At 38.0% G+C, this 72,089-nt stretch overlaps 1 protein-coding gene across 1 annotated transcript; it reads left to right on the top strand.

Moving 5' to 3' along the window:
- The first annotated feature begins 13,805 nt into the window (after positions 1-13,805).
- Positions 13,806-70,640, top strand: LOC136176425 (serine/threonine-protein kinase MRCK alpha-like). Its single transcript, XM_065946610.1, has 11 exons — positions 13,806-13,876; positions 19,664-19,757; positions 20,132-20,262; positions 21,734-21,798; positions 27,024-27,100; positions 37,603-37,713; positions 47,708-47,791; positions 49,138-49,243; positions 50,729-50,865; positions 51,538-51,674; positions 70,583-70,640. Exons 1-11 carry the CDS (start codon positions 13,806-13,808, stop codon positions 70,638-70,640), a joined length of 1,071 nt encoding a protein of 356 aa, XP_065802682.1.
- Positions 70,641-72,089: the final 1,449 nt, after the last annotated feature.

Genomic DNA, 72,089 nt, shown 5'->3' with positions numbered 1-72,089 from the left:
AAATGTAAGATGTTGGACAGGATGAAAAGGAAAGTCCAATGAGAATTTCCATTTTCTAGTGGCCAATAATGAGATCGGTTCACTGAACCAGAAATGAGCCAAAAGGAGAATGATTCCTAGTTTACTCACAAGTGTAGGGAAATTTTTTTTAGAAGAATTCAGAGAAGGACCAGGACAAAACACACACTATCAACTGAAAAGTCTTCAAAGAACCCTTGTACTTTTTGGCTACAACTGCATTTGCATTATTTATTTTAATTTATGTTATTTAAAATTTTACATGTAGTAACGACTTTCTTTTGTGTACAGTTGCTTGAGTTCTAATACTTGTATGGAGAACTGTAAAAATGGAATCATATAGTATGTAATTTTTTGAGGTTGAATTTTTGCACTCAGTGTGATGTCCTTAAGCTTTATCAAAGTTCTATATTTTAATAGTTTGTTTTCTTATCATTATGCAATATTATATTTTATGAATGTACGAGAATTTACTGAATAACCCATTAGAGGATATTTGGCTAGTTGACAGCTTTTGATGATTTATAAAGAGTCCTGTTATAGACAATTGTGTGTAGATTTTCTGTCAACATGAATTTATCAAGAGCAAATACATAGGAGTAGGATTATTGGGTCATACAGTGTGTGTATATTTAATTTCTTGAACTTGCCCAGCGATTTTCCACTGTGGTTGCATCATTCTTCGTTCTTACTAAAATGTATGAGAGTTCCAGTTACTCAGTGTTCCTGCCAGACATGGTATTGACTATTAAAAATATTTATTTTTATAAATATATTATTATATTGTGTGAAATTGTATCTCATTATGATTTTAATTTGCATTTCCCAAATAGTAAATGGATAATGCATTGAGCATCTTTTCCTGATCTTATTTGACAACAATACATCTTCTTTGGTGAAATGTCTGTTCAAATGTTTTGCCATTTAAAAAAGTTCCTTTGTTTTCTTACTGTTGAGATTTGGGAATTCTGGATACAAATTCATTGTCAGATAAGTGTTTTGCAAATGTTTCTCCCAGCCTGTACCTTGTTTCTTCATTCTTGTAATAGTGTCTTTAATAGGTTTTAATTGGAAATAGATGGGGAAACAGTGGAAGCAGTGTCAGACTTCATTTTTCTGGGCTCCAAAATCACTGCAGATGGTGACTGCAGCCATGAAATTAAAAGACGTTTACTCCTTGGAAGGAAAGTTATGACCAACCTAGAGAGCATGTTAAAAAGCAGAGACATTACTTTGCCAACAAAGATCTGTCTAGTCAAGCTATGGTTTTTCCAGTGGTCATGTATGGATGTGAGAGTTGGACTATAAAGAAAACTGAGCGCCGAAGAATTGATGCTTTTGAACCGTGGTGTGGAGAAGACTCTTGAGAGTCTCTTGGACTGCAAGGAGATCCAGCCAGTTCATCCTAAAGGAAATCAGTCCTGGGTGTTCATTGGAAGGACTGATGCTGAAGCTGAAACTCCAATGCTTTGGCCACCTCATGCGAATAGTTGACTCATTTGGAAAGACCCTGATGCTGGGAGGGATTGGGGGCAGGAAGAGAAGGGGACGACAGAGGATGAGATGACTGGATGGCATCACCGACTCAGTGAACATGAGTTTGAGTAAACTCCGGGAGTTTGTGATGGACAGGGAGGCCTGGCATGCTGCGATTCATGGGGTTGCAAAGAGTTGGACACGAATGAGTGACTGAACTGAACTGAACTGAACTGAATTTTTATAAGGTACAGTTTTATTATTTTGCTTTTGAAGCATGCCAAGTATACTTTGCTCAGCCAAGGTAATTAAATTTTCTCCTGTTTTCTTTTGTAAGTTTTATAGTTTTATACCTTACAGTTAAACCTGTGATGCAGTTTTGAGTTAATTTTGTATAAAGTGTGAAGTTTAGTTTGAGTTTTTTTTCTTTTGCATATAGATAAGGGATTGCTCTGGAATCATTTATTTATAAAGATTTATTTCTTCATTAATGATTTGATAGAATTTTCCAGTGAAATTATTGGGACCTGCAGTTTTGTTTGGGGGGATATTTTTAAAGTATACTTTTAATTTCCTTGCTAAATATAGTACTCTTTGACTTGTATATTTTTTCTTGGGTGATCTTTGGTATAGTTTATGGCTTTCAGGAAACTGGCCCATTTTATCTAAGTCTAATTTATGTGCCTAGAATTGTTGTAGTTCTTGCTTATTATCCTTTTAATGTCTGTGAGGTCTGGGGTGATATCTTTTTTTTTTTTTTTTTTTTTTTTTCCATTTCTGATATTGGTAAGGTATGTCTTTGTTTTTCTGGCTAGAGGTTTTATGAAGTTACTAAGTTGAAATTTTACTTCTTATATAAGCAGTTAAATTGATAAATTTCTTGCTACTTCTTTAGATCACAAATATTGATGAGCTTTATTTTCATCTTCATTTAGTTCAAAATATTTTCTCATTTCCCTTGAGATTTCCTTTTTAGCACAGAGTTATTTGAAAGTATGGCTTTTGTTTCTAAGTATTTAGGAATTTTTTATTTATCTTTTTGTAAGTGATTTCTAGTTTAGTTTCACTATGGTCAGAGAACACACTCTGTTTTAAAATATTCTTTTTAAATTTGTCAAGGCTTGTTTTATGACCTAGGATATGATCTCTCTTGACAAATTATTCCATGTGTATTTGAAAACAATATGAACTCTGCTTCTCCTGGATGAAGTGTTCTATAAATACTACATGAAGTTGGTAGATGATGTTCAGTTCTTTTGTATTCATACTGATTTTCCTTTTCTTTTTCTTCTATGTTTTTTTAATTGCAGTATAGTTGATTTACAATGTTGAGTTAGTTTCATACTGATTTTCTACCTGCCCGTTTTATTGACTATTGAGAACAGAATATTGAGGTTTTCAACTATAACTATAGATCTGCCCATTCTTTCAGTTTTGCTTCATGTAGTTTGAATCTCTGTTGTTTGGTGCATATACATTTGGAACTGTTATGTATCCTTGTTATTTACACTTTCATCATTGTGTAATATTCTTCTCTATCCACACTATTTTTTCTTGCTCAGAGAGCTAATTTGTCTGATGTCAGTGTAATGACTTCTGCTTTCACCAGAGTTGGCAAGGCTTATATTTTTCCATCCTTTTCCATTTAACCTGTGTGTATCATTCATTTAAAGTGCACTTCTTGCTAGCAGCATAGAGTCATTTGAAAATCCATTCTGACAATCTGTCTTTTAATATATGTGTTTATACTATTAACATTTAACATAATATTGATATGCGTGTATTTAGGCCTGCAATGCTATTACTTGTTTTCTGTTTATTCACTCTGTTTTCTATTCCTGTTTACTCTTTCTTGACTTCTTTTGGAGCATTTGAATTGTTTTTAGATTTCCATTTCAAATTATTTATTGATTTAAAAAATAATGCTTCTGTAGTAGCTGTGATACATATACACCATGGAATATTACTCAGCTGTTAAAAAGAATTCATTTGAACCAGTTCTAATGAGATGGATGAAACTGGAGCCCATTATACAGAGTGAAGTAAGCCAGAAAGATAAAGAACATTACAGCATACTAACACATATATATGGAATTTAGAAAGATGGCAATGATAACCCTATATGCAAAACAGAAAAAGAGACACAGAAGTACAGAACAGACTTTTGAACTCTGTGGGAGAAGGTGAGGGTGGGATGTTTCGAAAGAACAGCATGTATATTATCTATGGTGAAACAGATCACCAGCCCAGGTGGGATGCTTGAGACAAGTGCTCGGGCCTGGTGCACTGGGAAGACCCAGAGGAGTTGGGTGGAGAGGGAGGTGGGAGGGGGGATTGGGATGGGGAATACGTGTAACTCTATGGCTGATTCATATCAATGTATGACAAAACCCACTGAAATGTTGTGAAGTAATTAGCCTCCAACTAATAAAAAAAAAAAATAATGCTTCTGTAGTTTTTAAATTGGTTGCTCTAGGTATTATCATGGGCTTCCCTAATGACTCGGATGGTAAAGAATCTGCCTGCAATACAGGAGACCTGGGTTCGATCCCTGGGTTGGGAAGATCTCCTGGAGAAGGAAATGGCTACTCAGTCCAGTATTATGATATACATGTTTGCCTTTTCATATTATGCTAACACTTTAATATTTCAACACTTCAAATTGAATATAGAAACTCATTACCATCATATAAGCCCATTAACTCTCCCTATTTATATTATTGATATCATCAGAATCCTTTAAGACAATGTTATAATTTCTGATTTGAGTTGCCACGCATATTTAAAAAAACTTAAGGAGAGAAAATTTTAAAATATTTAAGTAGATACTTCTATTTCTTTTTCTCTTTTTTGTATTCCTGAAATTATACCCTTTTGTTGGTTATTACTTCATCAGAATTTCTTTTATTCTTTTTTTTTGATCAGTTTGCTAGAATGAATTCTCTTAGTTTTCCTTCATCTCAGAATGTCTATATTGCCTTTATTCCTGAATAACATTTTAAATGCACATAGGTTTTTTCTCACAGTATAACATGTTCCACTGTCTTCTGACTGCCATGGTTTTTGATGAAAAGCATATCCTGATTCAAATCACTGTTCCTCTCCATGTAATGCCTGCTTTTTATTTTTTTTAAGTTTTTAGCATTTGCTCATGGTATATCTGGGCACGGATTTATTTGGATTCACTGAGATCCTTGAATGTCTTTTGCCAGTGTTGGGAAGGTTTTAGTATTTCTTTAAGATTTTTTCTTTACATAGTCTTTTCTATGAATTCAGTTCATTTCAGCTCACTTCAGTCACTCAGTTGTGTCTGACTCTTTGCAACCCCCATGAACCTCAGCACGCCAGGCCTCCCTGTCTATCTCCAACTCCGGAGTCCACCCAAACCCATGTCCATCGAGTTGGTGATGCCATCCAACCATCTCATCCTCTGTCATCCACTTCTTCTCCTACCCTCAATCTTTCCCAGCATCAGGGTCTTTTCAAATGAGTCAGCTCTTCGCATCAGGTGGCCAAAGTATTGGAGTTTCAGCTTCAACATCACTCCTTCCAATGAACAACCAGGACTGATCTCCTTTAGAATGGACTGGTTGGATCTTCTTGCAGTCCAAGGGACTCTCAAGAGTCTTCTCCAACACCACAGTTCAAAAGCATCAATTCTTCGGCACTCAACTTTCTTTATAGTCCAACTCTCACATCCATACATTACCACTGGAAAAACCATAGCCTTGACTAAATGGACCTTTGTTGACAAAGTAATGTCTCTGCTTTTTAATATGCTCTCTAGGTTGGTCATAACTTTCCTTCCAAGGAGTAAGCGTTTTTTTAATTTCATGGCTGCAATCACCATCTGCAGTGATTTTGGAGCCCAGAAAAATAAAGTCAGCCACTGTTTCCACTGGTTCCCCATCTATTTGGCATGAAGTGATGGGACCAGATGCCATGATCTTAGTTTTCTGAATGTTGAGCTTTAAGTCAACTTTTTCACTTTCCTCTTTCACTTTCATCAAGAGGCTCTTTAGTTCTTCTTCACTTTCTGCTATGACACAAACATTTAACATTGAAGGTTTTGATGTATCCAATAAGTCTGAAGCTCTGTGCCTTTTTTGTTGTCCAATCTACTTTTTCTCTGTTGTTCAGTGTACTTCATTCCACTATGTTCAGTTTTCTCTTTCTGCATAACCAATGGCCTTAAGTTTAGGGGTTAAAATACCTCGTACATTTATTATCTCAGAGGTCATGTGAGTCAGAGGAGTCCAGACACAATTTAGATGGGTCTTTGGCTTTGTGTCTTGCACATTTAATATGTCTTGGCTTCTGGTTTTTTGGTAGGTCACAATAACACTAAATCTTTTTAAAATCCCAGTTTATTTTTATCTACCTTTCATATTTTATATACCTTCTTAAGCATGTGATGTGTACCCAAATTCCCTTTTCACTGAAGGGTTTGTTGACTCCACTGCTGGGAGTTCTGTCAGCAGACAACATTCAGCTCTCAGCAACTCCAGGGATTACCTCAGCTCCAGAAAGTCACTCTGTCAAAGTCTTGACCCTTTTAGGGTAGCCCACATCTATTGACTCTTGAAGAGCATAAAAGCCTACCCTTCTTTGCCCAAGGTGACTTAAGTTGGGAAGCTCATTCTTGCTCTAGAGTTCTTCATGTTGTCAGTTTAGACTATTGTCAGGGTTTCTTGTTGACTCAACCTCTCTTCCCAGTCCTGCCCCCGTACCCTCCTTTCCATTAGTATTGCTCACAAGTGCGTCTGAGTAAACTCTGACTCACAGTTGGCTTCTGGGGGATACAGGCCATGACAGGGTATGGTTTGCCTGTGGGTTTTCGCTATTGTCTGTTTTTACTTTTGTATTTTTGATTACCTGATCATGTTTCCTGAACTCTTAGTGTACTAAATTTTCAGTAAGTGGCAGAAATTGTGATAAGCAATTATATAGGCTCAGAATGAAGTTGTTTTTCTTTAGATAGGTTTGTCTACTGGTAGGCAGATAGAAAGTGAGTAGTTCCCCTGAATCTAGTTCAGAGAGTATGTCCAACATTGTTAAAACTGGTTTTTCTGGTTTGTTCTGAGTTCCATGGTGAAGACTTTTCGAAGTCTCAAATGAAAGCTTAGAATGTTAACCAGGATTTCTGCTCTTTGATAGGCTCTGAACTCTACCTTCGGTTACTCCAGCAATATTAGATAGCTGGAACTCTTTTGTTTTATTAATCTCTTAAATCTCTTGTTAATCTCTAATTAATCTCTTGAACTGTTTTTCTGCTTGTCTTTTCATATGTGTGCATCCAGCCTGTTTTTGTTCAGTTGCCAAGTCATGTCCAACTCTTAGTGAGCCCATGAACTGCAGCATGCCAGGCTTCCCTGTTCCTCACCATCTACCAGAGCTTGCCCAAGTTCATGTTCATCGAATTGGTGATGCCATCCAATCATATCATCCTCTGTTCCCCTATTCTGCTTCTGCCTTGAAACTTTCACAGCATCAGGGTCTTTTCTAATGAGTTGGCTCTTCACATCAGGTGGACAAAGTATTGGAGCTTCAGCGTTAGACCTTCCAAAGAGTATTCAGGGTTGATTTCCTTTAAGATTGACTGGTTTGATCTCCTTGCTTTCCAAGGGACTCTCAAGAGTCTTTTCCAGCACCAGAGTCCAAAAGTATTAATTATTCAGTTCTGCCTTCTTTATTGTCCAGTTTTCACATCATACATGACTATTGGAGAGACAGTAGCCTTGACTATATGGACCTTTGTTGGCAAAGTGATATCTTTTCTTTTTAACACACTATTGTTGCTCAGTTGGTAAAGAGTATGCCTGCCATGCAGAAGACCTGGATTCAATCCCTAGGTCAGAAAGATCTCCTGGAGAAGGAAATGGCAACCTACTCCAGCATTCTTGCCTAGAGAACTCCATGGACAGAGGAGTCTGGGGGGCTACAGTCCATGGAGTCACAAAGAGTTGAACATGACTGACTGCCTTTCACTTTCAGGTTTGTTATAGCTGACAAGACAAGAGCAATTGTCTTCTAATTTCATTGCTGCAGTTACCATCTGCAGTGATTTTAGAGTCCAAGAAGAGGAAATCTGTCACTGGTTCTATCTTTTCCCCTTCTATTTGCCATGAAGTGATGGGACTGGATGCCATGATCTTAGTTTTATCAATATTTAGTTTTAAGCTGGCTTTTTCACTCTCCTCCTTCACCCTCATCAAGAGGCTCTTTACTTCCTCTTCACTTCCTCCCATTAAGGTGGTATCATTCACATATCTGAAGTTGTTGATATTTCTCCTGGCAATCTTGATTCCAGTTCATAACTCATCCACTCTGGCATTTCACATGATGTGCTCTGCATATAAGTTAAATAAACACAGTGACAGTAACAGCCTTGTCATTCTCCTTTCTCAATTCTGAACCAGTCAGTTGTTCCATACAGGATTACTTACTTCTTGACCTGCATATAGGTTTCTCTGGAGACAGCTAAGATGGTCTGGTGTTACCATCTCTAAGAGTTTTCCACAGTTTGTTATGATTTACACAGTCAAAGACTTTAGCATAGTCAATGAAACAGAGGTAGATGTTATCCTGGAATTCCCTTGCTTTCTCTATCATCTAGTGAATGTTGGCAATTTGATCTCTGGTTCCTCTGACTTTTCCTAATTCCCAAGAAGGGCAGTACTAAAGAATGTTCAAGCTAGTGGACAATTGCACTCATCTTCCATGCTTGTAAGGTTATGCTCAAAATCCTCCAAGCTAGGCTTCAGCATTACATGAACTGAGAGCTTCCAGATACTCAACCTGGGTTTAGAAAAGGCATCCAACTTCAGAATTAGCAAATGTCCCCGTTGATCAGTTGGTAAAGAATCCACCTGCAATGCAGGAGACCTGGATTCAATTCCTGGGTTGGGAAGATCCCCTGGAGAAGGAAATGGCAACCCACTCCAGTATTCTAGCCTGGGAAATCCCATGTACAAAGGAGCCTGGCGGGCTACAGTCCATGGGGTCACAAGAGTCAGACCCAACTTAGCTACTAAACTAACTAGCTAACTAACTATGAAGAAGGAAGTTGAAATGCAGAATGTCAGGTGCTTTTTGGCTCCCTTTCTTCTCAAATTTTGGCCGTCATCTCCTTCAGTCCAGTGAGATTGCTATAAGCTCTGGGCTGCTTCTTTTTGTTCTGTGTGTGTCTAGCATGGCAAACTGACAGATTCTCTGAAGGGAAATGTGAACATAAGCCCCACTCTTTACTCTATTTCCCTTTACTTCCCTTTACTCTGGTATCTTGGTGGCCTTCAAAGACCAAGGTTTTTGTTTTAGGTTATTTTAGTCTTATTTTATAGTCATTCTGGGTAAACTTAGCTGAGAACTGAAGTCTTATCATTTTTCTTTTTGGTTTAAGATGGGGGAAAGTTTGAGCTTATTGGGAGAGTTTAAAGGACTTTGTACAGTATTTCTATACAGGTCCTGTTATCCAGATGTTTTAGTGTAGACAGAATTCTGAAAAGAAGGATTTTTAAATTTTTTTCAGTAGTATTATGTGTGTCTGTGTGTGTGTGTGTGTGTGATCCCTCATTAATAACAAAAGTTCACATGGAGGTAGACAATCATTTATCTTCCTTGAATTAAATTAAACTTTTCTAAAACAGTTTGGTGTGTTTAAAATATTTTCCAATTACACTTTTCAAACTAACTGGTCCTTATTTACCTTTGTCTTGGAAAACATCATCTGAAATGTCCCTGATCATCCAGTGCCCACACTGGATGATCCCATTGATGACATCCATCATTCGGCAAGCCTTGATACAGTATTATGCTAAACTGCCTTCTAATCTTCTCTTAGCATATTTCAGGAAGTCCAATAAAACTCTATGAGTGTATCTGTCCTGCTCTCAAAGGTTACATTGTAAGAAAGAGTTATAATATAGAATACTTCCTATTAATTTAATATAGCTAGAATTGAATGAACTGATTTAATTTTCATATAACTGAGAATTTCTACATGGTCCAGAGTTGAGATTAAGAGGCTTGTTTGTGCCCTCTGGAGCCTTGCCTTCCCTTTGCCTACCTGCTTGCTTTTTTCTGCATTGTTCTGTATGTTGTTGTTTAGTCACTGTCCTGTCTGACCCTTTGCCACCCCATAGACTGCAGCATGCCAGGCTTCCCTGTTCTTCACTATCTCCCAGAGTTTGCTCAAACTCATGTCCATTGAGTCAGTGATTGTTCAGTATGAGCCCAACAAAATGAGGGCCCTGCAGCCTCTTTAATGAATGGTGCTTGGAAAACTGGACAGCTACATGTAAAAGAATGAAATTAGAGCACTTCCTAACATCATGCACAAAGATAACTCAAAATGGATTAAAGACCTAAATATAAGACCAGAAACTATAAAACTCTTAGAGGAAAACATAGGCAGAACACTCGATGACATAAATCAAAGCAAGATCCTCTATGACCCACCTCCTAGAGTAACAGAAATAAAAGCGGAAGTAAACAAGTGGAACCTGATTAAACTTAAAAGTTTTTGCACAGAAAAAGAAACTGTAAACAAAATGGAAAGACAATCCTCAGAATGGGAGAAAATAATAGCAAATGAAACAACTGACAGAGGATTAATTTCCAAAATATACAAGCAGTTCATACAACTCAATGCCAGAAAAACAAACCAACTCAATCAAAAAGTGAGAAAAAGACCTAAACAGACATTTCTCCAAAGAAGACATACAGATAACTCACAAACACATGAAAAGATGCTCAACAGTTCTCATTATTAGAGAAATGCAAATCAAAACTACAGTGAGATATCATTTCACACCAGTCAGAATGGCCATCATCAAAAAGTCTATAAATCTTGGAGAAGGTGTGGAGAAAAGGGAACACGCTTGCACTGTTGGTGGGGATGTAAGTTGATACAGTCACTATGGAAGATGATATGGAGATTCCTTAAAAAAATCAGAATAAAACCACCATATGACCCAGCTATCCCACTCTTAGGCACATAACCTGAGGAAACCAAAATTGAAAAAGACACATGTATCCCATTGTTCACTGCAGCACTATTTACAATAGCTAGAACGTGGAAGCAATCTAGATGTCCAGATGAATGGATAACGAAGTTATATATATACACACAATGAAATATTACTCAGCCATAAAAAGGAACACATTTGAGTCAGTTCTAATGAAGTGGATGAACCTAGAACCTATTACACAGACTGAAGTAAGTCAGAAAGAGAAAGATAAATATTGTATTCTAACACATATATATGGAATCTAGAAGAATGGTACTGAAGAACTTATTTACAGGGCAGCAATTGAGAAACAGACCTAGGGAATAGACTTACAGACATAGGGAGAGGGGAGGAGAGGGTGAGATGTATGGAAAGAGTAACAGGGAAACCTACATTATCATGTGTAAAATAGAGAGCCAACAGGAATTTGCTGTATGGCTCAGGATACTCAAACAGGGGCTCTGTATCAACCAGAGGGTGGGGTGGGGTGGGAGATGGGAGGGAGTTTCAAAAGGGAGGGGATATATGTATACCTATGGCTGATTCATGTTGAAGTTTGACAGAAAACAGCAAAATTCTGTAAAGCAATTATCCTTCCATTAATAAATTAAAACATAGTGGGGGAAAAAAAATGACGGCCCTGAATAGCAAAGTCCTCATGGAAAGCAGGTATTCATCTCTGTTTTAAAAACTAAGAATTGTTATTATATTTATTTATATTTATTCCAACATTAGAGTAAATGTGTGTGACCTTTGTGACTTTAGAAATAGAGGTTTTGGATACAGCAAGTGTAGGACTCAAGATATTGCTCAGACATACAATAGCCACTCAGCTTAGCATGCCTCACGGCTGTTTCTGAGGTGAACAAGTCTGTAAGGGACTGTAACTCCTGATTCTAAAAGGCTTGTCTGCCATGTTCCTTGACTCTTATTCCATTTCGTAAGAGGTGAGGTTCTGTGGTGGTATCAGGCACAAGAATCATATTAAAAATATCTATTTTGTGTTTCATTTTATTATTTTTACAAAGCTTATATACATACATATATATATATATATATGTTTGTGCCTCTGTGTCTCTGGATGTATGTGTGTGTTCATGTGTAGTATGTTTATAGGCATGTGTGTGAAGCATATGTGTATTTGTGTGGTATGTGGATCTGTGTATGTATGTGTATATGTGTGTATGTGTCTGTATGTTCATTTAGTTCTTTCTGCCGAGAGGACCTAGAAGCACTTATAAACCAGTAGCAACGAGCAAATAATAGCATGCTGTTTCCTAAATACCATTCCCCATAAAATAGAAACAAAGGTCCTTGGAAAATTCTTGATTCCATATTTCAGACAGTGAAAAAATAAGATGACCTTGGTACATCTTATGCCAGAAAGCAATAAAATCTTCAAATAATATTGGAACTTGTGAAAAGGACTTAAGAGTTGTTTTGATCCTTCCCTTTGGCAAACAGGAGATAATTGTCTAGATGGAATGAACATTTTATCCCCTCCTAAATTCGTATGTTGAAATTCTAACCACCAATGAGATGGGCTTGGAGGTGGGTCTTTTGAGAGGTGACTAGGTTTGATGAGATCGTGACAGTGAAGCACTTGCAAGAGACATCTGAACACCCCTCCTTTTTCCAAGTGCACTAAAGAGCCCATATGAGCACACAGTGAGATGGCAGCCACCTACAAGCCCAGAGAAGCAGCCCTGGGATGAAACCTGCCTTTATAATGCCTTGTTCCTGAACGTGTAACCTCCAGAATTGTGAGAAATACATTTGTGTCGTCCAAGTCAACAAGCCTATGATGTTTTGTTATAGTAGCCTGAGCTGACTAATAAAGGAGACAACTGAGCTTCAAAATAATTAAGGAATAAGATGAAATAGGAGCCCATGAGTATATACTGATGTAAATAAATTAATGACTACATAATAAGTGAGAGAAAAGGACAAGCTGTTTCTTACGGTGAATGCTAATTAATAGTATAGAAGAAATGATGGCATTGGAGATGTGTATTCAGAGCATTGGGCTTCCTAGGTGGCACTAGAGGTAAAGAACCGGCCTGCCAATGCCGGAGTTGTAAGAGACTAGAGTTCGATCCTTGGGTCAGAAAGATCCCCTGGAGGAGAGCATGGCAACCCACTCCAGTTTTCTTACCTGGAGAATCCCTTGGACAGAGGAGCCTGGCGGACTACGGTCCATAGGGTCTCACAGAGTCAGACCCAACTGAAGCGACTTAGCATGCACACTTGCTTCAGAGCATATTAAGAGTGATCAGTGAGTGAAAGTTTGATGAAAAACAGGATAACTGCTTAGCTTTGAAATATTTTTCCTACCAAACAGCTTATTAGTTAGAAATGGAAACAAGAAAATTTATAGTCAAGAAACAATCTGGTTACCCAAACAGTGTTAATATCACCAACAATGAGGCAAATGGCCATCAAGTGCCCCTGGGGTGCCTGGTGTTGGAGTGTGTGCCACCCTACAGAGTAGGATAGGACATAACATCAGTTTGATGGAATTCCTCCCCAAGCTGCTAACAAGGATCTAATCATGTGGAAACCAAACTAAAAATAAAAATAAACGTTCTTGCCTGGAGAATCCCATGGACAGAGGATCCTGGTGGGCTACAGTCCATAGGGTCACAAAGAGTTGGACACAACTGAAGTGACTTAGTATGCATACATATATATATATATATTCATATATATATGAGGGCAGGAGGAGAAGGGGGCGACAGAGTATGAGATGGTTGGATAACATCACTGGTTCAATGGACTTTGAATCAGTTTAAAATTCAAATGGAGTTTGAGCAGACTCTGGGAGATAGTGAAGGACAGGGCAGCCTGGAGCGCTGCAGTCCATGAGGTCACAAAGAATCAGACATGACTTAGTGACTGAACAACAATATAAATTCATATCTATTTCATATATGTGTGTTATATATGAAAGTTCAAGTCAAAGATTATGTCTAATGATCTAGTATCACAGTGTCACCACCAGATACTGTCCTGGATGAATTGCATTTTGTGTTCCAGGGAATGATTTCTTCCTTTCTCACAGGCTGGACCACTACACATGGATGCCCAACAAGCCTGCACAGTTAAGTCTTCTTGCTCAACTGCCACTGAAGTCAGAACTGACCTTGGAACCCTGGGGCAGGACCCTTCCAGCCCCAGGAAGCAGCAGTTGGCCTCACACCGGCAGATCCTTTGGACAATTGCATGACTTAGAGCTAGACTTTCAGGCATTCCTTCTCCACCAAGACCTCCAGAAGGGGAAACCCTGGGACTGTTCCTGTCACTATGAGCAAAGACAGAACTTCCTTATTCTGTAGGCTGAATGATTACAAGCCCTTAAAGAACGCATCAGGAAGGTATGTAAGGCCCATCTACAGTTTTTTTCCTATTAATTTACCAGTTTGTTTGTTTTTTTCCATTTATTTTTATTAGTTGGAGGCTAATTACTTTACAATATTGTAGTGGTTTTTGTCATACATTGACATGAATCAGCCATGGATTTACATGTATTCCCCATCCCGATCCCCCCTCCCACCTCCCTCTCTACCCGATTCCTCTGGGTCTTCCCAGTGCACCAGCCCTGAGCACTTGTCTCATGCATCCAACCTGGGCTGGTGATCTGTGTTGAGTCACTAAGTCGTGTCCGACTCTTTGCAACCGCGTGGATGGTAGCACACCAGGCTCCATGGGGTTATCCAGGCAAGAATACTGGAGTGGGTTGCCATTTTCTTCTCCAAATTTACCAGTAATAACTCAGTTATACTTCTTAAAAATATATACTAAATAGTGTTTATAATTAGAGCTGGATCTCAGGACTTCTGCTTTCAAAATAGTTTTTAAGCTAAATTTCTAATTTCTTTTCTCACAAATTATAACAAGAAATGGTGCTTTGAAATACAGGTCGCACTATGTTTAAATACATCATGAAATTAATGAATTAGGAAATTAACTGTTTATCAAACATCCTTCAATTCACTTTCCTGATTTATCAAGTCTATTTATCTATAAATCAAGTCTGATTTATAGATATAAATATCTATATTTATAGATATCTATAAATATCTATTTATCTATAAATCAAGTCTGATTTATCACAAAAAAGTGAACTCTTTTTTGGTGTATGTTTAACAATAACAACAAAAAAGTTGTGTGTCCACAATATGCAAATATAAATATGTATATATACACACATATATATGTGTGTATATACAAACATGTAAATATATACTAGAACAATTTTTAAAAATTTGAATATAGACTATATTTTAGTTAATAGTGTGTTGATGTTGAATTTCTAGTTTTTTACCTTTGTACTGTGGTTATATAAGAAGTATTCTTATATTTAAGTATTTAAGGGGTAATAAATTCTTGTGTCTGCAACTATTTTCAAATAATTTAGAAAAAAATATGGAGAGGGAGTGAGTGATAAAGTAATGGGGCAAAATTATATATATACATACATATATATACAGATACACACACACACATACATACACGTATATGTGTATCTATATATCTTTTGAGGCTTGGGTATGTTGTTGTTCTGTTTCTAAGTTGTGTCCGACTCTTTGCAACTCCATGAACTGCAGCATGCTAGGATTCCCTGTCCTTCACTATCTCCCAGAGTTTGCTCAAACTCATGTCCATTGAGTCATTGATGCCATCCAGCCATCTCATCCCTGTCATCCCCTTCTCCTCTTGTCCTTAATCTTTCCCAGCATCAGTGTCTTTTCTAATGAGTCAGCTCTTCGCATCCGGTGGCCAAAGAATTGGCGCTTTAGCTTCAGCATCAGCCCTTCCAGTGAATATTCAGGATTGATTTCCCAAAAGTTTGATCTCCTTGCTGTCCAAGGGACTCTGAAGAGTCTTCTCCAGCACCACAGTTTGAAAGCATCAGTTTGGCGCTCAGCCTTCTCTTTGGTCCAACTCTCATATCAGTTCATGACTAGTGGCAAAACCATAGCTTTGACTATATGGACCTTTATTGGCAAAGTAATGTCTCTGTTTTAATATGCTATCTGAATTTGTCATAGCTTTTCTTTCAAGGAGCAAGTGTCTTTTCATTTTGTGGCTGCAGTCACCATTCTCAGTGATTTTGGAGACCAAAAAAATGAAACCTGTCACTGTTTCCACTTTTCCCCCATCTATTTGCCATGATTTTTTGAATGTATATATTTCAGATGCTTTTAGCTCCTCTGCCAGCTAAATACATAATTTTCCATTTTATGTCTTAATTCTCAGATGCTTTTAACATATTTGGACTCACATCAGTCCTAGGAGGTAGAACCAAATTGGTTCCCAGGAATATGTGACCAGTACCTACACTAGTCTCACTGTTACATTTCTTCCCTGCACATATTTTGGTTTGTGTGTTCTGTCTAAACTCTTTTCATTATGATTTGTTCATAGGCAATTATTTCCTTTTAATTTCCCTAAGAATTTGTTCAAACATTGCATCCAGTTTGCTTCTTTGATTATTAACATGCAAGAAAGCCCACACTAGAAAATATTTTTTTCTCTTAAAAGTCCTTCATATTATGCATCACATGTAAGTATATGTGAGATGCATGCTTGTTTCAAAAAGTTCCACTATAATTACACTTAATACAAAAGCATCATAGTTGAACCTAACAAAGTTTCTGGAGATCAGATTCAAACAAATGCATTTTTCAAGTACATTAAATTCAGAATCTTTGATATTACCTCTTATGGTTAGGATACAAGATGCTCTAAGTATTTGTTAACGATTAAAATATTCAAAATTGTGTCATTCTATTTCTATAGGGCATATCTTTTCTAAGGTGCTAAGGGAATTTGCCCATTTACTGGTAAGCGTTGATTTTAATGCAGCAGAGTCATTATTCTACGAGAACTACTGCTTCATAAAGATTGAAGTGGCAGTGGAGACACTGAGAGTAGGGCTTTTGTATTCTCTTTGCATTTGGTTAAGAATTCTGATAGTTCCTGGAGGAATCAACCTGCCTAACTTCAGACTTTGCTGCTGCTGCTGCTGCTAAGTTGCTTCAGTCGTGTCCGACTCTGTGCAACCCCATAGATGGTAGCCCACCAGGCTCCCCCATCCCTGGGATTCTCCAGGCAAGAACACTGGAGTGGGTTGCCATTGCCTTCTCCAGACTTCAGACTGTACTACAAAGCTAAGTCATTAAGACAGCATGGTACTGGCACAAAGACAGAAATATAGATCAATGGAACAGAATAGAAAGTCCAGAGATAAATCCATGCACCTGTGAACACCTTATCTTTGACAAAGGAGGCAAGAATATACAATGGAGAAAAAACAATCTCTTTAACAAGTGGTGCTGGGAAAACTGGTCAACCATCTGTAAAAGAATGAAACTGGAACTCTTTCTAACACCATACAGAAAAATAAACTCAAATGGATTAAAGATCTAAATGTAAGACCAGAAACTATAAAACTCCTAGAGGAAAACATAAGCAAAACACTCTCTGACATAAATCACAGCAGGATCCTCTATGACCCACCTCCCAGAGTAATGGAAATAAAAGCAAAAATAAACAAATGGAACCTAATTAAACTTAAAAGCTTTTGCACAACAAAGGAAACTATAAGCAAGGTGAAAGGACAGCCTTCAGAATGGGAGAAAATAATAACAAACAAAGCAATTGACAAAGAATTAATTTCCAAAATATTCAAGCAGCTCATACAGCTCAATACCAGAAAAATAAATGACCCAATAAAAAAAATGAGCCAAAGAGCTAAACAGACATTTCTCCAAAGAAGACATACAGATGGCTAACAAACACATGAAAAGATGCTCAACATCACTCATTATCAGAGAAATGCAAATCAAAACCACAATGAGGTTCCATCTCACGCTGGTCAGAATGGCTGCTGTCAAAAAGTCTACAAACAATAAATGCTTGAGACAGTGCAGAGAGAAGGGAACCCCCTTACACTGTTGGTGGGAATGCAAACTAGTACAGCCACTGTGGAGAACAGTGTGGAGATTCCTTAAAAAGCTGAAAATAGAACTGCCATATGACCCAGCAATCCCACTGCTGGGCATACATACCGAGGAAACCAGAATTGAAAGAGACACGTGCACCCCAATGTTCATTGCAGCACTGTTTACAGTAGCCAGGACATGGAAGCAACCTAGATGCCCGTTGGCAGACAAATGGATAAGAAAGTTGTGGTACATATACACAATGGAATATTACTCAGCTATTAAAAAGAATGCACTTGAATCAGTTCTAATGAGGTGGATGAAACTGGAGCCTATTATACAGTGAAGTAAATCAGAAAGAAAAACACCAATACAGTATATTAATGCATATATATGGAATTTAGAAAGAATGATAATGATGACCCAGCATGCGAGACAGCAAAAGAAACACAGATATAAAGAAGAGACTTTTGGACTCTGTGGGAGAAGCCGAGGGTGGGATGATTTGAGAGAATAGCATTGAAACATGTACATTGCCATATGTGAAATAGAGCACCAGTCCAAGTTTGATGCATAATACAGGGCACTCAAAGCCAGTGCACTGGGAAAACCCAGAGGAATGGGATGGGGAGGGAGGTGGGAGGGGGGTTCAGAATGGGGGACACATGCATACCCATGGCTGATTCATGTCAATGTATGGCAAAACCCACCACAATGTTGTAAAGTAATTAGCCTCCAATTAAAATAAATTAATTAATTAAAAAATAATTCTGATAGTTCCACTCCAGTTCTAACTCTAGCATCATATGGGAGTTTAGATCCAAATTATTATTTGTTTACAATATTTTAGACATAATCATAAGTTACTAATTATATTTCTGTGTTCTTGTGTTTCTTGTTTTCCCTCTCTCTTGAATTCAGTGTTTGTCTTGCACTAGAGAACATCCTGGAGGACTTCTTTCAGAAAAGTCTGTTTCATACACTTCCTACCTCTTTGCATGTCCAAAATTTTCTTTCATTTGCTTTTATACTTGCATTTTTTACTTGCCAACCTCAGAGTTTGCTAGAGAGTGATAGGACTAACTATTCCATTAACTGAGCAATCCTCTGGGAATGAAGATTTATTGCTATTATATTAATAAAGTAGTATAAACTGTATATAATGCTTGGGTGTGTGTGTCTGCATGTTCAGTCGTGTCTGACTCTTTGTGACTCCATGGACTGTAGCCTGCCAGGCTTTTCTGTCCCTGAAATTTTCCAATCAAGAACACTGGAGCAGGTTGCCATTTCTTTCTCCGAGGTATCTTCCTGACCCAGGGATCAAATCTGTATCTTGTGTGTCTCCCGCATTAGCCAGCAGATTCTTTACCAGCTGAGCCACTGAGGGGCTTATCAGTAAGCTATTTTACATATGGGGGTAGTGTAGATTTTCAATGATTACATTAATATTTAAATTAGTCTCTAAGAAGAACCAGTTTGGAATAGTGACCTTCCTTAATTAAGTCAGTAAAACTATAAGCTGACCACCGAAGAATTGATGCTTTTGAACTGTGGACTCTTGAGAGTCCCTGGGACTGCAAGGAGATCAAACCAGTCAATTCTGAAGGAAATCAGTCCTGCATATTCATTGGAAGGACTGATGTTGAAGCTGAAAACTCCAATACTTTGGCCACCTGATGAGAAGAACTGACTCATTTGAAAATACCCTGATGCTGAGAAAGATTGAAGGCGGGAGGAGAAGGGGACAACAGAGGATGAGATGGTTGGATGGCATCATCGACTCAGTGGACATGAGTTTGAGTAAACTCCAGAAATTGGTGATGGACAGGGAGGACTGGTGTGCTGCAGTCCATGGGGTCGCAAAGAGTCGGACACGACTGAGCAACTGAACTGACTGACTGAAAACTATCTTTGCCTTGAAGTAATAATTTCTCCAACTACATGATCTGAACCTGGAAGTAGTCTACTCTTGTCCCATGTGTCCTAAATCTGGTCAACCATTTCACATTTTCTATGAGCATTATAAAAGTCCAGGATATGTATTTTGGAGATACTAGATTTTTACTCTTTTCTGTTTGTCAGAAATTATTTGTTATGACTCTTGAAATACTTTATGCTAAGGTTTGCTGTCCTGTATCTTTCTTTATCCTCATTTAGGTTGATTAATTTTTTTCCATGTTTGCCTTTATCTATCTTTTACTTTCTATATTACAGCATCAAGGATGAAAAAGATTCTCAGAACTTGATGTTAGAAAAAACCAAAGAAGAGGAGTCTTTAAGAAATTCCAGCTTGGTTTTAGGAGCAAAAGTGAGTGTCAGTCACAGCCCAGGAAGGCTCATAAAATGGAAAAAAGCAAAGCTAAAATGATGATAATAAGCTTGCTGAAAAATCTCAATTCATTGGCTTTCAACCTGAAAAATGCCTTTTCATAAGAGATCAGCCCTACTTTTTTTGGAAAGGGCGGCAGTTATCAAAATTATAAGGATAAAAATGAGACTGTTCTTATGAATTTTTAATACTATCCCCAAATTTATTGAAAAATAATACATTTTAGCAATCAGTTTTCTATTTATTATTCAAGAAAACCAATAGTCCCCAGCACCTCCTAACTTTTTCTATAGGTGACTTAAAATTTTGTAAACTTAAGGTGGCACTCAAAACCTACTTACCTGATTTTGTAGAAAATGCCAGGGCCAATGGAGCGATGTGATAAACTGGATATGTCAGCTATGATCACATTGGAGTCAGCTTTGGACAGAGAGCAAATTTCCAGAAAGATCCTTCCAGAGGTTGTGCCAGTCACTCTAAACCGGTGAGACCAACTGATACCATTTTTAAAATAATTGTTTTATTATCTGGTTGCAAAATGTTGTGTTTAGTTTCTTCCTAAGACATAAAGGATGGGTTTTTTTAAAGAACAGATTTATTTCTATGAAAAGAGATGAAAGTTTGAAAGCAATTAGTTACTTTTAACATATGTACTTTCAACAGGCTTTAATTGATTCCAGTATCTCTACAAAATGATATCAGTATACTAAAAACTAAACCATCTGTGAATGAAATTTCTGTTGTTTTCCCCTTATTTGCAAAATTTCCTTGATTCATTATTGTTATTGTTCAATAATGAAAGTGTCCTACAATTGGAGAGTGGTGACAGTTGCACAACTCTATGGATATACTAAAAACCACTGAATTTATACTTTAAAGTGAATTTCATGTATGTGAGTTATATCTCAATAAAGCTGTTATAAAATAAAAAAAAAATTTCCTTGATTCACAGGTTCCCCAAATCCTCTAGTAAGAAATAACTTGTATATATAGAAAAAATGTTTTGAATAGCAATAGAATGAGGTAAACTCAAAATGTGGCATATTTCCCATGGACCTTTAACTATTAAATGACCTTTAACTTCTACTGAGGTTAGTGTCCATGTATTTTTAATTATAGCAGTAACTTGCACATGGCCATATGTGCATTTTTTAAAGGGTGCCCCTCTCCATTCTGTTTGCTGGTCAGTAAAGCAGTTTGTTTCATTCTTACCACAAACATAGAGCAAGTTAAACTCCAACAATATGTATGACAATATGATAATCCTACAAATAGACAGTAAACATAGCTGATAAATAACATCAGTGTACTTGAGGTGGTGTAGTATTAGAGCATAAAAGGAAAAAAAGAAAGAAAATTCAAAACCATGACAGCTGTTTCCTACATCAGTGTGCTCCAAAAGAGTCATTTTAACAAGTCAAGAAGAAATATAAGCCTCTGAGGGCCTCTTTCAGGCTTAAAGACTAATTCACTTAACTGTCATCATTAACATTTGAATCAACTTCAATGCAAAAGTTGAAATACTTAAAGCCAAAAGCTTCATATATTACCAATGATCCAGTTATAAGACCAGTATACTTCATTTAAACATGAAAAAGACATTCCTCAGTGTGTGGATGTTACAATGTAAAGAGCTATCTGTGTAATCTTCCAGAAAAAAACACATTATTTCATCTTATGCACAGAGCATCTCAGTTCACACATTTGCTCAAAAGTAGGCATGTAAATCAGACAGAAAATAGTATATGCATATACATTTATTTGCTCCATTATTTCAATTCCCTATGAAACAAATCCTGATACCTTTTATTTGGAATGATGTAAGTAATAAATTCAGCTTGACTGAGGTCTCTAACTGCATTAGCCCCACATTCCAGTTAAGTGAGATCCACTTATAGGTCACTCTCCTACACTTTGCATTTAATGGTGTCCTCCCTTTTCTCTGCCTCTTTTAGTAAAATGAAAGCCAGAGAGAAGTACCAATCTGACCTGTGGTTAGAAATTGAACACCCAAATAAAGGTGAGAAGCTCAGATCTAAAAGGGTATGGGGCTAGCTGTTGCTTAAGTCAGTACCTATTGCACCATGAGTCCAGTTAACTGCAAGAGAACCAGTTTACTATGCAGGTGGAAGATTAACTCTCATAAGCCAGCTTGGAGCCCAAGGTTAAGGTGTGTGTGTATGTCTACTCTTGTTTGATAAAATGTTCAAAGAGTCATTTTGTTTGGTTTTATTTCATACAACTTAGAGATTTTTCTATCACAGTGGAAGCAAAGTATTTAACTTTAAGTGGGATTACCTTTTATAAAGACCTTTTTGTAATAAAATTTTTTCATTTTATACCAGTCACATCCCAGTTTTTGGAAGCTCCCATGTGTCACAGCATAAGATAAAGCCACTCAGGCAGTGAGAAAATCTGCTATTCAAATTAGACAGAGTCAAGGCAGTGCATGTCTGTGTTCAGAGCTGGAGGAGCCAAAGTGGGGAGATGGCCAAGTGCAGCTGAGGAGACATCATCATGGGAGATGCCTCAGAGTTTGCATCAGGATGCTCCCGATCCTCCTCCACTTTTTTCCCCATGGTGCATTTAAAAAAAAAAAAAAAAACCTTTTAATTGGAGGATAATTGCTTTATAATGTTGTGTTAGTTTCTGCCATACAACAATGTGAATCAGCCATAAGTACACATATGGCCCCTCCCTCTTGAGCCTCCCTCCCACTCCCCACCCCTCTAGGTTGTTACAGGCCATCAGGTTGAGCTCCCTGTGTTATAATGCAACTTCCCACTAGCTACGTGTTTTATACACAGAAGTGTGTATATGTCAATGCTACTCTCTCAGTTCGTCCCACCCTCTTCTTCCCCATCTGTGTCGGCAAGTTTTTTCTCTATGTTTGCATCTCTATTCCTGCCCTGAAACTAGGTTCATCAGTACTATTTTTCTAGATCCCATATCTATGCACTAATATATATTTGTTTTTCTCTTTCTGACTTACTTCACTCTGTATGACGGACTCTGGATTCATCCACATCACTACAAATGACCCATTTTCACTCTTTTTTATGGCTAACACTCCATTTTATATAGAATTTAATAAAAAATAAACTGTGGGTGTTAACTTTAACTGAAGGGATATTTCATTTTCTCAACAGAAACTGCTTCTTATGCAAATATGTTAGTGGAGCTTCTACTTGTCTGAGTTCACCTTTCCTTTCATTTCACAGTTTTTTGGTTCACATTGGATTGTATCAGAGTGGGATGAACCTGCAAGAGCTGATCAACATTCTGGAGGGGAGGGAGTGGGTGAATCAGGAATTCAGGATAGGCAAACTCTGGCAGTAAATATTTGTCTAATAAATATTTGTGGGTTGACTTTTTATGGACAGTAGAAGAAACAATTAAAAAGAACTTGAGTATCCTTACAAAGACCAGAACCAAGATAGGCCCTAATTCAAGAGAAGGGTAGAATAACTGATGCACTGAATATAGAATAAGTGATATAGCGAGTTAAGGTGGTGGTGGCCTCAGGTCAGATTCTCCAGCAAAGGAATCAAGGCCAGGATATTGCTCAGTACAGAGCACCAGCAGATGGGGTCCTTCAGAACCCCGAAACCTTGATAAGTGGGAGTAGTGCTAGGCTTGACATTTTTTTAAAGAACCTAAAAGCAAGGACTATATATTATCACAATACTTTATCAAGTTAACATTTTAAGCTTTTAACATGAAGTTTTATTTTTCAGTTCAGTTCAGTTCACTCAGTCATGTCCGACTCTTTGCTACCCACGGACTGCAGCACACCAGGCCTCCCTGTCCATCACCAACTCCTGGAGTTTACTCAAACTCATGTCCATTGAGTCGGTGATGCCATCTCATCCTCTGTCACCCCCTTCTCCTCCCACCTTCAATCTTTCCCAGCTTCAGGGTCTTTTCAACGAGTCAATTCTTCACATTAGGTGGTCAAAGTATTGGCATTTCAACATTAGTCCTTCTAATGAATATTCAGGACTGATTTTAGGATGAACTGATTGGATCTCCTTGCAGTCCAAGGGACTCTCAAGAGTCTTCCCCAACACCACAGTTCAAAAGCATCAATTCTTCTGCACTCAGCTTTCTTTGTAGTCCAACTCTCACATCCATATATGACTACTGGAAAGACCATAGCCTTGACTAGACGGACCTTTGTTGGCAAAGTAATGTCTCTGCTTTTTAATATGGTGTCAAGGTTGGTCATAACCTTTCTTCCAAGGAGCAAGCGTCTTAATTTCATGGCTGCAGTCACCATCTGCAGTGATTTTGGAGCCCCCAAAAATGAAGTCTGTCACTGTTTCACTTTTATTTGTCACAGTATTATTTTTACCATTATTTTTTCCTCTGAACGCTGCAGAACAGTACAATCCTTATGCAGTATTATGTGACATTTCTGAACACAACTCCTTATTTGACTGTTAAGAAATTGTGTTAGTGATTTAGAGCTGGGAAATTCACAGTCATGGCAATATCAGCTGTTAAATGTATGCTTATTGGAGAAGGTCTAAATTCATACTTTTTCTTCTCTCGTATTTAAATAAAGCTGTAATCATACCATAAGATTTTATTTTTTAATATATTTAAAGTTAGTACAATTGCTAAATGATAATATATGGAATTTTTTTAAAAATTCATTTAAGGAAAAAAAGAAACTTGTAGTTGAATATTTTATTCTGTCTAAATAAATAAAGCCTTGATACTATCATAAAAGTTTTAAGTATAATTAACATTTGTTTTATTCTGCCTGTGTTCTTCTTATAGATAACTTAGGCTAAGAAATGCATACATTTGACCCTCCATGTTTGTGAGTTCCATGTCTGTGGATTTACCAAACTCAGATAAAAAATACAAAATAAAAGATTTCTGGAAAGTTTCCAAAAGGAAAACTTGACTTTGCTGTGCACCAGCAGCTATTTACATAGAATTTATGTTGAATTTCCCAACTTTTAGCAACTATTAACATAGCATTTACATTGTATTCAGTACTATAAATAACCTAGAGATGATTTAAAGTATACAGGAGGGTGTGGGTAGGTTATTACATGCAAATACTACATTACTTCATTTAAGAACTCAAGCATCAGAGGACTTTGGTATCTGCAAGGGGTACTGGAAGCCATCTCCTGTGGATACTAACAGATACTGGGTACCTGGGAGGAATAATTTGAAATTTATTCCTGCTGTGGGGAGAAGCTAACATAGAAAAAGCATCCATCATTGGCATGACCGTATTGCTGAAATCCCCTTGAGGTTTCTAAAAATGCTTCAAAATCTATTTAAATGTAATATTATTAAGGAAAAGAAAGCAATGACTTGACACACAGGAGTTAATTCATGAAAACTTACATAATTTATTTACATAGTTTCATTATAAGTTTAACATAAATTTGCTAAAATTATTTCATTTGAGATGCATAATTCTCAGACATACTTAATATATAAAATAAATGTAAACCTATTTTGATTTAAATATATACATTTATACAATGTGTCAGCAAATTTGGAAAACTCAGTAGTCACAGGACTGGAAAAGATCAGTTTTCATTCCAATCCCAAAGAAAGGCAATGCCAAAGAATGCTCAAACTACCGCACAATTGCATTTATCTCACACACTAGTGAAATAATGCTCAAAATTCTCCAAGCCAGGCTTCAACAGTACGTGAACCATGAACTTCCAGATGTTCAAGCTGGTTTTAGAAAAGGCAGAGGAATCAGAGATCAAATTGCCAACATCCATCACAAAAGCAAGAGAGTTTCAGAAAAACATCTATTTCTGCTTTATTGACTATGCCAAAGCCTTTGACTGTGTGGATCACAACAAACTGTGGAAAATTCTGAAAGAGATGGGAATACCAGACCACCTGACCTGCCTCTTGAGAAACCTGTATGCAGGTCAGGAAGCAACAGTCAGAGCTGGACATGGAACAACAGACTGGTTCCAAATAGGAAAAGGAGTACATCAAACCTTTATATTGTCACCCTGCTTATTTAACTTATATGCAGAGTACATCATGAGAAACACTGGGCTGGATGAAGCACAAGCTGGAATCAAGATTGCCAGGAGAAATAACAATAACCTCACATATGCAGATGACACCACCCTTATGGCAGAAAGTGAAGAGGAGCTAAAAAGCCTCTTGATGAAAGTGAAGGAGGAGAATGAAAAAGTTGGCTTAAAGCTCAACATTCAGAAAACTAAGATTGTGGCATCTGGTCCCATCACTTCATGGCAAATACATGGGGAAACAGTGGAAAGTGGCTGACTTTATTTTGGGGGGCTCCAAAATCACTGCAGATGGTGTTGGCATCATGAAATTAAAAGACGCTTACTCCTTGGACGGAAAGTTATGACCAACCTAGAGAGCATGTTAAAAAGCAGAGACATCACTTTGTCAACAAAGGTCCGTCTAGTCAAGGCTACTGTTTTTCCAGTGGCCATGTATGGATGTGAGAGTTAGACTATAAAGAGGGCTGAGTGCCGAAGAATTGATGCTTTTGAACTGTGGTGTTGGAGAAAGCTTTTGAGAGTCCCTGGGACTGCAAGGAGATCCAACCAGTCCATCCTAAGAGAAATCAGTCCTGGGTGTTCATTGGAAGGACTGATGTTCAAGCTGAAACTCCAGTATTTTAGCCACCTGATGCAAAGAGCTGACTCATTTGAAGTAACCCTAATGTGGAGAAAGATTGAAGGTAGGAGGAGAAGGGGATGACAGAGGATGAGATGGTTAGATGGCATCACCAACTCAATGGACATGAGTTTGAGTAAACTCTGGGAGTTGGTGATGGACAGGGAGGCCTGGCCTGCAGCAGTTCATGGGGTCACAAAGAGTCGGACACATCTGAGTGACTAAACTGAACTGAACTGATGTATACAAGGCTTCCCAGGTGGTGCTAGCTTTAAAGAACCTGCCTGCTAATGCAGGAGATGTAAGAGACGTGGTTTCGATTCCTGGGTCAGGAAGATCACCTGGAGGAGGGCATGGCAACCCACTCCAGTTCTTGCCTGGAGAATTCCTTGAACAGAGGAACCTGGTGGGCTACTGTCCATAGGGTCGCACAGAGTTAGACACTACTGAAGCAACTTAGCATGCACGCACATAATAAGTCAGGTTATCTCCAAAAATATGGTCTGAAAACAATTTTAAAAGATTAAGGTTGAAAAAGGTGTGAATGTTAGTTTCAGTTTTCTCATTTATAAACTGCTTGCTGTTGTCTTCCAGGTTTAGGGCTACAAGACCCAAGTTCATCTTCCTTGGCACTTTTTAATACAACTTCTAATGCCATGGCTCAGTGTGAAGTAAGTACTAAACTTCTTGGGTATGTGCTGCAGTCACTTCAGAAGTCACTGATGCTCAGAGTAGCACTTCCTTTTGCAATAAAACTCTTTTAGTATCATTCCATGGGAGAGGACTGAAGGCTTGACCTAAGCACATAACAAAGAAACAGTTTTCATGGAAGTAAGGCTGCAAGTTTCTGTAAGCTGTAAAGTCATCTATATTAGAATTAAAATAACAAAATATTTTACATTGTGAACTCTGACACACATAAAGAAAAGTACATAAAACACCTCTGTTACCTGTTCTCGGGTGAAGATCGGAAACATGATTGATGCCCCACAAGTGTTCCCTTCCTCAGAAAGAGCAAGCCCTCTCTTTCTGCTGGGGGCAATTGATACTCTGCCACTCACCTTGCTTTTTGTTATGTTTTTACACTCAATGAATGTATGCATCCCTTAAAAAGAGGATTTAATTTTAGAATGTAAGTAGAATCATGCTGTACACGTTCTTTTGTGTCACAGCTTTGAGTGGGTGAGTCTCATTTATGTGTAGTAATAATATGTCCAACTGTATTTCAATATATGTGATCATCCATTATGTGAATATGGATGTGAATATGTGAATACAGTAGTTTATTTACCCATTTTGTTTTTGGGGAATCCCTGGATATGTGTCTGGTTCCAGTCAGGAAACTAAGAACTGTAACAATTAATAGAGATGTTTCATTTTATCTATTTATTTTGTAAAACTTCACTGAGGTGCAATTGATGTACAACTGATGTACATATTTAATGTATACAATTTGATGACTTTGGACATATACATATAGCCATGAAACTATCACCACAATCAAAGTAATAGATATGTCCATTACCTCCAAAAATTTCCTTGTGCTTCTTTTTATTGTTGTTGTAGGAACACTTTTGTCCCCCACATTGCTTGCTGGATCTTAGTTCTCTGACCAGGGATTGAACCGAGGCCCTCAGCAGTGGAAGCAGGGAGTCCTAACTACTGGACTGCCAGGGAATTCCTGTAAGAACACTTAACATAAACTCTCTTAACAAGTTTTCAAGTACGCAGTGCAATGTGATTAGCTATTGGCACAACTTTGTACCGCAGATCTCCAGAATTTATTCATCTTGCACAAGTGAAACTTTGTACTTATTGACAGACATTTCCCCACTTTTCCTCCCCTCTAGTCATCGGCAGCCAGCATTCCACTCTCTACTTCTGTGAGTTTGACTACTTTTGAATCTTCCCATAAGTGGGATCATGTAGTATTTGTCATTCTGTAACTGGCTTATTTCACTTACCATAATGCCCTCTGGGTTCATTCATGTGAAAGTGGAAGTGTTAGTCACTCAGTCGTGTCCGACTCTTTGTGACCCCATTGACTATGAATATCCAGGATTCATTTCCTTTAGAATTGACGGGTTTGATCTCCTTGCAGTCCAGGGGCCTCCCAAGAGTCTTCTCCAACACCACAATTCAAAAGCATCAATTCTTTGGTGCTCAGCCTCCATTATGGTCCAACTCTCACATCCACACATGACTCATGGAAAAACCATAGCTTTGACTATATGGACCTTTGTTGATAATGTCTCTGCTTTTTAATATGCTGTCTAGCTTTGTCATAGCTTTTCTTCCAAAGAGCAATTGTCTTTTAATTTCATGGCTGCAGTCACCATCTACAGTGATTTTGGAGCCCAGAAAAATTAAGTCTGTCACTGTTTCCATTGTTGCCCCATCTATTTGCCATGAAGTGATGGGACTGGATGCCATGACCTTAGTTTTTTTAATGTTGAGTTTTCAGCCAGTTTTTTCACTCTTCTCTTTCACCTTCATTAAGAGGCTCTTTAGTTCTTCTTCGTTTTCTGCCAGGGTGTCAGAAGGGTGGTGTCATCTGCATATCTGAGGTTATTGGTATTTCTCCCAGCAATCTTGATTCCAGCTTGTGCTTCATCTAGCCAAGCATTTCACATGATGCACTCTGCATATAAGTTAAATAAGCAGGGTGACAATATACAGCCCTGACGTACTCCTTTCCCAATTTGGAACCAGTCTCTTCTCAGCACCAATATCTGTCTTAGGGTTCTCCAGAGGAACAGAACCAACAGGAATTTATATCAATATCTATTTGCGTATCAATATCTCCTTCTGGTTATGTTCCATAATCATGTGAGCCAATTCCCTATAATACCTGTATCTTTTTATATTCCTTATTTTTATATATACATGTTTAACCTTTTATTTATTTAAGGAATTGATTTATGATCTATTTATATGAGACAATTTCTTATACTATCTGTATCTTTTTATCTATCCTTATGTATATTTATGGGCTTCCCAGGAGATGCTAGTGGTAAAGAACCCACCTGCCAATGCAGGAAGCATCAAGAGATGTGGGTTTGATCCCTGGGTCAGGAAGATCCCCTGAAGGAGGGCACGGCAACCTATTCCAGTATTCTTGCAGGACAATCCCATAGACAGAGGAGCCTGGCAGGCTATAGTCCATAGGATCACAAAGAATTGAACATGACTAGCGACTAAACAACTAATGAGATTTTAAGAGTGAGACCCTTGTCTGATAGTATTGGTGGTCTCTTCTATATGAGGGCACAGTGAGGAGCTGGCTGTCTGCAAGCTAGAAAGAAAATTCTCACCAGAAGCCAACCACACTGGCACCCTGATCTAAAACATCCAGCCTCCAGAACTATGAGAAATATATGCCTGCTGTTTAATCACCTAATCCATGGTATTTTGTTTTGGAAGCTGTAGTCAACTAAGACAGTCCCCAAATTATTTTATGTGGTTAGAGTAACCTTATACCAAAACATGATAAGGAATATTTTAGAAGGAAATTATAGTCTAATCTTACTGGTGAACATACAGAATTCTACTTTTGACATTAATGAGTATTTTGTTGGTTCTATACCTGTTGTGAAAAATACAGGTTTTGTCTTAACTGAAAACACAGCTTTAAATTTTAGTCACTCATTAAAAGATTATCGAGGGTAAGGCTCGGATAATGATACTCATGTGTTCGTTAAAGACAAAGGTATACAATCCAGGATTCTAGCTGAAGTTACAGAAGCATTCTTTGAACTTTAGTTTGAAATTTAACAAGAACATGCATGGCTGTGCTGTGCTGATTGCCATGGCATTCCTTGGAACACTTCAAAGATTATATGCACTGTTCTCAGTATACTTCCGGAGAAGGCAATGGTACCCCACTCCAGTACTCTTGCCTGGAAAATCACATGGACAGAGGAGCCTGGTGGGCTACAGTCCCTGGGGTCGCAAAGAGTCAGACACAGCTGAGTGGCTTCACTTTCACTTTTCACTTTCATGCATTGGAGAAGGCGAATGCAACCCACTCCAGTGTTCTTGCCTGGAGAATCCCAGGGACGGCGGAGCCTGGTGGGCTGCCATCTATGGGGTCACATAGAGTCGGACATGACTGAATGAACTTAGCAGCAGCAGCAACAGTATAGAACATCTGCACCATACACATACCAAATCTGACCTTTTGTATACTCTTAGCTATACAGTGGGAATTCTCATGAAATCCTGAAACTGTTGAAAAAAATTTTAAGTCTTTAAAAAAAGTTACTAAACAGAATAAAAAGAATAACTCAGCATGACAAATTTGGTATTATAAGACCCTGATGATGGGAAAGATTGAAGGCAGGAGGAGAAGGGGACGACAGAGGATGAGATGGTTGGATGGCATCACCGACTCGATGGACATGAGTTTGAGCAAGCTCCAGGAGTTGATGATGGGCAGGGAAGCCTGGCGTGCTGCAGTCTGTGGGGTTGCAAACAGTCAGACACAACAGAGTGACTGAACTCAACTGAACTGATACACAAAGTTTCACTTTAGAAAATGAATCAACACAAAACAGTAACAGATTAAAAATATAACACAGCAACAGATTAAAAATATTAAAAGTCTGGCTCAGTCTCTTGTGGGGTCACTGCTCCTTTCTCCTGGGTCCTGGTGTGCACAAGGTCTTGTTTGGTCTTCCAACAGTCTGTTTCCCCAGTCCTATGGAAGTTCTGTAATCAAATCCCACTGGTCTTCAAAGCCAAATTCCCGGAGGGGTCTCAGTCCGTTGTTGGATCACCAGGTTAGAAAATCTGTTGTGGGCCCTAGAACTTTTGCAACAGTGCAAGAACTTCTTTGGTGTAATTGGTCTCCAGTTTGTAGGCTCGGTGGCTCTCTGGTGGGGCTAATGGCAACCTCCTCTAAGAGGACTTAGGCCACACACCGTGCCTCCCAGGTCTGTGGCAGCCAGAACCCCTGTCTCCACAGCAGGCCACTGCTGACCTGTGCCTCCATGGGAGACCCTCAAACACTCAAAGGCAGGTCTGGTTCAGTCTCTTGTGGGGGTCACTGCACCTTTCTCTGGGTCCTCGAGAGCATGAGGTTTCGTTTGCACCCTCCAAGCATCTCTAGAAGTTATGAGATTTGATTCTAAATGCGATTGCACCCCTCATACCATCTTGTTGGGACTTCTCTTTTGCCCTTGGACATGGGGTATCTTTCTTTGGTGGGATCCAACATTCTCCTGTTGATGGTTTTTCAGCAACTAGTTGCGATGTTGGTGTTCTTGCAGAAGATGAGCACATGTCCTTCTACTCCACCATCTTGATTTTCATGGATTAAAAATATAAATCATATAATTTCAATAAAAGCATAAGAGCATCTGAAAAAATTCAACAGCCTTTTATGATAGAGAAGCAAAACCCTTCTTCCCAATCTAGAAATAGAAAAAGAACTTTCTTTATCTGATCAAAGATATCAGCAACAAAAGTCATATATAATAATAATATTTAATAGTATATATTATTAGTTTATGCTATATAATATTATTATCCTCCATCCTAAGTCACTTCAGTCATGTCTGACTCTGCAACTCTATGGACTGAAGTCCACCAGGTTCCTCTGTCCATGAGATTCTCCAGGCAAGAATACTAGAGTGGGTTGCTATGCCCTCCTCCAGGGGATCTTCCCAATCCAGGGATCGAACCCATGTCTCTTACCATCTCCTGCACTGGCAGGTGGGTTCTTAACCACTAGCACCACCTAGGAAGCCCCCTTTACCACTAGTGCCACCATTATATATAAAATAATTGTTATATATGTATATATATAATATACTGTATTATATATAACTATATAATATAACTGTATAATGGTGAAATACTGACACTTGTCTATTTTTATATTTATGAATAAAATATAAAAATTAAAAGTATAAAGTGGAAAAAGTTTAAAAATGAAAATTTTATGTTTATGAACATAAAATTCATTATGAAATTGAGGATCTTTTCCATAAATTATTAGAATTATTAAGAGTTTAGCAAGGTGGTTGACTACTGTATCGGTATATAAAAATCAATATACGGAGTATATTACATGTACAGAATATGTTGACTATAATGTCAATATAGAGAAATAAACATGTCACATTGACATACTCAAATCAAATGCATCTCTCTATATGAATATTAAATAATATGAAGTAATTATATTAGAATATTAAATAATTACCTTTTAAAACACACACCATTTACAGTAGCATAAGGAATCAAATATTTAGAAGCAAATCTAACAAGAGCTAGAAGGCTTCTAGGAAGAAATATTATAAAATTTAAAGAGGAATATTTGAAAAGGCCTAAGTTAAATAGTAAGTCTATAATACTAGATTGAAAGACTCACTATTATAAAGATATTAATTCTTCATTTTTTTATTAATTTATTTTTTATTGAAGGATAATTGCTTTACAGAATTTTGTTGTTTTCTGTCAAACCTCACCATGAATCAGCCATAGGTACACATACATCCCCTTCCTTCTGAACCTCCCTCCCATCTCCCTCCCCATCCCACCCCTCTAGGTTGCTACAGAGCCCCTGTTTGAGTTTCCTGATAATATATCAATTCAATCAATATTCCATCAAGATTAAGGATTTAATATAAAATATCAAGATTCAATATAATCCTGATAAGATTCCATTCTCTTCAAGAAATTTGCAATGTGTGGTCACACATCTGTTCTCTACGTCTGCATGTCCATTCCTCCCCTGCAAATAGGTTCATCAGTACTATTTTTCTAGATTCCATATATATGCATTAACATACTATATATGTTTTTCTCTTTCTGACTTACTTCACACTGTATAACAGGCTCTAGGTTCATCCACCTCACTACAACCGATTCAAATTTGTTCCATTTTGTGGATGAGTTATATTCCATTATATATATATTATATATGTGTGTATATATGTATATTTTATACATATATATATGTACATATATATACACATATGTGTATATTATATATATTTCATATATATATGTATCACATGTTCTTTATCCATTCATCTGTCAATAGACATCTAGGTTGCTTCCATGTCCTGGCTGTTATAAGTAGTGTTGCAGTAAACACTGGGGTACATGTGTCTTTCTGAATTGTGGTTTTCTCAGGGTATATGCCCATAGAGGGATTGCTAGGTGATATGGTAGTTTTATTTCTAGTTTGTTAAGGAATCTCCATATTGTTCTCTGATGTTTCTGACGTGGAGCATTTTTAAAGTCTTTATTGAATGTGTTACAATATTGCTTCTATTTTATGTTTTTGGTTTTTTGGCCATGGGCTTGTGGGGATCTTAGCTGCTCAGCCAGAGATGGAGTAGGCACCTCTTGTACTAGAAGGTGAAGTCTTAACCACTGGACTGCCAGAGAAGTCCCAGAAATTCAAGATTTATTATAAAACTACAATTTGTAAATTAGAACAATATGGTATTTGCAAAAACATAGATACATGGACCAGTGGTGCATGACAGTGCCCAGAAAAGATTGTATTAGAAATACTTAATTTATTATAAAACTGGGACTATAGAACAGTGAAAAATGATCATCCAAATACAAGTCTTAGAGCAGAAATAGATATTTACAACACTACAAATAACAAAAGCTCATATCTAGAATATATAAGGAGCCCTATAAATCAATAAGAAAAAAACAGTGAAGCTGATGGGAAAGTGGCAAGAAATTTAACAGGCTATTCATAAAAGAGGAAATCCAAATAGACAATGAAGATATTAAAAGTTCTAAACCTCATGAGATTACACTAGTGAAAATAAATAGCTAAAACAGAATGATTACAAAAGCAACTGTTGGTGAGTATTTGAAGAAATGTAAATCTGCATATTGTGTAATTACATTTCTAGAAATATATCCTATAGGAATGCTTGCATATTTTATGTCAGGAGGTATGTACAAGAATGGTTGTAATAGCTAAAACACAAATGTCCATTAAAATGAATGAATAAAGAAAGTAGGCTATAATAATGGGATGAAATACACAAGAGCAATAAAAATGAATAAATTACAGCTATACACAAAACCATGAATGAATCTCATTAGCATAACATTGAGTGAAAAAAGTCAAACACAAAAGACAACACACTATGAGCAAAATTAAACTCTGTGTTTTGTAGTCTCAGCTGATTGGTAATGATGCTCTTGGCTAGAAATGCCCAGGGCGCTCACCTGGGCCATAGTACTTGTAGTGAGTGCCACACGCAATCCTCTCCATCACCACAGGGACCACTGTGTGTCTGGCCCAAGCCTTGTGGTTCTTATTATGATAGCAGGATGCACTTAAGTAAAAACTATAAAGGAAATTTGAGGAACACGTTTGATCACTCACAGGCCCTGGAGGGTACATGGCACACCCCAGGGCCACACAACAAGGTGGCAGATAGAATGGGAGAGAAAGTAGACCGAGAGCTCTGATTTTACTAGCATAGAGGGTGGGGTGTCTTGAGTTTCAGGGTTTCATTCTATGTTGCCTAATTTAAAGCTTAAAAGCAAGATTCAGGGGATGGGAGAGGACAGAAGGGTCTCTCCAGTGGTCAGTTACCTGGATTACTGAGAACTTTCTGAAGGGAATCTTCATTGGTAGGAGTAAATTAACTCCTCATCTACTTGCTTTGCTGGTAGCTGTGTCATATAGCTAGCTGGCTTATGCCCACAGTAATGCTCTTGGCCCTCCCAGGGAACGAGTCTATTAGCAATGTTGTTCAGTCACAGTCATATCCAACTCTTTGCAACTCCATGGACTGCAGCACACCAGGCTTCCCTGTCCCTCACCATCTCCCAAAGTGTGCCCAAGTTCATGCCCATTGCATCGGTGATGCCAACCAGCCTTCTCATCCTCTGATGCCCTCTTCTCTTTCTGCCTTCAATCTTTCCCAGCATCAGAGACTTCTCCAATAAGTCGACTCTTCGCATCAGATAACCAATATACTGGAGCTTCAGCTTCAGCATCAGTCCTTCCAATGAGTATTCAGGGCTGATTTCCTTGAAGATTGACTGGTTTGATTTCCTTGCTGTCCAAGGGACTCTCAGGAGTCTTCTTCAGCACCGCAGTTCAAAGGCGTCAATTCTCTAGCACTCTGCCTTCTTCATGGTCCAACTCTCACAACCATATGTGACCACTGGGAAGACCATAGCCTTGGTTATATTATTAGCAATAAGTGACAGCCAATCTTGCTGGTTTTAAATTTCCAGCCTGGTCCCTCAGATGGTAAAGAATCTGCCTGCAGTGCAGGAGACCCAGATTTGATCCCTGGGTCAGGAAGATCCCCTGGAGATGGGAATGGCTACCCACTCTAGTATTCTTGCCTGGAGAATTCCATGGACAGAGTTGCCTGGTGGGCTACGGTCCATGGGGTTGCAAAGAGTTGGACGGGAGTGAGTGAGTAACACTTACAGTGTTAGGCTCAAGTATTTTGTTGGGAGCCTTGTTGATCTCTAAAATATTAGCCACATAGAAAACTGTGTGTGCGTGCTCTGTTGCTCAATTGTGGCCAACTCTTTGTGACCCCATGGCCTATAACTGACAGGTTCCTCTGTACATGGAATTTTCCAGGCAAGAATACTGGAGTGGATTGTGATTTCCTACTTCAGGGGATCTTCCTGATCCAGGGATCAAACTCACGTCTCCTGTGTCTTCTGCATTGACAAATGGATTCTTTACCACTGTGCCACATAGAAAATTGTACCTGGAATCAATCCCCAATACAGACTTTTAAATTCTCCACACCAAAAAAAAAAAAATCAATAAAATATATGAACAATAAGTCATATTTCACAACAGTGGTCACATGAATTAACAATGGAAGATACTGTATCCAACCTATGAAAATGAAAAGGGCATTTGGGGATTTAAGGAGCCACAACCACCACCACCATCATCTCATGCATATTAAACATTATGTGTAAAGAAAAGAGCAAAACACTCTCTAGTACCATGTGAAACACTCACTGTGTGTATGCAACCCCAGGAGAGCTGACCTATAGCTTCACCTCATCTTCCGATTGAGCCTCACTTATATAAAAATCTTGGAGCTGCCTCTGCGTTTTAAGAAACTTTATAACGTTGGAAATCACTCACTACATGATCTTCCAAAGTAAAGTCACAAAAATTCTGATCATAATAGGTGTTGACCCCTGGGTGCCAGAATTTCTATGCTATTAAATAAGCAGGGGTTTACATTGGTGCCATTAGTCACACAACCAAGGTCAGTTTCATTTACTTTCATTTAATGCCTAATTCACTGTGGGTGGGAAAAATTCTTGTCTTCCTTCTATTGGTCACTGGCTGGGCCTAAGACTTCTGGCATAAGATAGAATAACAGGAGAAAAGCATACACATTTTGTTAAATTTTTACATATACCTGGAAGCCTTCCCAAGAGAAAGAAGACCTTAAGTGACCAGAGTAAGGAAGCTTTTATACTTTTTTAGGCAAGGAACAATATATTTGTGAAGAAACAATAAGACAAAGGGGTTTGGGTTATGAGTCATGAATAGTGAAGTAACAAGGAATATATGGGTAGTTTAACAATCATATCTTTGTTTATGCAGCCTTCCTGGCCTTGAATTCCGTGTCTCTGGTGGTAAAGTATTTCCCTCCTCCTGGCACAGGGAGGGTGATTTTCACAGGGGAGATCTGTATCCTTCTTCCATCAGGAAAACAAACGATAGTCAGAGTGTCCTTGCAACGCTGTGTCTCAAGTACTTTAATTTAAGTAATCAATAAGGCAATGACATAGTCTGAACCTCTTCACTAGGTGCCCTCAGGGACAGAGTTCTTATCTTTAGTTTCCGATTCATTTCTCTATAACCCACTGTGAATGGAATCCATCAGCTCAATTTATTTTTTTTTAATGCCACGGTACTTCCACATGGAATGGAATGATGGATTGTGAAACAGCACATTCTGAAGAGAAGTGCTCAGAGGAGCATGTGAGAGCAGCTGTGTCCAGCATTGAAGGACTTTGGCTACAGTTGTGCATGTTGACATACTTCTTATAAAAAAAAATACTAAAATTACAGCTTTATCACCCATTATTGGAAAGTAATGTTATGTTCATGACTTCTGTTAAGAGCGCTGAATTCTATACAGTGATCTCTTGAATTTTTGTTTTCCATAACTTGTTTTTCTAGGGTGATCCAGTTGACAATATATTTGAACCCAATCTAAAGATCAAGTTTTACATCAGTTCTGGGTCCACATCTCCATCTTCGTATAGTGGCGACGAAGCAGACACAGTGAAGGTACCGCTCTGGGGTAGATTTGCTTCAGAACTTTTCACTGGTACCAGACAAAAGGAGACTGAATCCTGTTCAGAAACAGTGCCCTTTCTCTCTAATCAGTTGCATTGCTTAGATAGGAACAGTCTATAGAAAATATTAAGTTTATCTGGTAGTAGTTAATATTAAGTTTAACTGATAACCATGTCCATGAGGGGACATGGTCTGGCAGGGAGAGAACTCTCGTTATTTGCATTGCTTTATTTTTTTTTTTCTCATCCATTTTTATTTGTTGGAGGCTAATCACTTCACAATATTGCAGTGGTTTTAATTAACATCAAGAAGTTAAGCTGTAACAGGAATGTTTTACATAATCTTATCACAACATAAAGTCTGGTATTAGGTAAAGCATAAAAATACATTTGCTAAACAGACTCACAAACTTTGAAAACAAATTTATGGTTACTAAAGGGGAAACTTGGGCAGGGCAGAGAAGGATAACTAGTTTGGGATTAACAATACATGTACTGTGCTGTGATCAGTCGCTCAGTTTTGTCCGACCCTCTGCAATGACATGAACTGTAGCCCACGCGGCTTCTCGGTCCATGGGGATTCTCCAGGCAGGAATACTGGAGTGGGTTGCCATGTCCTGCTCCAGGGGATCTTTCTAGCCTGGGGATCCAACCCAGGTCTCCTGCATTTCAGGCAGATTCTTTACCATCTGAGCCACCATGGAAGCCCCAAAAATACTGTAGTGGGTAGCCTATCCCTTCTCCAGGGGATCTTCCCAACCCGGGAGTCAAGCTGGGGTCTCCTGCACTGCAGGCAGATTCTCTATCAGCTGAGTTACCAGGGAAGCGCATAAATCACTATATTCTAACATTAAATTAAAACAAAAACTACAAATAGTCCTCCTGAGGCCATCCATCATGCAACAACAACAACAACAACAAAAAAAACCCACAAACAAAACAAGACAAAAATACCTTGCTGCTGTTCTTACTAAAATGTAAGATCATTTTATGTCTCACATGACGGCACACAAAATAACTCTTTGTGGCCCTTTATGATAATCAGAGAACATGACTCTCAGCAAATGTTTCCTCCAGAAATCAAAGGGTTTGGTGTCTCCCAGCTCATATTTTCCATCTTCAGAAATGTTATTTCCCTCCTCTGCATCTCACCCTGGTTAATCGGGGTAGGGTTTCTCACTACCCACTTTGGAATCCTAAGGACTAGGTGGCAAGTTCTCCCAGAGATACGTGATTTAGTTTGGAAAATTTCAGTGTGGTTTATCGCCAGGTCAGATATTATTTTCAAATTCTAAAATTTACTTAAATTTTGCTTAAATTTTGCGCTTAAAATGTTGATAACACCAGAAAAATAAATGACCCAATCAAAAAATGGGTCAAAGCACTAAACAGACATTTCTCCAAAGAAGACATACAGATGGCTAACAAACACATGAAAAGATGCTCAACATCACGCATTATTAGAGAAATGCAAATCAAAACCACAATGAGGTACCATTACACGCCAGTCAGTATGGCTGCTATCCAAAAGTCTACAAGCAATAAATGCTGGAGACGGTGTGGAGAAAAGGGAACCCTCTTACACTGTTGGTGGGAATGCAAACTAGTACAGCCGCTATGGAGAACAATGTGGAGATTTCTTTAAAAACTGGAAATAGAACTGCCACATGACCCAGCAATACCACTTCTGGGCATACACACTGAGGAAACCAGATCTGAAAGAGACACGTGCACCCCAATGTTCATCGCAGCACTGTTTATAATAGCCAGGACATGGAAGCAACCTAGATGCCCATCAGCAGATGAATGGATAAGGAAGCTGTGGTACATATACACCATGGAATATCACTCAGCCATTAAAAAGAATTCATTTGAATCAGTTCTAATGAGGTGGATGAAACTGGAGCCCATTATACAGAGTGAAGTAAGTCAGAAAGATAAAGAACATTACAGCATACTAACACATATATATGGAATTTAGAAAGATGGTAACGATAACCCTACATGCAAAACAGAAAAAGAGACACAGAAGTACAGAACAGACTTTTGAACTCTGTGGGAGAAGGTGAGGGTGGGATGTTTCGAAAGAACAGCATGTATATTATCTATGGTGAAACAGATTACCGGCCCAGGTGGGATGCATGAGTCAAGTGCTCGGGCCTGGTGCGCTGGGAAGACCCAGAGGAATCGGGTGGAGAGGGAGGTGGGAGGGGTATTGGGATGGGGAATACGTGTAACTCTATGGCTGATTGATGTCAATGTATGAAAAAACCCACTGAAATATTGTGAAGTAATTAGCCTCCAACTAATAAAAAAATTTTTTTAAATATTGATAACAATTTTATTTTATTGTTTTAAAATTTTAATAATCTCTCTCTCATGGAGGAAGGTACAAGGAATAATCTATCACAAGCCCATATACCTATTACCCACAAATTAAGAAAACAGTTTGCCATTTTTGTTCCAATAAAAAGAAAATTGGAATGATACTGAACAGTTGAGCCCATCTAGCTGTATTCTTTTGTCCTGGGAGGTGATCAGGTGTTTTGAAATAGTATGCATCCTTCTGTCCACCCTCTTATATTTTATATCATAGGCATGTGTTCTTCAATTTCAAAGGATTGCTTGGTCTGCTCAAAATACACAAATAATATCCCTATTGTGAAAATAATGTACTATTTTCACAGTATTTATTCATGTCAAGACAGTTCATCTTTAACTGCTGTGTAGTATTCCAGATTATAAATATACTTATTTATACATAACCATGATTTATATAGCTATATTCCTTTTTATGTACTGATGTCCTTTTTCCTTATTACAATTTCTCTATTACAAAGAGCCTGTTGGGACCTGCTTGGCTATATACATATGGGAGAATTTGTTAGTTACTAGCTAGTAGAAATGCATATTTTCAATGCATAATTTTGCCAAAGGTTTTAATTTTTTGAAACAGTCACAAATTTTACAGAAATACTTCAAGTGCGGTATATGTTTATTTTTCCTAGACTATTTGAAAGTTGTCATTTGATTTTCCATCATCTTGAATACTTAATCTCGTACTTCTTACAAATAAGAATATTCTCCTACATCTTATTCATATACAGTACAACCATCATCACTAACACTGATACATCACTATTGACTATCTAATCCTCAGACCCCTTCAGGTGTCACTAACCGCCGCCTCGTGTCCATTATTGCAAAAAAAAAAAAAAAAAAAGCAGTTCAAAATTGTACTTTGCTCTTGGTTGTCTCTCATTAGTCTCTTGCCATATGGAAGTCTCTTGCCATATTGATCTCTTGCTAAAGTCTTTCTTTGACTTCATTACCTTGATACTCTCAAAAATCACAGCCTGGTTTAGAATAGAATATCTCTCATTTTACAAATGCTTTCTCATGACTTGATTCAGGTTATGCATGTTTGTCAAAAATATCACAGAAGTGATGCTGTGGCCTTCTCCTTATATGCTATCAGGTGGTACATGATTTTGATTTATTCCATTGCTGATCATGCTTACTTGACCTCTGCACTAAGGTGGGAAATTCCAGGCCTGTCCATTGTGAAATTACTTTTTTCCCTTTGTAATTAATAAGTATTTTGTATAGAGGTACTTTGAAGCAGTAAGTACCACATTTCTTAACAATTTGCAGTTTACTTGTATCTGTATGGACACATAGTTTTTCATTTTACTCCATTGCTTACAATCCATTATAGTCATATAATTTATTCTAGTGTTCAAATGGTTGTATAGCTCATCTTGTATTTTGCCAGCCATGGATTTAGCCATCTCTCCAAGGAGCACTGATTGCTTTTAGTGGAAAATGGTATTTAGAAGACAAGATCTGCGTGTTAGGTATGCTCGTTGCTATGGGATGTCACTATTCCAGAATGCTTGTTGGATAGAGATAGAGAAAAATATATTTATATATCCGTCTCTATGTAGAAATCTATGTATCTGTGTATCTGTCATCTATCTGTTCATCTATCATCTCTACTCTCCTACTCACCTACCTACTTATCTAACTGCTACTGCTAAGTCGCTTCCGTCGTGTCTGACTCTGTGCGACCCCATAGACGGCAGCCCAGCAGGCTCCCCCATCCCTGGGACTCTCCAGGCAAGAACACTGGAGTGGGTTGCCATTTCCTTCTCCAATGCATGAAAGTGAAAAGTGAAAGTGAAGCCGCTCAGTCGTGTCTGACTCTTAGCGACCCCATGGACTGCAGCCTACCAGGCTCCTCCGTCCATGGGATTTTCCAAGCAAGAGTACTGGAGTGGGTACTTACCTATAAAAACTGTGAGTTCATACACACATTTATATCTCTAATTCCAAGCCAACATTACAGGTTTCATTCTAGTTTTCTCCTTTTCTACATTGGTAACTTCTTTCTGTGACAGTGAGAAACTTGATCCTTTATTACTCTCAATATATTTATTATTCTGTCACTTCTGTGCTCTGTGAGCAATGTGCCATCTCTGCAGCTGCCTCACCACTTCTCACACTGCATGGGTTCTGTGTCACTACCTTAGATTACTCTCCTTGTGCCGGGAGAGTACACTCATCTACACTCATCTCACCTTGCTGGGAACAGAGTTTTAAAAACCAATTTCTCGGGTGGAGAGGGAGGTGGGAGGGGGGATCGGGATGGGGAATACGTGTAACTCTATGGCTGATTCATATCAATGTATGACAAAACCCACTGAAATGTTGTGAAGTAATTAGCCTCCAACTAATAAAATAAATAAATAAATAAATAAATAAAAACCAATTTCTACTCACACTTAGCAGCACATAAGAGTTCTCATTTCCTTATACCCATGTCAACACTTGCCACTACTAGACCATTGAAATTTTGTGATTCTGGTAGGTATGAAGTGGTATCTAATTATTGCTTTCATTTTGTCATGTAGAGGTTTTTCATTCTATTAGTAAAATATATCTCTCTCCTTTTACTGTTTGAGGTTTTTAATTGTTTTCTAAGAACTCCATTTCTATCCTATCCTTCTGTCCTTAAAGGGTCAAAAAGATTTAAAGTTTTGCTTTTTGCATTTAGGTCCTTAAATCAACAGGAAATTACATCTTTGTTTGCTCTGAAGTAGGAATCTGACTTTTGCCACCATGATACCATGATAGTTAGTTGTCCCAGGCCCAATTCATTGACTAGTCTATCAACTCCTAATAATTTGTAATGTCACTTCTGTCACATATCAGCTTTATTTAGTTATTTACTTACTTATTTTGTTGTAAAATATACATGCTTTTGAACTGTGGTGTTCAAGAAGACTCTTGAAAGTCCCTTGGACTGCAAGGAGATCAAACTAGTCAATCTTAAAGTAAATCAGTCCTGAATATTCATTGGAAGGACTGATGCTGAAGCTGGAGCGCCAGTACCTTGGCCATCTGATGTGAAGAACTGACTAGTTGGAAAAGAATCTGATACTGGGAAAGATTTAAGGCAGGAGGAGAAGGGGACAACAGAGGATGAGATGGTTGGATGGTATCAAGTTTGAGCAAGCTCCGGGAGTTGGTGATGGACAGGGAAGCCTGGCGTGCTTCAGTCCATGGGGTTGCAGAGTTTGACACGACTGAGCAACTGAACTGAAAATATACATAAAGGCTTCCCAGGTGGCTCAGTGGTAAAGAATTTGCCTGCCAGTTCAGGAGACATGAGTTCAATCTCTGGGTCCAAAAGATCTCCTGGAGAAGAAAATGGCAACCCACTCTGGTATTTTTGCCTGGGAAGTCCCATGGATAGAGGAGCTTGCAGGCTACAGTCCACGGGGTCACAAATGAGTTGGACACAACTTAGTGAACAACAACAACAAAATTGGCATAACATAAAATATTCCATTTATTCACTTTTAAGTGTAGAGTTCAGTGGAATAAATTACTTTCACAGTGTTCTGCAAATGTAACTATTACAGTATTTATTTCTCAAAATTTTCCATCTCCACAAACAGAAGTTTTATCCTCATTAAACCATAACTTGACATTTCCTTTCCCCTCAATCCCTGGTAAACTCTCATCTACTTGGCATCTCTATGAATTTGCCTATTCTATACATTTTATATAAGTAGAGTCATATAACAGTTGCCCCTTTTTGTCTGGCTAATTTCACTTGGCATAGTATCTTCATATTTCACCCATGTTATCGTGTGTGTCAGAATTTCAATTGTTTTTAAGGCAAAAGAATGGACAAATAGACCAATGAAATATAATGAAATGCCCGGAACCATACAGAGGAACAAAGATAGTCTCTTCAACAAAGGTGCTTGAAAAAATGGACTTGCACATGCAAAAAGCATAAACCTTAGACACAGACCTTACACTCTTCAAAAAATTAATTCAAAATGGATCATTAGCCTACTTTTAAAATGCAAAACTACAACATAGGTTAAAATCTCAGTGACCTTGAGTTAGATAATGACTTCTTAAATATAATGTCAAAAACATGAGCCACAAAATAAATTTTTGGTAAGTTGCACTTCATTAAAATTAAAAACTTTTGCTCTGTGAAAGAGACTAAGAAGACTAGTCACAGACAGGGAGAAAATATTTGCAAAAGATGAATATGATAAAAAAAACTGTCATCTAAAAATACAAAAACTGTTAAAACTCAACCATAAGTAAACAAACAACTTGATTAAAAATAGGTTGACTAAACAGAGACCTCAATAAAAAGAAGATACATAGATTGCAAATAAGCATAGGAAAAGATGTCCATATATATGTCATCAGAAAATGCAAGTTAAAACAATGAGATACCTCTACACATCAAAATCTGGGACACGGACAACATCAAGTGCTGGCAAAATGTAGAGCAATAGGAACTCTCATTCATTGCTAGCTGGAATGCAAAATGGTTCAGCTACTTTGGAAGACAGTTTAGCCATTTCTTACAAAATTAAACAGTCTTACCATACAGTCCTGGAATCATGTACCTTGATATTAATCAAATGAAATGAAAATTTATCTTCACACAAAATCTTGGATTTTAATACATGGATATATTATTATTATATTACATGGATATGTTATATATTATAATGTATATAATCTATTATATATAATATATATATTATATGTATATAATCACATTATTATATTATATATTATATTATATATAATTATATATAATTTATATATATTCTATAATTTCATATTATATATTTAATATATATTTGTAATATATTTTTATAATATTATATGTATAATTGTATATGCATTATATATAACCTCATTAATATATTATATATATTATATTATATATTAATATATTATTAATTTAATTATATTTAATTTGTTATAATTAATTATAAACAATTATCTATAAATTAATATAGTTATTAATAAATAAATGATTATAACCAATTACAATAATAAATTATATTTAAATTAGTTAATTATATTTAATGATATTAATATAATATGTATTGATATATAATATTATTATAAAAATATGTTATATCGTTATAATTATATAATTATAATTACATATTTATAATATATAATATGTATAGTTATTATAATTATATATTATAATATACAATATGTTAATATAAATTATATTATATTTATTATATATATTTATATTTATAAAATATAGTTTTATATATATTTTATATATATATGAGTTTATACATATAAACTCATATGCATATATATAAACTTATATATATATATAAAATATATATAAACTCATATATATATAAACTCATATATATATAAAAGATGAGTTTATATATATGAAAATAAATATATGTTTATATGTTTGTGTGTTTATATGTTTACATATATACATATATATGTTTATATATGTTTAAATATGTTTATATATAATATATATGAGTTTATATATGTGTTTATATATAAGTTTATATATATTATATATCATACTATATTATATATCATATCATATATTATATTATACTGCAATTATTATTATACATGGATATATTTAGGAACTTCATTTATAAGTGCCCAAGCTTGGAAGCATCCTTCCTTCATTCAGTTCAGTTCAGTCGCTCAGTTGTGTTTGATTCTTTGCGACGCCATGGACTGCAGCACACCAGGCTTCCCTGACCATCACCAGCTCCCGGAGTTTACTCAAACTCATGTCCATTGAGCCGGTGATGCCATCCAACCATCTCATCCCTGTCATCCACTTCTCCTCCTGCCTTCAGTCCTTCCCAGCATCAGGGTCTTTGCAAATGAGTCACCTCTTCATATCAGGTGGCCAAAATATTGGAGTTTCAGCTTCAGCATCAGTCCTTCCAGTGAATTTCAGGACTGATTTCATTTAGGATGGACGGGTTGGATCTCCTTGCAGTAAAGGGACTCTCAACACCACAATTCAAAAGCATCAATTCTTCGGTGCTCAGCTTTCTTTATAGTCCAACTCTCACATCCATACTTGACCACTGGAAAAACCATAGCCTTGACTAGATGGACCTTTGTTGGCAAAGTAATGTCTCTGCTTTTTAATATGCTGTCCATGTTGGTCATAAATTTCCTTCCAAGGAGTAAGCATCTTTTAATTTCATGGCTGCAATCACCATCTGCAGTGATTTTGGAGCCCCAAAAAATAAAGTCAGCCACAGTTTCCACTGTTTCCCCATCTATTTGCCATGAAGTGATGGGACCAGATGCCATGATCTTAGTTTTCTGAATGTTGAGCTTCCAGCCAACTTTTTCACTCTCCTCTTTCACTTTCATCAAGAGGCTCTTTAGTTCTCCTTCACTTTCTGCCATAAGGGTGGTGTCATCTGCATATGTGAGGTTATTGATATTTCCCCTGGCAATCTTGATTCCAGCTTGTGCTTCCTCCAGCCCAGTGTTTCTCATGATGTACTCTGCATATAAGTTAAATAAGCAGGGTGACAGTACACAGCCTTGATGTACTCCTTTTCTTATTTGGAACCAGTCTGTTGTTCCATGTCCAGTTCTGACTGTTGCTTCCTGACCTGCATACAGGTTTCTCAAGAGGCAGGTCAGGTGGTCTGGTATTCCCATCTCTTTCAGAATTTTCCACAGTTTGTTGTGATCCACACAGTCAAAGGCTTTGGCATAGTCAATAAAGCAGAAATAGATGTTTTTCTGAAACTCTCTTGCTTTTTTGATGGATGTTGGCAATTTTATCTCTGATTCCTCTGCCTTTTCTAAAACCAGCTTGAACATCTGGAGGTTCATGATTCACATATTGCTGAAGCCTGGCTTGTAGAATTTTGAGCATTACTTTACTAGCGTGTGAGATGAGTGCAATTGTGCAGTAGTTTGAACATTCTTTGGCATTGCCTTTCTTTGAGATTGGAATGAAAACTGACCTTTTCCAGTCACATAGACTGCTGTATTTCATATGCTTTTGAAGTCTGTTTAAAATATGTAATCTAGATTATCTGAGCCTATTTTTAGATTATTAGTATTCACATGATCTTGCTGAACCCTGTATAATTGTTTTAGTATATTTCTGCATATTTCAAATCATAAATTACTTCTACATTTATAAGACTAGTAGTTCAAAAATCTTTTGAAGATTCTGATCATATATCTACTTGTTAAAATTATCTTTCAAATATGTTTAGGATTAATATTCTTTTGGATTTCCCATGTAGCCCAGTGGTTAAGAGTCCATGCTTCCACTGCAGTTGTCACATGTTCAGTACCTGCTAGAGGAAGTTCCACATGCTTCAGGGTTCAGCCAAAATTAAAATTCTTCTTAATATAGTCTACATGTTATGACATGCATTTTAAAATAGCCAAATCAAAGTAAAGTATATGAAATAAGTATATATTTTGTTTGTAGAAACTAAAAGCATAGATTTAAATTACTTAAAACATATTCTTTGCACTGTGAGAATTTTATTTTTACTGTCTTTTTGTATAGCAAATATAATTATTTTGCTCTCCTTGAGAAATAATTTAATTCTTATAATTTTGGTGATATGGGTGACTTATCTATCTTCATTTTTGTCTCTTTGTTTCAGATCACAGATTCTGCTCACCTTCCAGTTCACACACCAACAATAAAGAGAAAGGAATGTCATAGTAGAATCCTCTTTCCAACTAAGGTACTTGATTTAGTTATAAATTTAGCAAGTCTTTGAAAAATGACAAGTTGGTTTTGGTTTCTAACCTACCCCTTACCTTCCCTTCTTTTCCCTTCTTTCCCTCCTTCTTATTTTCCTTGGAGACTTCTGGTTAAACATAGAAGATTCAAAAATGCATACCTTTTATTTGCTTTCTAATGAAACTTACTAACCCAACCAAAGAGAGGAAAAAAGTAGACAAATAAGTCAATGTAATTTTGGAAGATGGAAGAACCTGAGTGAGAGGTTAGGAAGGCTGAAAAATCTCAATGTCAAGGGCTTAGAAAGGCTTTTAAGCCTTAGAAAGGCTTAAAAGTCATCTTGTTAAGTCACAAGATAACTAAGATTTTGCACACCTACAAGGATTCAGGAACTAGAGAGACCAGATTCTTAAGGAGGCAGGGGTGACTTGCAGTGCTGAAGAGAGTAGTAAATTGATCATCTGAGAAACAGCAAGTAGCCCCTGTACACACACTACTCATGGCACATGGCAGAGAGTGCAAGTCTGTCCTCCTCACAGATTAGGGAACAGACACAGGATGGTGAGAAAACTGGCCAACTAGTGTTTAGGAAAATCAGATTTTGTTATAATTTTGTTATACATATTGCTATTTTATGACAATAATTTCAGATCAGAAAGACGTGATACAGAAATGGAAAATCTATAGTGGGTTGTCAACTTGATAATTCTGTGAAACCATCTACAGTTTTAGTTATTGGGGTCTCAGTGAGAAATTTCAGGGTGCCTTCTGTCTTGAAGATATAATAGGTCTTGCTTAACTTAATAGGAGTGTTCCATTTCCTGGAGCACATTCTTTTTTATTGATAGTAGAAAATGAAACACATAATTTGCTGTAGAGATAAAATTTTGAAATTATTTTTTCTTCTAAAGAAGATTTTAAAAACGATCTTATTTTTGCTACCCCTCCCCATAGGCAATTTTGACTCCATTTGTAATACAGGAATCATTTGAAAAATTTGTCAATCTAGAATTTTTAAATGTTCAGAACATATCAGTGCAAATAAAAGTCAGGCTTTATTTATCGCTACTGCTTCCAAGTAGTAGTAACGTACGTTTGATCACCACTTAAACAGTTCTCTTTTTTCTTCTACTCCTCCACACCCCCTTTCTCTTCTTGGTATTTTTGGATTTTTTAAATCAGAATTTTCCAATTATGAAGTACTTAGGGGCAAGAATCTTAAGTGTTGGTGAGAAAAGGGAAAGCTGCTTTTCTTTGTTTGGGGCAGGATGGGTTGAAGGAATCACCAGAATCACCTATTCAAAGTTATTTAACCATCAATGTGCGTTTGGTCTCTTTGTTTTGTAGCATAAGGCCCACCGGTTTTTCCTCACATCCTTTACCGCTCCCACCAAGTGTCACCAGTGCACGTCTCTGATGGTGGGTTTGATAAGACAAGGCTACACCTGTGACGGTGAGATCTGAGGAAGGGACACATGGAGTCAGACTCATAGTACTTGTATCTAAGTGTTTTAGTCAACTCAGTGCCGTAACAAAGTACAGAGACTGGGTGGCTTCCCAACACAGCCATACATTCCTCACTGGCTGGAAGTCTCAGATTGGGGTGGCAGTGTGGCTCAGTTCTGGCGAGCTCTTCTTCCAGGCTGCAGACTACTGCTTGCTTGCTGTGTCTTCACCGGGTGGAGGAGTCAAGGAACTCCGTGCGGTCTTTTCTATAAGGGCGCTAACCCCATTCACGAGGGCCCTACTCCCGCGTCCTCTCAAGGACCCCATCTCCAAATACCATCACATGAGGACTAGGATTTCAAGATATCATTTATGAAGGAACACAAGTATTCAGTCAGAACTTTCATTCTCTTTGAATTGTGGAAGCATGACAGTGAACTGATCGCTTTACTAAAAATCCCTCTGAACCTATTTCCTATGGGGGCTTCTGAAGAGAGCTCTGCACTGTGCAGCTCCAAAGAGCCTCATACCCTCACACCCCAGGGAGGTGTGCTGTGTAGTCTTCAGGCAAGGCCACAGTTATCAGGAAAATGTGTTTAGATAAATTTTGTTCTCTATAGCAATAGTAGAGTGTGAGGACCACATTCACCAGCTTATGTGACAGGAAAATAGAATGCTAGCCTTGAGTTGTAATCCTTTTATTTTACTTATTGAATTTATTATGACATCATTGAAAGAAAGAAATATAGTTGGGAATTATCAAACAGTATATAACAGTGCCGCACAGACACCTCATATCTCATCCTAGGGAACAGACTCTGTATTAATAGCCAGTCTCCCGATTGCCCACTCAGGAACACACAGTGTGGAGTAGGATAGCTTTCCTGTCCTCAGCACTTTGACAATCAGAGATGCCTTAACCATAAATGCATCCCAGCATATTAAACACAGTGGGATTTTACATGGGGAATTATGTGCCCATGCAATCCTCCTAGGGCAGCAGAGGCAGCTTCTGAGCTGAGCTCCCAGAGCATTTCCTGCTGCCAGCATCACTCCATCTCTGCTGAGCCTGGAACAGCTCCCACCAGGGTCACAGAAGATGGTGAATCTGGAAGCTGACTATTGCTGCAGCCCTCAGAACCTGCAACTTCTGCCAGTGTCAAGAAACACCCTGCTGCTTCAGAGTTAAGAGAGTTTCCATCCAATTCAGAAGTCATTCCTGCAATTGTCACTTCCTGTCAATATCCAAGCCAGTAAAATTGATGTGCTGCGTTTTGCAGCTCTCCTAGCTTGACTCAATTCAGAGTCTCACAGAAGGTTATCTTACCAACAGAACTTACGTCAGGTCCAAAATTTAGTTCCAAGGGAGTCTGGGACAGGTAGTTTTTAGCATTTTGATCTCTAGGATAGAGTAGACAGAATTGCAGTGGGGGTTGAGGGACTCAACCCATTTTACCCCCTACAATCATATCTCTCTATTTCCTTCAAAAAGCATGTGGGTTCTCATGTCACACAGCCTGTGTAGAAAAAGCTCCAAGAGCTTGTCCGGTGCCTTTTCATCAGAAGGAAGGTGCCTTCTGCCTAGACCCACAGAAAGGCTTGGGAACAGCCTATGAAGGCCATGTCTGGGTAAGTGTCAATGTTCTGGGTTCCCATGAACTCTTAAAGAGTTTATTAATCACTTTTCAAAATGCATGTACAATATCTGTCAGAAGTATTTATGATATGTTATACAATATTATATTAAATTGAAAATATTTTTTGCATCCTAAGAATATGATTTCAGAATTAAGAGTCACTGTCCCCAATAGTATATTTTCAAATTTCCCTAAGTTTTCTATTTAGACATTACCTTGCTAATGCTGGCTTGAACAAATGCTAAAATCTGTCCTAATGATGTGACTTTGACTTCCAGTCAGCAATAATAACTTATGAGATTAAAAGTGAAAAAAAATCTTCCTGAAAAATATTTAAAATCTGAGGTGATTTTGGAGTTACCCAATTTGAATTTAATGTTACCTTAGAGGCAAAGCTGTGACTGTTATTTGAATGAATTGCTTGTGTTAATTGAAATAGTATTTAATATATTTTTCATGCACATGAATTATTTGGTAATCAAAAGAATTGCCTTGCTTTTAAATTTTAATCATGTTATGTCATTGGATTCCAATCTTTTAACAAGAAAAGTGATAGATTTGTAACACATTTGTATTGTTTTAATTTTATATGTAATAATTGTGTAGTGTTTGATGTTCCAGCTTGGATTGCTTTTATTTGTTTCTTGAAAAATAAAAACTAAAGATTCCAAAGAAAGCAGGCATGAAGAAAGGATGGCAGAGGGCATTGGCCATAGTTTGTGACTTCAAACTCTTCCTATATGATATGAATGAAGAAGACTCAAAACCCAATGTTGTAGTGAGTCAAGTAATTGACATGAGGTAAGCTTTGAAAGGGAGAATGTTTTTACCAAAACAAGATCTGGAATAAAGATGGTTTCTGATATTCTTTTAAGTAGTGTTGTCACAACTTTACATTAAGTTCCCAATTTTCACCATTGCCATGAGGACTTTAAAAAAGATTTTTGCCTAAAGTTTGCATCATTACCTCTTAGGTGTGGATTATAACTGTGTAATATTTGTAAGAGTTTTTTTTTAGTCAGAAGTTTATTTTCTTATTATGTTTGCATGTGTTTATAGCAGGACTTCCCTGTTAGCTCAGCAGTAAAGAATCTGCCAGCAATGCAGGAGCTGCACATTTGATCCCAGGGTCGGGAAGATCCCCTGGAGGAGAGCATGGCAGCCCACTCCAGTATTCTTACCTGGAGAACCCCATGGACAGAGGAGCCTGGTGGGCTACAGTCCACGGGGTCGCAAAGAGTCGGACATGACTGAAGTGACTTAGCACAGAACAGCGCATGTGCGTAGCAGGAAAGGAAATACAACCTCAAACCCAAAAGTTCTTTATATTGAGATATTATTTATGTATTATAAAGTTCACCATTTAAAAATGTGCAATCCACTGGTTTTTAGTATATCACAAGCTTGTAAAACCATCACCAAAACCTAATGTTAGATTTTCATCACATCAAAAAAAAAAAAAAAAAAAACCCTTATTAATTAGCAGTCATTCTACATTCACCACTGACCCCAGCCCCTGACAACCATTAACCTGTTTCCGTCTCTATGGATTTGCCCATTTTAAATTTTCATATAAATGAAATCATAAAACATGTGGAATTTTGTGACTGGCTTCTTTCACTAAGCATAATTTTTCAAGACTCACCCATGGAGCATGTATCAGGACTTGATTTTTCATGACTGATGCCTTTGTCAGGTTGAGAAACTGGACTTCTCCTCCTGGTTTGTTGAGTCTTTTTATCTGGAAAGGTGTTGTTGGGTATTGACAGATGGTTTCTTGTGTCTCTTGAGATCATTGTTTTTCCCTTAACTCCCATGATTTATTACATTACTTTTTAATTGGAGGAAAATTGCTTAACAATGTCGTGTTGCTGTATGACACCATAAATCAACCATAATTATACATATATACCTCCCCTCCTGAGCCTCCTTCTTCCCCACCCCTGCCAATCCCACCCCTCTAGGTTGTCATAGAGCACCAGACTGGGTTTCCTGTGCTACATAGCAACTTCTCACCAGTTACCTATGTTACACACAACAGTGTATATATGTTGACACTACTCCCTCCATTCATCCCACTCTGTCCCCACTGTGTCCACAAGTCCATCTTCTACATCTGTGTCTCCATCGCTTCCCTGCAAATAGGTTGATCAATACCATTTTTCTAGATGCCATATATATGTGGTATTTGTTGTTGTTCAGTCACTAAGTCATGTCCAAGTCTTTGCCACCCTATGGCCCGCAGCATGTCAGACTTTCCTGTCCATCATTATCTCTTGGAGTTTGCTCAAACTCCTGTCCATTGAGTTGGTGATGCCATCCAACCATCTCATTCTCTGTTGCCCCCTTCAGTTTTGGCCCAGCTTCTTCATTCTTTCTGGAGCTATTTCTCTGCTCTTCCCTAGTAGCATATTGGACACCTACCGATGTGGCAGCTAATCTTCCAGTGTCATATCTTTTATATTTTCATACTGTTAATGGGATTCTTTTTTTTTCCCAGTCATAATGGGAACATGATTGACTTAATAATATAAAATAATTACATACAATTTAGGGGGTCGAGCAGAGTCATGTGCTAAGTGGAAGTGCATACATGCACATGTTTTCATCCACACAGCGAGTCTATGTCTTTTGTAGTATATTTAATCCATTTGCATTTCAGGCAATTATTAATATGTATGATCCTATTACCGTTTTTCTAATTGTTTTGGGTTTATTTTCTGTAGGTCTTTTCTTTTTCTTGTGTTTCTTGCCTAGAGAAGTTCCTTTAGCATTTGCTGTAAAGCTGGTTTGTTGGTGCTGAATTCTCTTAACTTTTGCTTGTCTGGAAAGCTCTTGATTTCTCCATCAAATCAGAAAGAGAGTCTTACTGGGTAGAGTATTCCTGGTTGTAGGTTCTTCCCTATCATCACTTTAAATATATTGTGCCATTCCCTTCTGCCTTGTAGTTTCTGTTGAGAAATCAGCTGATTACCTGATGGGAATTCCCTTGTGTGTTATTTGTCATTTTCCCTTGTTGCTTTCGATATTTTATCTTTGTCTGTAATTTTGTCAGTTTGATTACTGTGTGTCTTGGTGTTTTCCTCTTTGGGTTTATCCTGCCTGGGACTCTCTGTGCTTCCTAAACTTGGTTGACTATATCTTTTCCCATGTTAGGGAAGTTTTCAGCTATTTTCAATATTTTTTCAGGTCTTTTCTCTTTCTCCTCTCCTTCTGAGATTTCTATAATGTGAATGTTGGTGCGTTTAATGTTGTCCCAGAGGTCTCAAGCTGTCTTCATTTCTTTTCATTCTTTTTTCTATATTCTGTTCTGTGCCAGTGATTTCTACCATTCTGTCTTCCAGGTCATTTATTCCTTCTTCTGCCTCAGTAATTCTGCTATTGATTCCTTCTAGTAGCATCTCTGTTTGTTTGTTCTTTAGTTCCTGTAGATCGTTGGTAAATGCTTCTTGCATCTCCTCCATTGTTTTCATGAGATCCTGGATCATCTTCACTATCATTATTCTGAATTCTTTTTCTGGAAGTTTGCCTATCTCTACTTCATTTAGCTCTTTTTCTGGGGTTTTATCTTGTCCCTTCATCCAGGACATAAATTTATCCTTTTTCATCATGATTAGCTTTTGGTAATATGATTTTTGTTTTAGCTGCTGTGGGACTGTGCTTCTTGCTTCTTCTGTCTGCTCTCTGATGGATGACACTAAGAGGCTTGTGTAAGCTTCTTGATGGGAGGGCCTGGCAGTGGGAAAAACTGAGTCTTGCTCTGGTGGGCAGGGCCTTGCTCAGTAAAACTTTAATCCAAATATCTGTTGATGGGTGGGGTTGCACTCCCTCTTTGTTAGTTGTTTGGCCTGAGGTAACCCAGCCCTAGACTCTAAGGTAGGGTTAAATCCAAGAGGGTTTGTGTCAAGAGGACCTTCCCAGCCTGCTGCTGCCAATGCCCTCGTCCCTGTGATGCGCCCTCGTCCCTGTGATGGGCCCTCGTCCCTGTGATGGGCCCTCGTCCCTGTGATGCGCCCTCGTCCCTGTGCTGGGCCCTCGTCCCTGTGATGCGCCCTCGTCCCTGTGATGGGCCCTCGTCCCTGTGATGGGCCCTCGTCCCTGTGCTGGGCCCTCGTCCCTGTGATGGGCCCTCGTCCCTGTGCTGGGCCCTCGTCCCTGTGATGGGCCCTCGTCCCTGTGCTGGGCCCTCGTCCCTGTGATGCGCCCTCGTCCCTGTGATGGGCCCTCGTCCCTGTGATGCGCCCTCGTCCCTGTGCTGGGCCCTCGTCCCTGTGCTGGGCCCTCGTCCCTGTGATGCGCCCTCGTCCCTGTGATGGGCCCTCGTCCCTGTGATGCGCCCTCGTCCCTGTGATGCGCCCTCGTCCCTGTGCTGGGCCCTCGTCCCTGTGCTGGGCCCTCGTCCCTGTGATGCGCCCTTGTCCCTGTGATGCGCCCTCGTCCCTGTGATGCACCCTCGTCCCTGTGCTGGGCCCTCGTCCCTGTGCTGGGCCCTCGTCCCTGTGATGCGCCCTCGTCCCTGTGATGTGCCCTCGTCCCTGTGATGCGCCCTCGTCCCTGTGATGCGCCCTCGTCCCTGTGCTGGGCCCTCGTCCCTGTGATGCGCCCTCGTCCCTGTGATGTGCCCTCGTCCCTGTGCTGGGCCCTCGTCCCTGTGATGCGCCCTCGTCCCTGTGATGGGCCCTCGTCCCTGTGATGCGCCCTCGTCCCTGTGATGCGCCCTCGTCCCTGTGATGCGCCCTCGTCCCTGTGATGCGCCCTCGTCCCTGTGCTGGGCCCTCGTCCCTGTGATGCGCCCTCGTCCCTGTGATGCGCCCTCGTCCCTGTGATGCGCCCTCGTCCCTGTGATGCGCCCTCGTCCCTGTGATGCGCCCTCGTCCCTGTGCTGGGCCCTCGTCCCTGTGATGCGCCCTCGTCCCTGTGCTGGGCCCTCGTCCCTGTGATGCGCCCTCGTCCCTGTGATGTGCCCTCGTCCCTGTGATGCGCCCTCGTCCCTGTGATGCGCCCTCGTCCCTGTGCTGGGCCCTCGTCCCTGTGATGCGCCCTTGTCCCTGTGATGTGCCCTCGTCCCTGTGCTGGGCCCTCGTCCCTGTGATGCGCCCTCGTCCCTGTGATGGGCCCTCGTCCCTGTGATGCGCCCTCGTCCCTGTGATGGGCCCTTGTCCCTGTGATGCGCCCTTGTCCCTGTGATGCGCCCTTGTCCCTGTGATGGGCCCTTGTCCCTGTGCTGAGCCCTTGTCCCTGTGATGGGCCCTTGTCCCTGTGATGCGCCCTTGTCCCTGTGATGGGCCCTTGCTAACCCAGGCCTCCTCAGGAGGCCCTCCAACACTAGCAGGTAGTTTTGGTTCAGTCTCTTGTAGGATCACTGCTCCTTTCCTCTGGGTCTTGGTGCATGCAAGATTTTGTTTTTTCCCTCCAAGACTGGAGTCTCTGTTTCCCCCAGTCCTGTGGAAATCCTATAATCAAATCCCACTGGCCTTCAAGGCCACATTCCCTAGGGATTCTCATCCTTTTGTTGGATCCCAAGGTTGGGATGCCTGACGTGGGGTTCAGAACCTTCACAACAGTGGCAGAACTTCTTTTGCATTATTGTTATCCCAGTTTGTGGGTCACCTACCCAGAGGGTGGGGGATTTGATTTTATCATGATTTCACCCCACCTACTGTCTCGCTGTGGCCTCTTCTTTGTCTTTGGATGTGGAGTATTGTGTTTTTTTTTTGGTGGGTTCCAGTATCCTCTTGTTGATGGTTGTTCAACAGCTAGTTGCAATCTTGGTTCTCTCACAGGAGGAGATGAATGCACATCCTTCTACTCTGCTATCTGAGCACGTCCCTTGTTCATGGGGTTCATGAGGCAAAAATACTGAAGTGATTTGTCATTCCCTTCTCTAGTGATATATGTGTTAATATATAATATTTGTTTCTCTCCCTCTGACTTACCTGTATAATAGGCTCTAGGATCATCCATCTCACTAGAACTGATTCAAATTCGTTCATTTTTATGGCGGAGTAATATTCCATTGTATATACATACCACATCTTCTTTATCCATTCATCTATCAGTGGACATCTAGGTTGCTTCCATGTCCTAGCTATTGTAAATAGTGTTGCAGTGAACACTGGGGTATATGTATCTTTTAGAACCGTGGCTTCCTCAGGATATATGACCAATACTGGGATTGCTGGGTCAAATGGAAAATTTATTCCTAGTTTTTAAAGGAATCCACGTACTGTTCTCCATAGTGGTTGTATCAGTTCACGTTCTTCCCAACAGCCTAGGAGTGTTCCCTTTTCTCCACATCCTCTCCAGCATTTATTGTTTGTAGATTTTTTGATGATGGCCTTTCTGAGTGGTGTTAGATGATACTTCATTGTAGTTTTGATTTGCATTTCTCTAATAAGGAGTGACATTGAGCATTCTTTCATATGTTTATTAGCCATCTGTATGTCTTCTTTGAAGAAATGTCTATTTAGGTCCTCTGCCTACTTAGTGATTCGGCTCTTTGTTTTCCTAATATTGAGCTGCATGTGCTGCTTATATATTTTGGAGATTAATCTGTTGTCAGTTATATCATTTGCATTTATTTTCTCCCATTCTAAGGACTGTCTTTTCACTTTGCTTATAATTTCCTTCGTTGTGTAAAAGCTTTTAAGTTTAATTCAGTTCAGTTCAGTTCAGTTCAGTTGCTCAGTCATGTCCAACTCTTTGCGACCTTATGTACTGCAGCATGCCAGGCCTCCCTGTCCATCACCAACTCCCGAAGTTTGCTCAAACTCATGTCCATTGAGTCAGTGATGCCATCCAACCATCTCATCCTCTGTCATCCGCTTCTCCTCCTGCCCCCAATCCCTCCCAGCATCAGGGTCTTTTCAAATGAGTCAGTTCTTTGCATCAGGTGGCCAAAGTATTGGAGTTTCAGTTTCAACATCAGTCCTTCCAATGAACATTCAGGACTGATTTCCTTTAGGATGGCCTGGTTGGATCTCCTCGCAGTCCAAGGGACTCTCAAGAGTCTTCTCCAACACCATAGTTCAAAAGAATTGATATTCTTTGGTGCTCAGCTTTCTTTATAGTCCAACTCTCACATCCATACATGACTACCGGAAAAACCATAGCCTTGACTAGGCTAAGTTTAATTAGGTCCTATTTATTTTGTTTTTATTTCCATTACTCTAGGAGGTGAGTCATAGAGTATCTTGCTGTGATTTATGTCAAAGAGTTTACAGCTTATGTTTTCCTCTAAGAGCTTTATAGTTTCTACCCTTACATTGAGGTCTTTAATCTATTTTGAACTTATTTTTATATATGGTGTTAGGAAGTGTTCTAGTTTCATTCTTTTACACGTGGCTACCCAGTTTTCCCAGCACCACTTATTGAAGAGGCTCTCTTTTCTTCATTGTATATCCTTGTCTCATTTGTCAAAGATAAGGTGCCCATAGGTATAAGGGTTTTTTCCTTGGGCTTTCTATCTTATTCCATTGGTCTATATTTCTGTTTTTGTACCAGTACCATACTGCCTTGATGACTGTAGCTTTGTGGTATACTCTGAAGTCAGGAAGGTTGAGTCCTCTGACTGTTTTTCTTTCTCAAGATTGGTTTGGCTGTTCAGGGTCTTTTGTGTTTTGATACAAATTGTGAAATTTTCTGCTGCAGTTTTGTGAAAAATACCACCAATTAATTGGAATAATTAATTTTCACAATATTAATTATTCCAATCCAAGAACATGTATATATCTCTCCATGTGTTTGTGTCACTTTTTAATTTCCTTCTTCAGTGTCTTATAGTTTTCTGCACACAGCTTTTGTCTATTTATATAGGCTTATTCCTAGATATTTTGTTATTTTTGTTGCAATGATGAATGGGATTGTTTCTTGAATTTCTCTTTCAGATTTCTCTGTTGTCAGTGTATAGGAATGTAAGGGATTTCTGTGTATTAATTTTATATCCTGTGACTTTACTATGTTCATAGATTAGCTCAAGTAATTTTCTGGTGGAATCTTCAGAGTTTTTTATGTATAGTATCATGTCATCTGCAAGCAGTGAGAGTTTTACTTCTTCTCCAATCTGGATTCCTTTTATTTTATTTTCTTCTCTGACTGCCATGGCTAGGACTTCCAAAACTATGTTGAATAACCGTAGCAGGGGTGGGCATCCTTGCTTCTGATCTTGGAGGAAATGCTTTTGATTTTTCACCATTGAGAATAATATTTGCTCTGGGTTTGTCACATGTGGCCTTTATTATGTTGAGATAGGTTCCTTCTACGCTTACTTTCTGGAGAATTTTTTAAATCATAACTGGGTGTTGAATTTTGTCAAAAGCTTTCCCTGCATATATTGAGATGATCATGTTTTTTGTCTTTCACTTTTTTAATATGGTGTGTCATAATGATTGATTTGCATATATTGAAGAATCCTTGCATCCCTGGGATAAAGTCCACTTGATCATGGTGTGTGATCCTTTTAATGTGCTGTTGGATTCTGTTTGCTAGAATTTTGTTGAGGATTTTTGCATCTATGTTCATCAGTGATATTGGCCTGTAATTTTCTTTCCTTGACTGTGTATTTGTCTGGTTTTGTTATCAGGGTGATGGTGGCTTCATAGAATGAGTTTGGGAGTTTTTCCTTCCTCTACAATTCTCTGGAAGAGTTGGAGCCGGATAGGTGGTAGCTCCTCTCTAAACCTTTGGTAGAATTAGCCTGTGAAGTATGTGAAGCCATCTGGTCCCAGGCTTTTGTTTCTTGCAAGATTTGTATTGTAGTTTCAATTTCTGTGCTTGTGATTGGCCTGTTCATATTTTCTACTTCTTCCTGGTTCAGTCTGGGAAGGTTATACTTTTCTAACAATTTGTCCACTTCTTTCAAGTTGTTCATTTTATTGGCATATAGTTGCTCATAGTAGTCTCTAATGATCCTATGTATTTCTGCATTGTCTGTTGTAACTTCTCTTTTTTCATTTCTAATTTTATTCATTTGAGTCTTCTTTCTTTTCTTGATGAGTCTGGCTAATGGTTTGTCAATTTTATCTTCTCAAAGAGCCAGCTTTTAGTTTTATGGATCTTTGCTATTGTCTCCATTATTTCTTTTTCATTTATTTCTGCTCTGATCTTTATAGTTTCTTTCCTTCTGATAACTTTGGAGTATTTTTATTATTCTTTTTCTAGTTGCTCTTTGAGTATAGTTAGGTTCTTTACTTGATGGTTCTTTTGTTTCTTGAGGTAGGCTTGTATTACTATAAACTTCTCTCTTAGCCAGCTTTTACTGTATTCCATAGGTTTTGAGTTGTCACGTTTTCATTCTCATTTGCTTCCAGGTATTTTTTTTTTAATTTCCTCTTTGGTTTCTTTAGTGACATCTTGGTTTTTCAGAAGTGTATGATTTAGCCTCCATATGTTTGTGTTTTTTATAATTTTTTTTTCCCTGAGATGATATCTAATCTTATAGAAGGTGGTCAGAAAATATACTTGAAATAATTTCAATTTTTAAAAAATTTACCAATGCTTGATTTGTGATCTATCATTGAGAATGTTCCACATACACTTTAGAAAAAAGTGAAATTTGCTATTTTTGGATGGAATGCTCTGTAAATATCAATTAGGTACAAATGTCCCAATATATCATTCATTTTCTGTCTGGATGATCTGTCCATTGGTGTGGATGGGGTGTTAAAGTCTCCTGCGATTATTGTGTTAACTGTCAATTTCCCTTAATAGTTGTTAGCATTTGCCTTACATATTGATTTGATGTGCTTCATGTTGTGCATATACATTTATATATATGTATATATGTGTATATATATGTATACACATATACATGTATGTGCATATACATTTATAACTGTTATAATTGTTATATCTTATTCTTGGATTGATCCCTTGATCATTATGTAGTGTCTTTCCTGGTCTAGTCTTTATTTAAAAATCTATTTTATCGGATACGAGCTTTGAATAAGTTTTGAGTTTATGCATAATTTTATGCCCACCCCCCAAATTAAACAGTTCTAACTGAAATCAGAAAGCATCACTCCTGCTTTCTTTTGATTTCCATTTGCATGGAATATATTTTGCCAGCCTCTCATTTTCAGTCAGAATGTGTCCCTAAGTCTGAAAAGTGTCCCTCGTAGACAGCATATAGAGGGGTCTTGTTTTTGTATCCATTCAGCCAATCAATGTCTTTTGTCTGGAACATTTAATATATTTACATTTAAGGTAATTTTTGATATATATGATCCTATTATCATTTATGCTATTTTGGGTTTGTTTTTGTAGGCCTTTTCTTTCTCTTGTGTTATCTGTCTAGAGAAGTTTCTTTTGCATTTGTTGTAAAGCTGGTTTGGTGGTGCTGAATTCTCTTAACTTTTGCTTATCTGTAAAGCTTTTGATTTCTCCTTTGAATCTGAATGAGATCCTTGTTGCATAAAGTAATCTTGGTACTAAGTTTTTTTTTCCTTTCATCACTTTAAGTTATCCTGCTGTCCGCTTTTGGCCTGCAGAGTTTCTGTTGAAGGATCAGCTGTTAGCCTTATAGGGATCCCCTGATACGTTATTTGTTGCTTTTCCCTTGATGCTTTTAACCTTTTTTCCTTTGCTTTTAATTTTTATTAGTTTGATTCGTATGTTTCTTGTCATGTTTCTCTTTGGGTTTATCTTGTATGGGACTCTCTTGGCTTTCTGCACTTGGGTGGCTATTTCCATTCACTTGTTAGGGAAATTTTTGACTATAGTCTCTGCAAATGTTTTCTCATGCCTTTTTTTTTTTCTCCTCTTTTTCTAAGATTCCTATAATTCAAATGTTGGTGCCCTTAATGTTGTCCTCATTTCTTTTCATTCCTCTTAATTTTGGAGTCTGCTCTCCTCTGGTGGGGTCAGACCGGTGCCTTGTGAAAACTTCTTGGTTGGGGGAAACACAAGTCTGTGTTTCCATTTCAAGTAGAACTGTTTAATTTGGGGGGGTGGGCATAAACTTATTCATAGTATCTCCTTATGCTTCTTTTTAACTTCTGGAAGATCAGAAGTAATGTACCTACTTTATTTTTCTTTCCTATTTTACTTTTGAGTTTAGTAATTTGAGGTTTCCCTGATTTTTTTCTTGGTTTTAAGCTAAAAGTTTGTCAATTTTGTTTGGTTTTCTTCATTTTCTCTTATTTTTATACTATATGTTTTATTAATTTCCACTCGGAAATTTATGTCTCCTTCATTCTGTTTGGTGTGAGTTTAGTTTGCTCTTCTTTTCCTAGTTTCTTAAGATGGGAAGTTAATTCTATTATAAATTGATTTGAGATTTTCACTGAATTATTTTTTTCTACCCTGTCTTCTCTCCTTTTTTCCTGGAACTTCTATTAAACATATTTTAGCATTCTTTAGGTTTCCCAAAGGACTCTGATGCTCTGTTCATTGTTCTTCATTCTTTTTTCTTTCTTTTCCTCAGATTGGATAGTATTATTTGTCCTATCATCAAGTTCAGTGGTTCTCCTTTCTACCTGCTCAGATCTGTTGTTGAGCCCTTCTTGTAAATTTTTCATTTCAGTTGTACTCTTCAACCTCAGAATTTCTGTTTGGTTCTTTTTTATAATTTATATTTCCTGTTTGTTGAGTCATCATTATCATGCTTTTATTTATTTCTTTAGGCATGGAGTCATTTAGGTCTTCAAATGTATTTAAAATAGCTGATTTAAATCTTTATTTGGTAAATCTAACATCTGGCATTCCTCAGAGATGCTCTTTTTCCTTGTGTATTGGTCATACTTTTGTGCTTCCTTGCAATACTATATATATATATACATATGTACATGTATATGTATACATATATATAAAACATTTCAGATAATACCACTGTTAACTCTGGTTATCAAATTATACCTTTTCTCCAGAATTCGTTATTGTTGTTTGTTGTAGTTGTTTGCTTGTTCACTGACTTTCCTCAACTAATCTGTAAAGTCTTTATTCTTAGTCATATATGGTTACTGAAGTTTCCCCTTTGTTAACTTAGTAGTCAGCTAATGATTTTGCAGAGATTTCTTTAAACATTTGGAACCGATGAATCTCCTAGACTTTGCTGAAGGGCTCTGTTGTGCAAACGGGAGCACTTCTTCAACACTCAGCCAGGCAGTCTACACTTTCTACTTGTGCAAATGCTCAAGAACATTGTAAGAAATAATGGCTGAAAGCCTCCAAAGTCTGATGAAAACCATTTATATACACATCCAATGTCAGAGGTGAGAACTTGTGTCCTTCTCTGGTCTTTCCGGAGCATATACATAACCCTAAGTATGTTCACAGTTCTATACATATGCATGATGATCAAGATTCTTAGCAATATGTCAGAGCTTCTCAGAACCCCTATGGATATCTCAGTTTCTGTCTTTTCCTTTTAAGATTTTTGGTTAATATATAACTCTTGTCTGACTGCTAAGTACTGGGTAGGCAGCTATGCAGTTAAAATACTTGTATGAAATTGTTTTCTTTAAGTGCACCTTGGGGAATAGACTTTTCCCGTGGAGAGCTCTGAATCAAGTCATACACCAGCTCCTTTCTCCTCCTTTCTCCTCTTTCCAGCTTCCTTAGGTGTCTAGTGATTTCTAGGATGTACTGTGAATACAGATGTCCATTTTTCAAGTCTAATGAGGAGCTGGAAATAGAGCATAGCGGTAGGGCAAGTTAAACTACCACAAAGTTCATAATTCTTACCAAAGTTCAGTTGATTTTCTAAAAAATTAATTCTTCTCAGGTTGCCACAAAACTTGGTTAATTTATAAGTTCTGCAAAGGTTGTTCCTGATGAATTTTGATAGTTTTCTCATTTTTTTAATGAAGGAGAGAACATTCAGAGACCCTTACTTTGCTGTTTTTGACTTCACTCCAGACACTGTTTAAGTGTTTAATAAAAAATACTGAATCAGTGAAATTATAGCAAGTGTATCCTATTCAGGAAAAGGCAATATATTCTCTGCTCCCCCTGACTTTTCTGAATCTTTTTGGGTCCTCTATACTTTCCTCTTAGTATCTCAGAGCATCTGTCCTTGGCCTTCTTTCCTTCCTTTTCTGCACATTCCCTGGGTGGTTCCTTCACTTCCTATGGTTCCAGGTAATGAGCAACTTGTTCATATTATTCCTTTATACCTCTTTACCTGTACTGTGATGGCTGCATGGTTGCTCAGCCTGAATTTTCTGCTTATCACAGATTCTGTGGGTCTGTGTATTCATCCTATCTTATTTTTATTCCTTAGCAACAAGCACTTTTCTATATTCTTTACCTCAGCTAATAGTTTTGTCAGAAATTTGGTAGTACATTGAATAACTGATACAGGAAAGTAGATAATCTTGAAGGTGACTTTAGTAAGGTTAGTCTGGAAGTAGATTTTTAATCAAAAGTTAATTTAGGAGTGTGTATGTGTGTATGTATGTTTGATGCTGGGCACAGGGAAAATGAAAGCAGTGCTGGAGCCAAGAAGTCCAGTCTGCAACTGTCCATCCTTCAGATCAGATGAGAATCTGCATTAAAATGGTGGCTGCAGGAATCACCAAAGAAAAATGGGTGCAGGAAATATTACTGAAGTTACCTCATGGGACATGGTAAAAAAAAGAAAAAAGAAAAAGTGGCAGAAAAAAGAAAGATGAAGAAAATAGTAACAATACCAGATGGTACTGAGGTTTGTAAGTCATCAAGATTGAAAAACTGAGGGTCACATTGACAGATGTAAGGGTGTCCAAGATAGGGGATGATAGCATTAGGGGAAGGAAATGAGTTTGTTCAAAGTGTGGCAGAAGTAGAAAATTATCAAGTGAGCTAGATCAAACAGACTTCTACCTTCAACTGAGATGGAGTAACAAGGGCCATATTTATATTTAACCTTTCCTCTGAAATAACAAGAAAAAAATGATTTAAGGTGCTAAACATCAGACAGTGGAGGGAAACAAGTGAGGTGAGCTCTATACTTGCCCTAGGTTACTGCCTTGTGAGAGTTTCCAGTACATAAAATGGGGAATTCCAGGCAAACCCAGGTGAACACCCTGTACAGAAGTGATATAACTGAGAGTCCAGAGGGGCCCAGGGTCCTGAGTTGACAGGACAGAGTATCAGAGACAAGAAAGAAGGAGAGGGAGAGGGGGAGGGAGAGGAAAAGGGATGGATTGAGATCATGCACTAGCTCTGCAAGGCCCTACAGAGGATATGGCTTGATTCAGCAAGATATGGATCAGCAAATGCATGTGAGGAAAACTACAAAATGTTAGTAAATAGAATTCAATATTATGTAGAAATTATTTTGCATCTTGAGCAAACATAGTGTATCTCAAGAAGGCTGGTTTACATTAAAAAATCAATTATTTTATCATATAAACAAATGGAAACAATCATGTCAATAGATACAATAAAGACATTTGATGAAATGTGTTTATATATTCTTGATGGACACTTAGAAGGGAGTTTCTTCATCCTGATAAAGGACACCTATGAAAATCCCACAGCTGACATCATAATTAGTGGCAAAAGAGTGAATACTTTCTCCATAAGATCAGGAAAAAGACAAAAATATTTGATCTTACCACTCTTAGTTAACACTGTATTGGATATTCAGGCCAGGGAAGGAAAAAAATACACATTGCTTCCAGCTTGGAAAGAAGGAAGGACAATTATTCATAGACAAAATAAGTATCTATGCAGAAAATTCAATGTAGTCTAAAAAATACTTTTAGAACTAATAAAGGAATTTATCAAGTTTGCAGGATACTTGATCAATATACTAAAATAAACTGCATTTCTTTATACTAGCAATAAAGAATCAAAAATAAATAAATAATACCATTTGCAGTAACATCAAAATATTAAATACTTAGAAATAAATCTGGCAAATGTTATGTAAGACTTGTATACTGAAAACTATAAAATATTGATGAGAGAAATTAATGAAGACTTAAATAAATGGAGAGAGACACTGCGTTCATGCATTGAAAAACTCAGTATTTAAAAAATGTGAGTGTCCCCAAAGTTGATCTATAGTTCCACACAGTCTTAATAAAAATTCCAGTAAGCTTCTTAATTCTTTTTGTAGAAACTGACAAGCTTCAATCTGACTCCTAGAGTACACTAATGAAAATTAAAACAAAAATAAACAAATTAGACCTAATTAAACTTTAAAGATTTTGCATAGCAAAGGAAGCCGTAAACAAAAGAAAAGACAACCCTCAAAATGGGAGAAAATATTTGTAAGTGAAGCAACCAAGAAGGGGTTAATCTCTAAAATATGCAAATAGCTCATGCAGCTCAATATATATATAAAAAAACACTAAATAACCAAATCAAAAAATGGACAGAAGATCTAAAGAGACATTTCTCCAAAGAATACATACAGATGGTTTAAAAGCATGTGAAAAGATGCTCAATATCACTAATGATTAGAGAAAAGCAAATCAGAACTACAATAAGGTATCACCTCACTCCAGTCAGAATGGCCACCACAGAAAAATCTGCAAACAATAAATGCTGGAGAGTATGGAGAGAAGGGAACCCATTTACACTGCTGGTGGAAACAGTATGGAGAGAATAGTATGGAGGTTCCTTTAAAAACTAAAAATAGAGCCACCATATGATCCAGGAATCCCACTCTTGGGCATATTGTTGTTGTTGGTTAGTCACTAACCAAGTTGTGTCCAACTCTGAGATCCCATAGACTACAGCATGTCAGGCTTTCCTGTCCTTCACTGTCTCCTGCAGTTTGCTTAAACTAGTGTCCACTGAGTCAATGATGCCATCCAACCATCTCATCCTCTGTCACCCCCTCCTCTTCCTGCCTTCCATCTTTCCCAGAATTAGGGTCTTTTCCAGTGAGTCAACTCTTTGAATCAGGTGGTCAAAGTATTGGAGCTTCAGCATCAGTCCTTGCAATGAATATTCAGGACTGTTTTCCTTTAGGATGGACTGGTTGGATCTCCTTGCAGCCCAAGGGACTCTCAAGAGTCTTCTCCAACACCACAGTTCAAAAGCATCAATATTCAGTGCTCAACTTTCTTTATGATCCAACTTTCACATCCATACATGACTACCGGAAAAACCGTAGCTCTCATTAGACAGACCTTTGTTGGCAAAGTAATGTCTCTGCTTTTTAATATGCCGTCTAGGTTGGTCATAACTTTTCTTCCAAGGAGCAAACATCTTTTAATTTCACAGCTGCAATCACCATCTGCAGTGATTTTGGAGCCCCCCAAAAATAAAAGTCTCTCACTGTTTCCATTGTTTCCCCATCTATTTGCCATGAAGTGATGGGACCAGATGCCATGATCTTAGTTTTCTGAATGTTGAGGTTTAAGCCAACTTTTTCACTCTCTTCTTTCACTTTCATCAAGAGGCTCTTTAGTTCTTCTTCACTTTCTGCATAAGAGTGGTATCATCTGCATATCTGAGGTTATTGATACTTCTCCCGGCAATCCTGATTCCAGCTTGTGCTTCATCCAGCCCAGCATTTCACATGATGTACTCTGAATATAAGTTAAATAAGCAGGGTAACAATATACAGCCTTGATGTACTCCTTTTCCTATTTGGAACCAGTCTGTTGTTCCATGTCCAGTTCTGACTGTTGCTTCCTGACCTTCATACGGACTTCTCAGGAGGCAGGTCAGGTGGTCTGGTATTCCCATCTCTTTTAGAATTTTCCACAGTTTGTTGTGATCCACACAATCAAAGGCTTTGGCATGGCCAATAAAGCAGAAATAGATGTTTTTCTGGAACTCTCTTGCTTTTTCGATGATCCAGCGTATGCTGGCAATTTGATTTCTGGTTCTTCTGCCTTTTCTAAAACCAGTTTGAACATCTGGAAGTTCATGGTTCACACACTGTTGAAGCCTGGCTTGGAGAATTTTGAACATTACTTTACTAGCATGTGAGATGAGTGCAATTGTGCAGTAGTTTGAACATTCTTTGGCATTGCCTTTCTTTGGGATTGGAATGAAAACATATACACTACTATATATAAAATAGACAACTAATAAGGACTGACTGTATAGCCCAGGGAACTCTACTCAATATTCTGTATGGAAAAAGAATCTAAAACAGAGTGAATATATGTATAAGTAAAAAAATTTATTGGAGAGTGTTTAATATAAAAAAAGAAATTGACAAGTTGATTCTAAAATTCATAGGGAAATGCAGAAGAACTAGAAAAGCCAAAACAATTTTGAAATAAAGAAAAAATTAATAAATATACCCAAATATATAGAATATATATAATACACATTAAAAAACATATATATTTATAATATATGTGTAACATATATAAATATATGTAAATATATTTATATATTTTCTATTCTGTTACTTTAATATGTACAGTATTTTCAACATCTTACAATAGCTACCAACAAATGGTATGGAATTTTAGATATCCATATATTTAAAAATCAACTTTGATCTATACTTTTTGCTATGTATAATAATTAACTCAAAATATATGATAGAACTAAATGTAAAACCTAAAGCTATAATGTACCTAGAAGTAAACTTAGGAGAAAGCCTTTCTGATCTTGTATAAGACAAATAATTTTGATATAACATCAAAGCACAACAGGTAAAATTTAAAAATTGATAAATTGAGCTTCATCAAAATTTAGAACTTCTGCTCTTTGAAATACACTGTTAAGAGAAGTAATAGAAACTGTGGACTGGTGGCAAATAGCTGAAATAGAACTTACATATCAAATATATAAAAATATTCTTTAAGCTCAACAATAAGAAAATAGCTCAATTTTAAAAAAGGGCAAAGAATTTGGAAAGATACTTCAATAGAGAAGATGATACATATGTCAAATAAGCACATTAACAGATGCTCAATGTCATTAATTATTAGGGCAATTCAAATAAAACAACCATGAGATATCACTTTACATCCATAAGAAAAGCTAAAGTTAAAGACAATTTCAAGTATTGGAGGACCTAGATGTGGAAGAGCTAAGTCTCTCATACATTGCTTTGTAAATCATATGATCACTTTTAAAAATATTTAAAAAGTTAAATGCACATCTAATATGTAAAAGAGGAGAGTGAAAAAGTTGGCTTAAAGCTCAACATTCAGAATCACTTCATGGCAAGTAGATGAAAAACAGTGGAAACAGTGGCTGACTTTATTTCTGAGGGCTCCAAAATCACTGCAGATGGTGACTGCAGCCATGAAATAAAAAGACACTTACTCCTTGGAAGAAAAATTATGACCAACCTAAACTGCATATTAAAAAGCAGAAATGTTACTTTGCCAACAAAGGTCCGTCTGTTCAAGGCTATGATTTTTCCAGTGGTCATGTATGGATGTGAGAGTTGGACTATAAAGAAAGCTGAGTGCCAAAGAATTGATGCTTTTGAACTGTGGTGTTGGAGAAGACTCTTGAGAATCCCTTGGACTGCAAGGAGATTCAACCAGTCCATCCTAAAGGAAATCAGTCCTGAATGTTCATTGGAAGGACTGATGCTGAAGCTGAAACTCCAGTACTTTGGCCACCTGATGCAAAGAACTGACTCATTTGAAAAGACCCTGATACTGGGAAAGATTGAAGGTGAGAGGAGAAGCGGACGACAGAGGATGAGATGGTTGGATGGCATCACCGACCCAATCGACATGAGTTTGAGTATACTCTGGGAGTTGGTGATGGACAAGGAGGCCTGGCGTGCTGCGGTTCATGGGTTTGCAAAGAGTCAGACACTACTGAGCAACTGAACTGAACCGAAGTGAATATATAATCCAGTCTTTCTGCTTCTGCTGCTGCTAAGTCGCTTCAGTCGTGTCTGACTCTGTGCGACCCCATAGATGGCAGCCCACCAGGCTTCTCCATCCATGGGATTTTTCCAGGCAAGAGTACTGGAATGGGTTGCCATTGCCTTCTCCAATCTAGTCATTCTACTCCTAGGTATTTCCCCAAGAGAACACATATGTCCACAAAGACAGACATGAACATTCATAACACCTTTATTTAAAACATCCCAAACTTGAAATAAGTCAAATGTTCATCAATAGGTGAATAGATACACTGTGGCATATCCATACAATGAAATATTATTCATCAATATATAGAAATGAAGTATTCATCCATGCAGCAACACTAGTGCATCTCAAAATTATTATGCTAAGAAAAAGTCAGACAAAAAGAATATACAGTGTACATTTCCATTTCTATAAGGTGCTAGAAAATGCAAATTAATCTAGAGTGACAGGAAGCAGATCAGTGGGAGAGTGAGGAAGAGTTCCAAGGAGAGGAAGGGAAAGGGTTACACAGCTGTTCCAAGAAACTTGAGGGTGATGGGTACATTCATTATCTCCACTGTGATGATGATCTCACAGGTGTGTACATAAATCAAAACGTATCTAATTGTCTACTTTAAATGTGTGCAGTTTATTACATGCCAAGTGTATCTCAGTAACATTGACAAAATCCACAAGCAAGCTGATCTGAGCGCATGTGGCCCATACTCCAGGGCCAGTGGCTTTGCAGTCGGACATGCGCTCCTTTCTTAGCTCCCTGTGAATAGGGAGTCACAGGGAGTTGACTCCCCCATGAACAGCCCAGAGTTAACTTGGGTTTTCTGATAATACGCAACTAGCTGAGAACTGCTGTTACAATATTTTGATCACTGTTAGGTCCTACAAAAAAGAATGTTAAAACTCAGGGAAATTAAGTTTGAGGATTTTGTCTATGTATCATTGTACTCACTTTCAGGCAATTCTACTCACTCCCAGAGTCTTGCTTTTCCTTCAGGGATGGAGCTTTTTCTGTCAGTTCAGTCTGGCCCTCTGATTTTGTTCCTGCAAGGAGAAAGGAAATGCCTCGTATGTTTAAGGTAAGTGTCCATGCTGCTGTTGGATCCCTTATACATTTTGTTTCATCTCTTTCTTTTCTTTTCATAGGGGTCAAGCCTCCTTGGGCTGGTAAAGGTATTAGTACTTGGAAGTTAAGATTTTAGAAGGGCTGTGGAATTGTTCCCCACTCCATCCCACTTGCCACAAGAAATCTAGCCCCCTAAGTCTTATTCAAACATACTATAAATAGGTTTTTGCAAGTATCATGGTCTTTCATCCTACAGTTAAACTTAAGATTTAAAATACAAATATTCCGTAGGGTGTCCATTCACTCCACACTAAGGCAATCAGACAGATATGATTCACAGCTGAAAACAGGGAAAGCTTACAAAACAGAACAGTGCTGGGGCAGAGGATGTGAAAGATGAGGGGGAAACAATGACAGAGGAAGAGTGATAATATTCTTCCAGGTCAGGTGTACAGGGAGGTCAGTTCATGGACCTGCAGTAACATGAGGATGCAGCTTCTAAAACTATAGTCACTTTGTAAAATAAGTCTTCTCTGAGGCAACATTTTGAAGCCATAATTCAGATTCAAACCAAGAGAACACAATGGAAAAATTGGGGGAAGATGTTATTTTGCAATCTAAAAAATAGACACTCTGCTCTTTAAAACTCACGTAAAAATTAAAGAGATTCTGGAATGGGTACAATAAGGTGACAGAAAGAGCAAGGGTTTGTTATTCCCTTGAGACCCTTATGGTTAGTCAGCCTGGAAATCTTGGCCTTGACAAAGGCCACACAAGAGTATTCTTAGTTCCTTAACCCAAAGATAGACATTTATTTAAATGTTATTCAACCACCAAGAGCCCCTACAAAGATCTGGCTATTTGGAACTGACTTAGAGTGGTATCTTATTATATCACTGATGCTTACTTGATGATCACAAAAGAAAGTTGTATATAGCAATGTAGACTTTAAGCTTAATTATACAACTTAAAATTTAAATTTGATTTGCCATTTAATACGTTGGTCACCTGATGCGAAGAGCTGACTCATTGGAAAAGACCCTGATGCTGGGAAAGATTGGGGGTAGGAGGAGAAGGGGACGACAGAGGATGAGATGGTTGGATGGCATCACCCACTCAATGGACATGGGTTTGGGTGGACTCCGGGAGTTGGTGATGGGCAGGGAGGCCTGGCATGCTGTAGTTCATGGGGTCGCAAAGAGTCAGACACGACTGAGCGACTGAACTGACTGACTGAGTAATGATATAAATTATAGACATGTAGCAGTCAGGAAAGCATGAGTGTTTCTGAATATTTCTAATGTAACAACAAAAAACTACTGAGCATTCTGTAGCATCACAATTGACTGTACGATTGCAATTGCACCAAGAATTGCCATTTCAGAGGCAATCTAAAGGTACAAAGGTGTGTGTTAGAAC

The sequence above is a fragment of the Muntiacus reevesi genome, chromosome 10, assembly GCF_963930625.1.
Source record: "Muntiacus reevesi chromosome 10, mMunRee1.1, whole genome shotgun sequence".
NCBI lineage: Eukaryota > Metazoa > Chordata > Mammalia > Artiodactyla > Cervidae > Muntiacus > Muntiacus reevesi.
Note: the sequence above shows the minus strand (reverse complement) of the source record. Positions and strands in the feature narration are given on the sequence as shown.

Excerpts from the sequence above, each read along its gene's own strand:
- LOC136176425 (XM_065946610.1), top strand. The coding sequence starts at position 13,806 with ATGAGCAAAGACAGAACTTCCTTATTCTGTAGGCTGAATGATTACAAG. Across the intron at positions 20,263-21,733 it reads GTGCCAGTCACTCTAAACCG|TAAAATGAAAGCCAGAGAGA; the intron begins GTGAGACCAACT and ends TGCCTCTTTTAG. Across the intron at positions 47,792-49,137 it reads GAATCCTCTTTCCAACTAAG|CATAAGGCCCACCGGTTTTT; the intron begins GTACTTGATTTA and ends TTTGTTTTGTAG.